The sequence below is a fragment of the Chenopodium album genome, chromosome 12 (assembly GCF_948465745.1).
Source record: "Chenopodium album chromosome 12, dcCheAlbu1.1, whole genome shotgun sequence".
In the NCBI taxonomy this organism is placed as follows: domain Eukaryota; kingdom Viridiplantae; phylum Streptophyta; class Magnoliopsida; order Caryophyllales; family Amaranthaceae; genus Chenopodium; species Chenopodium album.
Genome location: NC_137845.1, coordinates 30,543,202 through 30,615,290, shown reverse-complemented (window position 1 = coordinate 30,615,290; position 72,089 = coordinate 30,543,202). Strand labels below are relative to the sequence as shown.

At 35.9% G+C, this 72,089-nt stretch overlaps 2 protein-coding genes, 1 non-coding gene and 1 pseudogene across 3 annotated transcripts; 1 reads left to right on the top strand and 3 right to left on the bottom strand.

Moving 5' to 3' along the window:
• The first annotated feature begins 20,409 nt into the window (after positions 1–20,409).
• Positions 20,410–38,275, top strand: LOC145571105 (nodulin homeobox-like; annotated as a pseudogene).
• A 399-nt stretch (positions 38,276–38,674) lies between these two features.
• LOC145570479 (serine/threonine-protein phosphatase BSL1-like) lies at positions 38,675–56,037 on the bottom strand. Its single transcript, XM_081629579.1, has 21 exons — positions 55,618–56,037; positions 55,470–55,530; positions 55,297–55,375; positions 55,114–55,193; positions 54,920–55,014; positions 52,153–52,252; positions 49,478–49,547; positions 48,142–48,243; positions 47,109–47,190; positions 46,846–47,016; positions 45,108–45,294; positions 44,550–44,751; positions 44,306–44,473; positions 43,973–44,211; positions 42,862–42,946; positions 42,675–42,773; positions 42,007–42,206; positions 41,850–41,925; positions 39,563–39,698; positions 39,342–39,481; positions 38,675–39,220 (listed from the first exon to the last, which is right to left on the bottom strand). Exons 1-21 carry the CDS (start codon positions 55,820–55,822, stop codon positions 39,137–39,139), a joined length of 2,661 nt encoding a protein of 886 aa, XP_081485705.1. The 5' UTR covers positions 55,823–56,037; the 3' UTR covers positions 38,675–39,136.
• Positions 56,038–62,347: 6,310 nt separating this feature from the next.
• On the bottom strand, positions 62,348–68,233 carry LOC145572298 (uncharacterized). The gene is made up of 11 exons (XM_081631292.1): positions 67,987–68,233; positions 67,731–67,839; positions 65,512–65,600; positions 65,319–65,375; positions 65,093–65,201; positions 64,905–65,006; positions 64,227–64,291; positions 63,465–63,568; positions 63,188–63,252; positions 62,871–62,925; positions 62,348–62,683 (listed from the first exon to the last, which is right to left on the bottom strand). Exons 1-11 carry the CDS (start codon positions 68,142–68,144, stop codon positions 62,523–62,525), a joined length of 1,074 nt encoding a protein of 357 aa, XP_081487418.1. The 5' UTR covers positions 68,145–68,233; the 3' UTR covers positions 62,348–62,522.
• A 58-nt stretch (positions 68,234–68,291) lies between these two features.
• Positions 68,292–68,364, bottom strand: TRNAA-UGC (transfer RNA alanine (anticodon UGC)). Its single transcript has one exon. It is a non-coding gene; the product is annotated as a tRNA-Ala (tRNA).
• Between the last annotated feature and the right edge of the window lie 3,725 nt (positions 68,365–72,089).

Below are 72,089 nucleotides of genomic sequence, written 5' to 3'. Positions count from 1 at the left end.
TGGCTCAGCGCCCGTGGCTCCTGTATGGCTGCCACCTTCTCCTTGAGTATCTCTTTCCCCTCCATAGCTCAATATGCAACTACAAGCTTCTCCAAAAGGGCCAACAATCTACAAAACAACGAAGAAAAACTAAGAGAACATAAGAAAAGGGAGAAAAGGAGGGGAAACACGAGAAAGGACAAAACATCATAAAAACGAAGATAAAAAGCTTTGAAAAGGATCAAACAAGTGCAAATAAGGGAAAATCCTTAGAGAAAGAGGTCAAAAGAGTGGCATAAATGCCACTCATCACTATCCTAAACACGTCACACATAGTCATGTAACCATATAAGCATACAATAAGCCAAGGTTCACACAATGCATTTCTAAGGTCGTAAGATTGGGTGTCCAAAGGTACCATATCTTAAGGAATGATGCCCAAAACAATCACTCAACGTGTTGACTCATGACATAGCCCTCCCAACATTTTGTTGGCGATACGGGTGGGATGATTATTATTGATTTCGGGATAGAAGCCTAGTGTTGGCAACTCCTAGTCAATGAGCCAATCCCCAAGGGTTATAATGTGCTATGATTATGCACGATGCAATGTTGCTTGTTTGGTTTTTACTTTTGTGAAAAAGGAAGATATTATGCGTTCAAGTGTCAATCTCTAACTAGAGATTACCCAAGTTAATTCCCTTACAACCCATAGGCAGCCTAGTGTGGGAAACCTTGGACCATAACTAAAAATTAATCTTGTAACCTCTAAATCCCAAGCGGAGTCGCCATTGTAAGGAAGGTGTTCCCATCGTAGGGGATCTTTCTCCTTAAATGCCCATGGTCCTATAAAAGCCTAGGACTTTACACTTGTAAGGGTGTATTAGGATTTGAATTCCTGACTGTTTGGGGGACTTTGAATTAGAATTGATCCTATCATCACGCTTTTTTGTAAGAAACAAGTAGGAGTCGCCAATGAGTTTTAGGAAAACTCATAAACCTTGTTCATTCCTTTCTCCCAAGTAGAGCGCAAGTGATTAAGATACGCTGCCCATAGCAGCGCATATGATGATCTTACGCGCGGTATTATGGTAAGATTTGATTTTATATTTTTATGAAATTCTGAATCTTCCGCAAGCACATCTTTAGCAGTTGCGCTAGGTGTTACGCACAACTGATTAAGTTGCATGCGCTAGACCAGCCCGACTCATTGAGATACGCGCGGATTTCTCTGCGGCAGCATTGATTTTTAACCTAGGCGCCTCTAAATCCGTCATAATTAGGTTTTAACCTCGGACTTAAGCCTAATTATGATCGGGCTTAGTTAATTGGACCTTATTTTATTTGTTTTTGGGTTAGGCTAGTCGTTTTTGTGTTCTTGTGATTTAATCAGTTATCCATAAGTATTCCTCACGTTGATCCAACACGAAGATGGTTTTATTTATCGTCATAGCACTTCCTGTCGGGACAAGAGGCCAAAAGTAGATGTTTACACCTAGCATGTCGCTAAACAATAAAAATTAAAGCTTTAACCCTAATATGATACTAACATGATAGAAGAAAATAGGAAGCAACCTAAACATGATACCAGAAATATACATGATATTTGGATTATTCGTTAATACCCTAAACATGATACTAGGAATCATGAAGACATCGTAACATGTTGCTAGGAATTAAAGTATTCTAAGCATGCCTTCTAAAGGAATAAAGCAATAACTACTTAATTTGTTGCTTCGTATCTCTTTCTATCAAAACAATACACACATTAGTAACTTCAAGGAAAATATTAAACAGTAAAGAATTAAAATAAGAATTGGGACCAAACCCTCAGAAATTATCAACCTTTCACGTCTAGGGCGAAGGCAATTTCGAGCTTGGCTATGTGTGTCTAACTCTCGTGATGGACAAATGGTGTTTCTGAAAAGGGAAGGCTTAGAAAGAGGGGGAAAGAATAAGCTTCTAGCTTTGAGAGAGAGAACAGAAAGATGATGGTTGATGATTAAATACGGGGAAATACGACCCTATTTATTGAGAAAAACATCTAGAAACGATTAGAGAATATCGTATTTTAATCAAAGTAAAACCGCACACATTGCAGCGTGATAAGACCATCGCGACGCAATGGCTCCATCGCGGCGCAACAGGACCATCGTGACGCAATGGCTCCATCGCGGCGCGATGGCCCTGCTGGATAATTTTTTGCCGTACAGAATACATTATCGAATATAATTCGATAATTAAAGTCCGTACTTTATCTTTTAAAATCAAATTAAATCCTTTAAACACTTGTTTTATTCCAACTAAAAATTCTTTATCTTTTCCAAAAATGTAATTATTAATCCTAATCTCCTTAAAACTTAAAATAACCTTCTAGATAATTCTAGAAAATTAAAGTAATTCCTAATGACTTTAGGAATGATAATTAAATGGACCCTCCATTTGATCATTGGGTCACCCATAAAAACTCATTTAATATTCAATTTAATATTTGGGCCATAACTTCCTCATTATTCAATTTAATAACTGGTCTTATAATGTATCGTTGGAAAGCTCTTTTCAAGCCCCATCCAACTACACAATTATTGGACCCATATCATGGACAAAATAAATTGGATTGGACATTTTTCATAAATAAGGTACGAAAAGAAGATTTTTGAAAAAAGAAAGAAGTATTTTTATTAAAAATAGAGGAATCATGAAACTCCTTCACATTTCACCTCGTTCGATAATCAAATGACGTGAAAAGTACTCATCACTGGGCTTGGTTTTGGGGAGACACAATTTAGTGTCTACAAAAGCCCCCACTTTGACTGAGTTTGGAGAAACGTAAGTTTTGAAAACAAAAGTCAAAGTAGCGATAGGGACGGAGAATGATTCAAAACGTTCTGCGATCCTTAATCATTCATGTAACGCCGATACCTGTAAACTACCGTTAGTTAAACAGATAAGAGAGTTAGAAACGCGTATCTTGCACCGTCCAGCACTCGCCTCTAGGGTAACCGATTTATTGCTTTATTTTGTTGTGATGACCCTCCACAAGCTAGGGAACGCCATCGCTGAAGGTGACTGTTTGTAGCCATCCTCAATTTTGTTTATGACAATCCTCCACAAGCTAGGGAACATCATCGAAGATCGCTGCTTGTAGCTATATTCCGTTTATTATTAACAATCCTCCACAAGCTAGGGAAAATCGTCGAAGATCGCTGCTTGTAGCGCTCTCCAGTTTTGTGGCATTACCTCGCCACGGCAGTACCTCGCCGTTATAGAAGACTGCTGCTTGTAGCCATCTCCAAAATCTCGTCTATACCTTGACTTGATTTTTTGATTGACGACTTTTACACCTAAGTGAAAGTCGTCGAAATCCATTTCATGTAATGATCTTCAATTTGCTAATGCAACGCTTGAATGTTTGTTGTGTTGATGTTGTGCGAGTACCTCGGCACATTTGTAAATTTAGTAAGCTGGTACTTTAGCTCTTTCATTTGTTTGTGAACCAATACCTTAGTGCTTCTGATGAGCCAATACTTAGGTGCTTAAGTAAAGTGAAATGATCGTCATCAGGCCGATCACTTATTACGATTATAATCGAGCCGACTACCAATCATGTCAATTTTTCTTATAGGGGCTAACTGGCGTACCAAGGAACCCACAACGCTAATTAAAGTCCAGATAAGCCATTTATGGGGCCTAAGAGTTGTATCGCTGAAGGAAGGAGGGCCAACGCGCGCTGCCACGCGTCATCGCGGCGCAATAGCATTGTCGCGTCTCGACAGCTTTGTCGCAGAGCGATGGTTTCATCGCGGCGTAATGGAGTTGGGTTTTTCAGAATAAAACCCCTTTTCTTCCTCATTTCGGCTGCTGCTCATTTCATTCTGTTTTCACTCGGAATTTCATTTTGGTCGTTCTTGCTCGTTTCTAAACCAAATTCACTCAAATTTCTTGCACATTGAAAGTCTCGATCTCTAGTTTGCCGATCTATGTAAGTTTTTCTCAAACTCCTCCTAGTTTGGAAGAATTTCATGTGTTTTATTTGCGAATTTTCGAAAAATTCGAAAATGCCTTTGCTTGTTTTGCTTTGTTTATCAAATTTCTTGCCATGAAATTGCTTGTTTATGTTTGTACATCACCTTACGAGTGTTTTGAGAGCTGTTTGACTCAATTTGGTGAAGAAACGAATGTTTTTCCATTGTTGGGCACCTTAAGTTTGTGAGCAAAATGTAGCTTGTCCTTCATGTTTTTGCTTGCTTCTTGTGTTTAATTTGTCACAATATTTGCTATAATACTGTAAGAAATTGTTTGATCTCTCCGAAATGGTATCATTGCTTGAACGATATACATGCTCTGTTTTAGTACTATATACTCTTTTTTTGACAAACATAGTATCATGCGGCTAGGTGAACCTTAGATACTGTAGAACCTTTTAATTTACTTCCTTTATATTGGAATATAATTAGTATGGCTCGACGTCGTGGTTCCGTCTCACACTCTCGAGGGGCTTACTTGGAGGACGAGCCTATCGACTCAGGCGAGGGTACGTCCACCAATCTTGGGGAGTTCCCTGAGTGAGATAGGCGTACTTTGTACTTTGCGCCCACCTTTCACAAATCAGAGCGCGTTCGGTGTGGTATCATCGATGATCGCGTTTGTTGCCATGGCTCGGGCAATAGCGACATTGGGCATCTCTACGACACCTACATTCGCAATAACGTGGAGCTGCGTACGCTTTGGGAGTCATGCGGTTTGACTCCTCTACTTTGGACTACGTAGGCGCTTCACTCTGTGGACTCGAGTCGCTACTTAGGGCGGGCTTTGGTTGAGTTCTTTTGAGACACCACCAACACGTTCCACTTTCCTTGGGCGAGATGACTGTCACTCCCCTCGACTTCTCTGTTATCACCGGATTGGAGTTCCGGTCAAATGTTGTGCCCCTTGGTAGGGATATTACTCTTTCTTCTCCTGAGGTGGAAGAGATGTTAGGTCCCATCGTTGTCCGAGCATGTGATGAGTCTAGAGTGGGACAGTTGAGTGGTCGATCCATCCGCCAGTCTTCGCTGATGGCAGCTTTCCGAGATGATGCGACCACCCTGGAGCAGCAAGTGCGCATCTTTGTTCTGATTCTTCTGTCAGGGAGCTTCTCCCCTGACAAGGGTAGCTGAGCTTTCCGAGATTGGGCCAGCTTGGCCTATGCTGACTTCGTACTTGGATTGCGACTCGCCTGTCGCCATTGAAGCTATAGCGAGGTGATCGCGGGTTAATAGGTCGTTCGGATTACTAACCCTAACCAAATTAGAAATTTATAATACCTAAACTTACACTAAGCTAGTTAGTGGAAAGTAAAGGGTCGAACCACGAAAACTAAGTGTATTCAATTTATGCTAATTAGACAACTAGGAAAGTTTGTGAGAGAGAGAGTTTCAACTAAAACACTACTTAGAGAAAACAAAGAAAACTAGGTAAAGTGAAATCCAGTTACATCAATGCATTCGACAACATTACAATTAGATGAAAATGACCTCAATTTGGAACAATCAAGGCACTCAACTCACTCTCGCTCAATTAAGAATGCTAATTATCCTACTAAACTAATTCACTCTCTTGCAACTAGCCTAGCAAAGGTATGGAAGAATTTAGACTCTCAAACAACTCACTTTCACACAATTCATTGAAAGCACAATTAAGAACATGGAATCAATTAGCCGGAAAGATTCTAATCCATATAAGCATCATCCATACACAATAATTAAGAATCAATTTCATACAAATCACAATCAATCATTCAATTCATCAACATAATCTTCATCTAATCCCCCAGAATAAAATCTAGGCTAACATGATAAAGAAGAACATGAAAAACAAAGTAAAACTAGAATTAAAGCTAAAATTAAACTATTAAACTAATAAACAACTCTAATCAATAAACAATTAAACAAAAATAAGAAATAAAGGAAATTAATAAAGATGAGAGAAAGTTAGGAAGACTCATTGAATATATGAGAAGAAAATCCACAAATAGCTTCTTCAACCTCTCAAAACTTCATGAAAAATCCAAGCTTTCTCTCTTTAAAACTATTCTTAAACTAGAGAGAGAGACTCCTAATCTAACCCTAAGAGAGAGAAAATAATAGAGACTAAACTAATCTAATCTAGGGTGAATAATTGTTAAGAGAGAAATAACCCAAAAATGGGAATTTATATTACATGTTAATAAAAGAAAATAAAAAGAATATAAAAAATAAAGAAGTAAAATAAAGAAATAAATAAAGAGGAAAAAGAAAGAAAAACAAAATAAAAACCCCTAAAAGCCAAACAATCAGACCCTCCCCTTCGTATTTTTGATTGCTGCTACCCTCTCTGATCATCACAATCACCATCATCAGTGATCAATTTTGCATCATCACCATCAAATGGCTCAAAGCTCACCTCCAATCATCATTAAAATCGTGGTCCTTGGATAATCAACACGAAACCTCAGCTGAATTGGGGTATTTAATACCCCCAAGTGGACCAATAAGAGAACAAAACGTGTCTCTCAAAGAGGCGTCCAAATGGACCCTATAGATGGGTGACACGTGTCACTCAGATACGCCCCCCCAGAAATGGCGGCCTTCAAGGCCCAAATTCCAAGGGCGCCGCAAAACGACACTACCCTTATCCCTAGGTCATCAAACCCTAGGGTAGGGCACGTTATCCTAGGAGCCTATAAATAGGGAGATTCCCGCAAATATTAGGACAGTTTTTTTTTGGACACCTTGAACTTTACGTCTTAATCATTAAGGCATTTATTGCTCTATAAAACATGGAACTCCTAAGCTTGGACTCCAAGTAGATAACTTACTTTCCGCATATTTTACTCTGATTCCGTACTAACTTAATCTTCGGAGGCGGACCTCCGACCATTCGGAGTTCCGTTTGTTTTGCAGGTACAAGCGCTCTTGCTGAATCCAGTCTTGAGTTGTAACTCTCCCAAGGAACACAAAAAACCCCGAAACATTTGGCGCCGTCTGTGGGGAGAGTACCTCTAAGATGGCTTCTCAAGAAAAACCTGTGCCACCTCTAGAGACCAATCGGCCTCTAGAAGAAGTAGTGGTCTAGACGGACCATGACTCGGGTGACGATGAAGACATCGAAACTTATGTGGCCCCACACGGGTACTTCATCTCTAAGCGTCTCCGTCACAAAGATAGGCGAGAGCGCAATGCTAACTAGGCGGGTCCAAGTAGGCCTCTTGGACAGTCAAGTCAGCCCTCAAGGCAGTCGGCTGATCCTTCCCAAGCGGCAGGGTCAGCCCCAGTCACCCGAGATGAGCTCATGAAATTCATGAGCAGCTTCAAGGGTGAAATCAAGGATTTGATCACCAAGCGGTCGGCTGCTCCAAGAAAGGAACAGTCGGCCACAAAACCAGCTCAAGGTGGAAAACAGAAGTCGGTCCGGGACCGTCAGCAGACTCCTCACCTTGCTACAAAAGAGAAGGCTCGACCTCAGTTCGACCTTTCAAGACTTCATTTCCCAGAAATGGTGACAAGAAAATCCATCCGGCATGTACAACCGGATGGTAGCAAGAAATCATTTCCTGATGCTCGACAGTACATCGAGCAGAAAAGGACCCAGCAGCTGTCAGAGTCAGCATCTACGTCGATTTATCATAATAGCTTTCAAAATACCTCTGTGAGGAATTCTCAATCTGTACAAGGGACCCCATCAAGCGGCCCCCTCGTACGGTTAGGGCCCTATATAATCAATTCGGCACATTATATGACACAACCGTTATACAAGCCGCCGGCTTTGGCTTACATCCAGCCTGCCTTCTTTGGAGTACAGGCGGGATACAACTACTAGCCTATAAACTGGCAGCTCCAGCTACAAAACCTTAGGGAACAACCCTTTGCGTTCTCCAAGGAAATAGCCGAGGCCGAACAGCCAGCAAGGATTAAAAATGTGTTGGTTGGGACCTATGATGGTACCGTCAACCCAGAAGACCACCATCTGGCATACACCCACCTTATATATTTATAGGGGTTGGATGATGCCGCCTGGTGTCGCTGCTTTCCAGCCACCCTGAAGGGCATAGCCCAACAGTGGTTCGGCAATCTGCCGGCTGGTTGCATCAATAGCTTCAAGACGCATGCGTTCTTGTTTGCTTCTAACTTCTCTATGAACATCCCTATAAAGAAAACGAGCCTTGATTTAGGCCATGTGCAACAGGGAGATAGAGAAGGGCTGCGATCATACGTCAGGCGGTTCAATTTGGTAAGAATCCAGATCCAAGGACTGGCTGACAAAGTGGCTTATACAGACTTTTTCAAAGGTCTGAAGGACGGGTCGACTTTCAAGTTCGAACTCGTCCGCAAGAAAATCTTTACCCTCCAAGGAGGCCTAATGGAGGCGGAAGCTTACATACAGGCGACCGAGATTTGCTCCTCCAATAAGCAATCAGACTCAAAGAGGTCTGATCGGCAGAAGGAGAGTCGGCCTGCTCAGCCGTCTCTAAAACCAGAAGAGACCAAAAAGAAAAAAGCAGATCTGGGCGGTTGATAACTCCGATCAACCGGCCCAGAAGTAAAGGAGAGAGTGGAAGCCGTACGTTCCAAGGTACGAGTTCCACAAGGACAGCTACTCCATATTCATGGAGATAAAGGATTGGTTGACTCTTGAGAAGCCGACTCCTATGAAAGGTTCCGCTGAAAATCGAAACAAAAACAAACACTGCCATTACCATGAGGATGTCAGCCATGACACAAACAACTGCTTTAGCCTCAAGAGGACGCTTGATTGTATGGCCGACAAAGGAGCGCTGAAGTCCTATGTGAAATCCAAAATGACTTCAAAGGCGAATCCGGGGCAGTCTAGCAAAAAGACTCCCCAGCTTGCTATTAGCTCCGAAACCGATGAAGAACCGGTCTATACGATAGCAGGCTGATTCGCCAGAGGTGGCTTGACCATCCGGGTCACCAAGGACCATCTAAGGAAGATGGTCCATTCTGTTGAAGAGGGATAGGCAGCTAGCACATCCGCCTTCCAAAGGACACAGGTAAAGTCCGTCGGCCGCATGATGACCCTGTTGTCATAGAATGCAAAATGGCCAACCAGCTGGTTGGTCGCATCTTAATAGACACAGGAAGCTTCTCAGACATCATCAGCCGCAAATGCCTATCCAACCTCAAATACAGGCCGGATAGCATGATGGATGTCTCCCATCCCCTTGTTGGGTTTGGGGGAGGAGTTGTGCACCTAGTCGGACGAATTGATCTGCCCATCCGACTGGGACAGAAAGGTAGCGGTCGGCACATGACAATCTCATTCTTGGCCGACTCACTCGTAACGAGTGCAAGGCCATCATCATCCCTGCTCTCATGCTGGTCAAGTATGAGAAGGACAATGGAACTGTTGGCTCCTTGAACGGGGATGTTATCAAGTATGACCATCCGACTCCACCAGCCGCCAAGAAGAGAAAACAAGATCAGCTGGTGGCGGTCCAAAAAGAAAAGCAATAGCAATCACTTACCGGGGAGCGGTCAGACGACCTTTGTCCCTAGCCAGCTAGAGAGCACATTGATATTCCTCTGGACGACAGTCGGTTAGAGCAAACCGTTAAGGTGGGGACGGCTGCTTTTGCTAAGTTGGGTGCAAGCTTGCACCAACTATTGAAAGAATTCAAAGACATTTTTGCCTTTGAAGTGGAAGGGATGCCGGGCATCAGCCCGGATCTTGCGGTCCACAAACTCATCGTGGATCCCAAAAAGAAGCCCTTCCGGCAAAAGAAAAGAAACTACGACGAGGAGAGAAGTCAGGCGGCAGCCGCTGAAGTAAAAAAGCTGTTAGATGCTAAGTTCATTTAACCTTGTAAATTCCCTGATTGGGTGCAGATATTGTGCTTGTAAAGAAGCCGAATGGTACCGGGTGCATGTGCGTGGATTATACTGATTTAAACAGAGCATGTCCGAAGGATAGTTATCCACTTCTAAAGATCGACAGTCTAGTCGACTCTACAGCCGAACATGCCCTGATGAGTTTCATGGATGCCTATTCAGGCTTCCATCAGATTCCCCTGTGGAATAAAGATCAAGAAAAGACGGCATTCGTCACTGATCAGGGGTTATTATGTTATACTATGATGCGTTTAGCTTGAAGAATCTGCCCGCTACTTTCCAACGAATGATTAATATAGTCTTCACTAATCAGATTGGGAGGAATGTAGAGGCATATATTGATGACATGATAGTCAAATCCAAGCAGCAGGCAGATCACATTGCTGACCTCAGAGAAACATTCGCCACACTCAGGCGGCAGAAGGTCATGCTTAATCCAAAAAAGTGTGTCTTTGGTGTTGAGTCTGGGAAGTTTCTCGGATTCCTGATTGACCAAAGGGGGATAGAGGCCAACCCTGAAAAAATACAGGCGATAACCGACATGTAGTCGCCCCGCATTGTGAAGGAAGTTCAAAAGCTAATAGGTTGTCAGGGGCTTTGGGGAGAGTCCTCAGTCGGTCTGGCGACAAGTGCCACTACTAAAATTTGGGCGAATTGCGACCGTTTTTCTACGACCGTCATCAAAACTGTCGCAAAAATTGATATTTGCGACCGTTTTTGGGCTATAAAACGGTCGCAAAGGTACTTAAATATATTTAAAAAATAAAATTCATGTGAAAATTTATTCAAAATTAAATTAATTCTGTTACGACCTTTAGTAGCGGTCGCAAAATGCTTTAATTACGACCGTTTGAGAAACGGTCGCAACATTACGACCACCATAACGGTCACAGAAGTGCTTTTTCAAATTAAAAAAAAACGGGTATAAAACAAGATCACCCAAACCCTAATATTAGAAGCAGCCGTCCTCTTCTCCTAAGTCCTAACGCATCCTCTATCCTTTCTCTCTCCTCACACATCCTCTTCTCCTCTCTTTTTCTCACACCCTTCTTCTGTCTCTCTCTTCTCTTTCCTCTTTCCACCTCCCAGTGAACGGCCCTCTTCTCACTCATCCTCTTCTCCTCATCTTTTTCTCTTTCTCTCGCATCTCCTCTCTTCACCAACCCGAAATAGAGCAGCCACCGTTACAAGCAAAGCCCACCGTTAAAAACAACACACGAACTTTGGTGTTTATGGTCAAATTCGACCTCAAAAATTTCAGATCTGGAGTTTTCTTGGTCGAATTTGACCATATTCACCTAAAGAGGAAGATATATAATGAAAGGTATGTTTAATTTTCTGAAAATTTTGTTTATTTTCAAATTTTGTGGTTGACTTCGTTTTCCGTTCGAATTTCCATGTTTGTTTGATTTTGTTATCGATTTTTGTTTGCGTTTCTGTTCGAATTCCTTAGATTTTGGTTTTATTTCGAGTTTTTGTTAATTCTGTTCGAATTTGTTCTTTGTTTGTTCGAATTTCATAGATTTTTGGTTTGATTTTGAGCTTGAACTTCTCGAATTTAGGTTCGATTTATGAGGGTTTTATTTCGTTTTTGTTTGATTTTTTTGTCGATTTTTTTGTTCAAAATTGTGGGTTTAATTGTTGTGGTTTTATTTTTTTTGGGTATAATTATGGGTTGAATTTTTGGGCGATTTTTTTGGTTTAATTTTTAAGCATTTTATTTATGGGTTAAATTGTTTTGATAAATTTGTTCGAATTATGTCTTTTTTGGATTTTTGTTCGAAATTGTTTGATTGTTTGATAATGTTTTATTTCGTTTTTGTTTGCTTTTTTTTTGGTATTTTTTAACTGTTTTTCTGGGTTAAGGATGGGTGGGTGGTGCAGGGTATTGGTGGGCGACGGTGGGCGACGGTGATGGTGGGTAGAGGGCGGCAGAGGCAGCTAGTGGTTGTTTAGGGTGAGCAGTGGTGGTGGTTTGGGTGGGATCTGGTTTGGATGGATCTGGGCTAAGGGTGGGTGGGTGGGGTCTTTTTCTTTTTTTTTTGTTTTTTTTAATACTTTTAGCGACGGCTTATGACGGTCGCTAAATTCGATATTTGCGACCGTTTCATAAGGCGGTCGCAATTTTAAATACTTGCGACCGTTTTTATGGCGTTCGTTGAAAATAGTTAAAACGGTCGTTAAAAATTTGCAACCGTCAAACAAGTGTAATTTTTTATTTTTGCGACCATGATAATAACGACCGCCATGTTGCGACCGTTGACGGTCGCAATTATGTTTTGCGACCGTTTTCACTATTTTTTGCGACCGTTTGCGCCGGTCGCAATTTGGCCATTTTTTAGTAGTGTGCCTCTACTTCTTCCAAACGATCAGGAAGAAGACTAGATTTGAATGGGGGGATGATGCTGAGGCGGCCTTCCAAAAGCTGAAAGCACATCTGCACTCTTTGCCAAGGCTGGTTAGCCCTTTGCCCAAAGAGGCGCTTTACAGGTATTTGCCTGTTTCAGATCATGCTCTCAGTGCCGTTCTCTTAGCTAAAAGAGATGACATCCAGCTCCCAGTCTACTTCATTAGCCATGTTCTTAGGTTCGCGGAGCTTCGGTACCCCATGGTCGAAAAATTTGGCCTTGCCCTTTACATGGCTGTGAAGAAGTTAAAACCTTACTTCTTGGCACATCCGGTCATGGTCTACATTGACCAACCAATGAAGAGGCCAATGACGAATCTGGAATCGTCTATCCGAATGCTCAAATGGGTTATTGAGTTGTAGGGACTGGAAATCACTTTCGAACCAAGGAAGCCGATAAAGGAGCAAGCATTCGCCAACTTTATTGTCGAAATGACAAGGCCGGCTGAGCCGGATAATATTGATCAGGCTTGGAAAGTGTAAGTGGACGGGAGTTCCACGATGAACGGCTGTGGTGCAGGCGTAATTTGTCAGTCCCCTAAGGGGGACAAATATGAATATGCACTACGGTTTAAGTTCTAGGCCTTTAATAATGAGCCCGAGTATGAAGCCCTGCTAGCCGGCATCCGTATGTGCAAGGCGGCAGGGGCAACAAAGATTGACGTCTGCTCTGACTCCCAATTGGTCGTAAGCCAGTACCATGTTGACTGTGAGGCCACCCATCCGGCCATGATCAAGTATCTGCAGGCGGTCAAAGCTGAAGCTAGGACACTTGAAGACTTTCATCTAAGTCAAGTGCCCAGATCTAAAAACAATAAGGCAAATGCTCTATCAAAACTAGCGTCATCCGCCTCCTGTGATACGCCTCGGTCAGTCTTCTGGGAAGTTATAGAAAAAAGAAGTATATCTGATGAAGAACCCATTGGAGTACTTGACCGAAGCTCTACCTGGATGGATAGCATCCAGGCATATCTTACAGAGGGCACGCTCCCTGATTCACTCCAGGAGGCGGCCGTGCTTAAAAACGGGCTGCAAGCTTTGAGATAAGACAAGGAGAGCTTTTGAAAGCAGGTTTCTTGAAGTCTTTGTTGAAGTATGTGACCCCAGAAAAGGGGCAAGAAGTTCTCGAAGAATTGCATGTCGGATACTGCGCCTCTCATATAGGCGGTAGATCCTTAGCCGTCAGGGCCAGACGGCATTACTTCTGGCCAATCCTTGAGGCGGATGCTATGGAGATGGTGATAAGTGACTTTTATGTCACTTTTAGGGTGTTTATTGAGTCGTATTCCGGCTTATTTTCCAATGATTTCACCCTTTTTATCCTTTATTTCTTTTATTTTATTATTATCGTCTTTTATCTTTATTTTGTGTATTTTTGCCCTTTTTATTAGTTTTAATTTATTTTTGTAGTTTTAGTTAATAATTTCCCGCTTCTCTCGTTTTATTTATTTTCTTTTAGTTTCTAGTTTATTTTATTTTATTTCATTTCATTTAATTTTATTATTTCTTTAGTCTTAGCATTTTATTTTATTTTACTTTATTTATCTTATTTTATTTTACTTTATTTGTCTTATTTTATTTTATTTTATATTTTGTTCCAACCTCGTGTTGGTTTTTGGTTGTAGGTGTGTTCGGGGTGATGCTCGATTTTCATGTTCAAATCAAGTTCGAAATTCCGGGTTTGAGTCAAATGTGTAAAAGCAAGCTGCCTCAACCCCTGCTGCCCTTATCCATCACCACACCCTACCTTAACCTCCACCACACAGCTCCTCCCTTACGCCCATGCCTTGCACGCACCACACAACATCACTCCCTTGCTCCCCTCAACAACACCAATACCCACTGCGCACATTCCCCTGCTCTCCTGTTCCACCTATCTCATCACCTCACACCCACCAATTTCAGCCACCACCGCAATAACCACCTCTGCTCGCAGCCCGCATCACAGCCACCGTCACTCCCCATCTTCAACCTCCCATACCGAAAACTCACAGGAGCAAACCCATCTCAATTAGATCCCCCAATCACAACAGCAGCAACGCAACTAACACCACAAACTAACCTCACTTGCTCCAACCTCCAATCACCCACGCAACTCCAATTACAGCAGCGTGCCTCCCACAGCTCTACCACACAACCCCACAACCACCAACAACAGCAACAACAACAGAGTAGTAGCAACGCATCAGCGAGGAGCAACCCAGACCACCGCGGGCGCGGCTGCTGCTGCCGTGGGCGCGGCCCTCTTTTCTCCAGCCTTGTCCAACTTTCAGTAGATGCCCGGGAGATGCCCAGCCTCGGCCGCTCCGTTTTATCGGGTCTAATTGTACGGATTAATGAGCTTCAACGGTCATGATTGCTTCGATTAATCCAAAGGCCATGATTGAAGGTGATCGATTGTGATGATTTGAAGGTCCATGCGTGAATGGTGAAGATGAGAGTTCAGAGCAGCCAAGAAATTCGAAGTAGGAGGTTCGGGGTCTGTGTGTTTTGGGGATTTTGTTTTGTTTTTTTTATTATTTTCTTTTCTTTTTATTTTATTTTCCTTTTTCCTTTCTCTTTTCTTATTTCTTTTTATTTTCTTTGTTTTCTTTATTTATTTTTCTTATTTTCGTCACTTGTATAAATACCCCTTTGGGGTTATTTTAACTTTCAACTTTCAATCAACACTTAACATTTTATTCTACCATAGATTAGATTAGAGTAGTTTTAGTTCCTTTATTTTCTCTCTCTTAGGGTTAGATTAGGAGTTTCTCTCTCTAGTTTAGGAGTAGTTTAGAGGGAGAAAGCTTGGATTTTTCATGGAGTTTTTGGGATTTTGAAGAAGCATTTTGTGGATTTTTCTTCTCAATTATTCTTAGAATAATTAAGGAATAATATTATGGAAAAAAATAGAGATTCGAGAGCTTAATAAATTACTTATATTGCACACGCACGCATTGCATACATCTCTTAGCTTGTTACATAATTAGGAGGAGTTTTTTCAAAAAGAAAAAAAAGAAAGAAAATCAAGCATTTTTTGGGGAGTGAGAACATTTGAAGATATAAATTTATGTGAAAGAAAAGGAGAAGTTATTATAGCGTAGTTATGATTAGCCATTTAAAAAAATAAATTCTTATTATTTATAATTGCGAATAAGAGAGATAATTTTGCGACTTGAGAAGGGTAATTTGGGGATAGTGAAACCTATCACCCAAAAGGCTCTTTCACTTTTTATTATTATTATTATTATTATTATTATTATTATTATTATTATTATTATTATTATTATTATTATTATTATTTCTCAAAAACAGACGAAGTCATACAACCTACAAAAAATTAGTGGAAAGCCAAGATACAATCTGGGCCTCACTCCTCTAGGTATAGCAAATCCTACCCTAGTAAATATATGCACAACAGCACGCGCCCCAATGTCTTGCGTCGTCAAGAATTTCTGAACCCACTTAAGCAATACAACAGCCTCCTTCTCTAATTCCGCAAGTGAAGAAAATGAGAAGGGAATGAAACCATATCCAATCGCCTGACAACTAGATTCGTACTTGACCCGCTTCCGATGAGCCGTATCAGCCACAACCCGGCCAGGAACAAAGTCAAATAGCCCAGACTGTGTCAAAGGAGAATTCCCTGTCAAATCAACACAGACATCGCGACCACGATCCCAAGAATAAAGTAGCACATTTGCAGGTCTGAGGGCCCCGTCATTCCCTCCAGACAACCCAATGTCAACTTCCTTTCTCGTTGAAATCCTAGATCAATAGCAAACATCAACGAGGGTATCCCGAACAACATTATGCCGATGTTTAATACCCACCATACCAGCACACTACACCGCGTGATCACCGAAAATATCCCCAGAAAAAAACCCTTGAACAAGTTGAACACAATGTAGATACAGAGAACAATGGAACACCCAACCGGTAGCACAACACACATCGGTAAGTCTTTGGGTTCATCGTCTGACCCAACCCTAAAATAGGGACTGCCTGAAGCCAAGAAAAGGTGTGATCACTCTGCTGTGATCACTCTGAAGCCAAAATAGGGAAATCACAGCAGAGTGATCACACCTCTTCTTAGGCAGTCCCAATTTTGGGGTTGGGTCAGACGAGACTTACCGATGTGTGTTGTGCTACCGGTTGGGTGTTCCATTGTTCTCTGTATCTACATTGTGTTCAATATATATATAACTGCCAATTTCTTCATAAGTTTCGGGGCAGCGACCTCACTAGGATTACTCAAAATGTCAGACTCCACCGTTCGATTAAACAGAGTCGATGCATCCTCAAAATCTCGACCAAGACCAACAATACCAGCATGACAAAGAAGCTTAGTCTGCAACCCAGCAGACTGTAATCGAGATGCAAGAAAAGCATAATAACGAACATCTCCTACGGAATAAACACCAAGGCCTCCAAATGAAAATAATAAGGTGGCAAGACGCCACTTCCAATCGCCAAACCCAGGCCCCGAAGCCGTAACAATACGCTCCAAGGAAAAACGAAGAGCCCCGTTGAAAGTGCGCTGAGCCGCCTCAAAAGTATAGGAGGACAAGTAAGCAAGGCAAAGTAGAGTTTATTATTATTATTATTATTATTATTATTATTATTATTATTATTATTATAAAAATATCAAAAAAAAACCTACAAAGTCAATCAATTTACAAGAAATTGGTGGGGAGTCAAGATACAATCTGGGCTCCCACCCCTAGCTATAGCGAACCCGATCCTACTGAATATGTGAGCAGCTGCACGAGCACCAATATCCTGAGTCTTAGCGAATGTCTGAACCCGCTTCAGCAACGCAATAGCATTCTTCTCTAATTCTCCCAACGAATAAAAGGAGAAAGGAGGAAAATCATAGCCAATAGCCATGCAATGCGCCTCATACTTGTCCCATTTCCGCTTAGTCGCCGCCGACACAACATGACATTATTATTATTATTATTATTATTATTATTATTATTATTATTATTATTATTATTATTATTATCAAAAACCTATAAAGTCATCCGAATTACAAGAAATTAGTGGGAAACCGGATACAATCTGAGCCCCACCCCATTAGTTACAGCGAACCCGATCCTGTTGAAGATGTGAGCAGTTGCATGAGCACTAATATCCTAAGTCTTAGCGAACGTCTAAACCCGTTTCAACAATGCAACAACATCCTTCTCTAATTCCCCTAACGAAGAAAAGGAAAAAGGAACAAAACCATAGCCAATAGCCATACAACGCGCTCCATACTTGTCCCACTTTCGCTGAGCTGCAACCGACACAACACGAACAGGAAGGAAGTTATACAACCCGGATTGTGTTAAAAGAGAAAACCCCGTCAAGTCAACACACACATATCAAGACCTCTGTCCAGGATTAAAGTAACACATTTGCAGGTCGAAAAGTTTCATCGTTCCCTCCATTCAACCCAACATTAACCTCCTTTCTTTCAAATTTCTCAGATCGAAAACAAATATCAACAAGGATATTACAAACAATATTATGTCGATGTTTAATACCCACCATTCTAGCACAAGTAACTGCACGATCCCCATAATTATTAATATCTCCATCAAAAACTCTTAAACAAGCAGAACACAGTGTCAAAACGGAGAACAAAGGAACACCCAATCGGTAGCAAAGAACACAACAGTAAGTCTTACCATTCATAGGTCTTGTTCTTTTGAGCTTCTGGGAGAGTAGAGCAGGGATCAGCAGAGTAGAGTAGTCACAGAGATGTCAATGGGGCGAGGCGGGGCGGGGATGAGGTTGGCCTTCCCATCCTAATCCCCACCTAAAATTTTCATCTCCATCCCCGCGGCGGGTCCAAAATTCATCCATATCCCCGCCCCGGCGGATGCAATTCCAAAACCATCCCCACCCCATCCCCACTTAGATATCCATCCCTACTTAATCTCCACCTAAGAACCACCTAACCTCCACCTCCCAATATATAATGAATATAGATTACGGAAAAAAAAAATATTGTTAATATTACACATTTTTTTAGTTATAATATTAGTGTATTACAAATTATTATATCTACTATTTTATTTTACATAATAATATATAATTTTGTTTCTCAAAATATATAGATGTGGTTGTGAGATGGGAATGAGGCGGGTACGAAGTGGGACGGGGTAGGTAAAACGTAAAATCTACCCCCACCCCCATAACCCATAATGAGTATGATATTTATCCCCATCCCCGCCCCACCACCCGCCAAACCAAGACCCATCTCCGCCCCACTGACATCCCTAAGCTAAGAGTAGATTTCAGCAGAGAAGAACAGAGCAGAGCAGATTTCAATAAAGTAGAGCAGAACAAATTTCAACATTATTATTATTATTATTATGATTATTATTATTATTATTATTATTATTATTATTATTATTATTATTATTATTATTATTATTGCTATTAAATATTAAATGTTATTATTATTACTACTAGTTTTGCCCCGTGCAATGCACGGATTTGTAATAATAAGACTTTTATATAATAAAAGTCAATTAAAATGAAATTAGTTTAAATTAAATGACTTATATAAATTATTTTTTTCTAAAATTTGAATTTATTTAAGGTCTAACTTAAAAACTTTTTGTTAGATATCTTTATTCTTATTATGTTATTGTTTAATGTAAAAAAAAAGGTTTTTGGAGGGAAAATTTTTGTCATGTGTGCGACACGCGTACTTTAGGAATAATGCTGGTGATAATTTAATATATAGTATAGATTATTATTATTATTATTATTATTATTATTATTATTATTATTATTACTACTATTATTATTATTATTATTATTATTATTATTATTATTATCACCATCATTAAGCATATAATATTATTATTATTAAAATATTAATTATTATCATTAAATTTAAATATTTGTTAGTATTATTATTAATTATTATTTTTATCATTACTATTATTATTAAATATTTATTATTATTATTATTATTGAATATTATTTTTATTATTACTATTAAATATTAAATATTATTTATTATTATTATTATTATTATTATTAATTATTAATTACTATTATTATTATTATTAAATATTATTTATTAAATATTAAATATTATTATTATTATTAAACATTAATTATTATTATGATTATTATTATTATCTTTAAAGATTAGTTATTATTATTAAATATTAGTTATTATAATTAAATATTAATTATTATTAAATAATTATTATTATTATTATTATTATTATTCTTTATTATTTTTAAGCAGAGGAGATCAGAGCAAAGCAGAACAGCTCAAAAGAACAGGGTCATAGTCTTACCCTAACCTGATATTAAGACCGCCCGCAACCAGGCAGAAGTGCGATCCCCCTGCTGGGTCTTTCATAGGGCAACTTGACGTGAGGATAAGGAGAAAGTGGATTTTGCATATGCGTGCAGTTACCTTCGTGAAATATATATCTGTCAATTTCTTCATAAGTTTGGGGGCAGTGTTCTCGCTAGGGTTACTCATAAGATCAGTCTCCACAATCCAATTACAAAGACTAAGAGCATCATCGAAGGCTAGTCTCAGACCAAAAATACCGGAATTGCGAAGAAGTATAGCCTGAAAACCAGTAGACTGTATATGCGACTCAAGGAACACATAATGCCGAACATCACCCACTAAATAAACACCCAGATCTCCATAAGCAAAAGGTAAGGTGGCAAGTCGCCATTGCGAATCACCAAAACCATGCCCCAAAGCAGTTACAATGCGCTCCAAAGAAGCCCGAAGGGCAACATCAAAAGAAAGTTGGACAGCTTCAAAAAGATGAGGGAGTCAATTACGCATAGCAAAGTAGAGTTTTAAAGCCCCAGTACACGAACGAAGTAATAACAACTCACATTGGAGATCATCAAGCTTAGCAACAACATCCATAAGAACAATGGTCTTTGACAAAAAGAGGTATCCGCACTGACAGGACCACCAAGCAACTTAACACCATGCATAGGACGAGCAATATCAGGAAGAAAGGCACGGTTGTTGTTGTTGTTAATTTTCATTTTCTTTCTGATGCTTTTTGTTAGCTACCCTCAAATTATTTTGGGACTAAGACTCTATTGTTGTTATTAATTAGGGTTTATAGGTTTTTTTGAGTTGTTTATTGGGTGTTGTTTTGGGTGGTTAAAGGTGGTTTAAGAATGAGTGTGGTGATAGTGTCTAGGAGGGGGTTTTCAAGTGAGTGGTCGGGGGAGGGGGGGTTATGAGTAAAAACCAATGGTGGGACTGGGCCGGTGCAGGGTGGGCGACAGCTCAGGGCCCCCAAAAAACAAGGGCCCCAAAAATTAGTATATATACAATTTGTTTCACTAATAATCACTAAAAACATTAGTTTGATCGGTGGTTATGTTGATAATCTTAAGACCGGGGTTCAAAACTCACTGAAGTCTATTTTTTGCTTTTTGAGTTTTATCGTGGGTTGGGGGTGGATTGGGCGGTTTCGAGGGTGAGTATGTGAGCGTGATTTTTTGCTTTTTGAGTTTTATCGTGGGTTGGGGGTGGATTGGGCGCTTTCGAGGGAGAGTATGTGAGCGTGATTTTCCTAGGTTGTTTCAAAACTCGCAATTACGTCTGAAGAACCCCAAACTACCCCCACACATTGGAAGTTACATCCCGTATTTTAGTCAAATATTACTTGCTATTGAGAAATAATTTATTCCCCATATCTCCCTAACAATGGTTTCAAATGTTAAGCCTCCAATAATAGCTCACAACTTTAAAATCAAATTTGCATAGTAATGATCATGGCATAATCTGCAATCAACCCATCGTACCATGTGTTAGGAAATAGATGAGAATAAAAGATATAGGCTATGTTTTTCATATAGAGAATAAAAGTTAAGTCAAATTAGTCATTAGCTTGTGGGTTCATGTAGATATTCCCATTCCATTTGCATTTATAGGCAGCATATTGACTTAAAAGCTTCTAGTTAATGCAGTTTTTTTTTTTTTCAATAGTTCCTTGTTTTCTTTGTTCCTTCAAAATGTATGACACTTTAACGTTTTGCAGGATATTGACATGATCACAGAAGTAAAGGAGTTACAGAGATTTAACTCTCAGGACCTCAGTAAGCTGTTAAAGGACTCTGAAAACTTCTTGATTATCCATATTACAGCAAATGGTTTATCTCTGCGGGTGAGTTGACCATCTTAATTTTCACATTTTTGTAAAAGGTGAATATAAATTAGATGCTGGGGTTTGGTAAGATGGGGTTTGATTGTTTAAAAGTGACAAAAAAAAATAGATTATAAGGTGTTGTTTGGTTGCACATAAAAAATGGTTTGAAAGATCTGAAAATTTTTATGAATTTGAAAATAAAGGACTTTGTTTGGTAGACCATAAAAAGTGCATGAAATCTGGAAAGTATACAGTTATGAGAATTTTCAATTCCTACAAAACATGGAAATTTGATTACCAAGGTCTATGTGGTAACTCAAAATTCTCATGATATGTAAATACCTATATATAAACTACACAAGTTTAGTTAATTCCTAGAATATTCAATGTGGGATTTTAAATTCCCATGAGATATAAATGCCCATAAGAAATCAATTCTTTTGTAAACCAAACAATACCTAAGTGAAGAAAATGAGGGTTTGATTGATCACACACTCACACAAATCAATGGTGACCCTCAATTTTTGAGACACGGAGATGGTAATCACCCTGAAAATGAATTATAAAAGATGACCTTATTTAATAAATTTACCCTACTTATAACTTTATTTTCATCTTCATCCCTACCGAAACCCTAACCCCAGCCACCCCATCTCAGTCGAAACCCTAATGGAGGTGGTTTGGGTCATGGGTTGTGGTTTAAGTCTTGGCAAAGGAGAGAAAGGGAGGGTCATGGGTTTGGGTTTCGATCTGGGCGGAGGAGAAAGAGAGGGGGGTCGTGGGTTTGGGGATAGGATATCAGGTAGGGTCATTGATGGGGGGAAGCCTGGGTGTTGGGAGTGAAGGGGAGGGGGAGAGAGTGGTTGGGGCGGCAGGTGAGGGTGGAGGTGATGGTGGGGGTGGCTGGGTTGGTGGTTGGGTTAATTTTTTTTTGTTTATTTTTTTAAAATAAATCTAACCATAATTAATTAATTTTAATTCACTATTTATAAAAATAAGGTTATTAGTGGGATAAATTTCTTAAATAGGGTCAATTTGTACAGTTAATTTTCAAGAAGGTCACCATTTCCGTGTCTCACAAGCTAAGGCTCACCATCAAGAATTTCAATAAAAAAAATATAGAGGTAAAATAAAAATTTTATGTAGGGACAAAATTATTACTACCTCTGTTTCTTTTTTGTTGCAACAAATGAATTTTTTTTTTATTTCACAAATAATACCATTTTATTACAACTAAAAGGAAAGAAGGTAGTAAATGGAGTAAGACTTATTTGGGGACGGATGGAGTAATATTCATAACCTCCCTTAGTTTCAAATTGTTCTAGGAAATTCAAAAGTGGCCTCAATTTAAGGAGTGATTCAATTTTCTTCTTAAGTTCTACCACAGTACTAGTATAGTATATTTATAGCTTTAATAAAGGATTAAAAGTAGGACTGCATCGAAATGTACCATGATATTTATTGGTTTTGTCAAGTGACATACATCACAAAATAGAAAGGTTACATGGCCTATTTTACGCTATTGCTCCGTTTGATTGGGTGTAAAATGTTTTACATCATTTTCTCTTTCTTTCCTTAGCAATTTTTTACCTTTCCTCCTATCCGTCCTGTCCCTTTCCTGTCCACCCTTTTTTTTCCCAATGTATTTTTACATTTTATTATAAAATGTTAGTACATAAAAATTCATTTTACACTAAAAATGTTTTACACCCTACCAAAGGTAGCCTATAACCCTTTAGTATTGATTTTTTTTTTTTTTTTTTTTTTTGCTGGAAATTTTCCAAGTTGTGATCCCTCCTTTTAAAAGTTACACGTTGTAACCTTCAAGTACAATAATGTATCAGTAGTAATCTTGATGTTATCCTACTGTTAACGGTCACCGTCAATGGATCCACTTTGTAGTTTTTTTTTTCTCGATTTGCATGCTAAAAAATTCCGTTAAAGGTATTAGGGGCCACTTTGACCCTTATGAATTCAAATTGAATTCAGATTTGGCAAAAAATAAAAAATAAAAAACAACTGTAAAAGCCTCGATTTTGAATTCAAATTTCTACAGTTAAAATTAAAATTCACAAATCAAGTCTTTTACGTTTTTTTTTTCTTTTTTTTTCCAAATCTGCGCTCAATTTGATTTCTTATGGTTTAAAATGACCCATAAAATCTTTAATGAAATATTTTTTAGCACTTAAATCGAGAAAAAAAAATTAAAAGTGCAAAGGAGGCCCCACTAATGGTGACAGTTAATGGTAGGAAAATGACAAGGTCATCATTGATACTAAACCTGGCAAATGGGTCATTTGGGTCGGGTACGGGTCGGGTCATTTCGGGTCAAAAAGTTATCGGGTCAAGTTCCGGTCGGGTCATTTCGGGTTTCGGGTTGATTTCGGGTCAACTGATAATCGGGTCGGGTCGGGTTTCGGGTCAACATTTCGGGTCGGGTCAGTTTTCGGGTCGGGTCAATCTTTGGGTCCAATTTTCGGGTCAACTTCGGGTCGGGTCATATTCGGGTCGATGCATTGGGTTAAATTCAACTCTATATATATATATATATATATATATATATATATATATATATATATATATATATATATATATATATATATTTATATATATATATATATATATATATATATATATATATATATATATATATATATTTATATATATATATTGACGAGAAACTCGCTATATTTATTAAGGCCACTTTTTCATGGAATACAGTAATTGTTTGACTTTCTATTATTTTGTAAGTTCCTTTGGTATTGAACATTATTTTATGTGCGCATTATTATTGTACTATTTTTTTTCTAGACTTGTGAGAATTGTGACTTTTATTTCGAGCTTTACTTAATTTTTTTAATCTTATGGACAAACTCCGTAGAATAGTCGTTAAATTTCAATCTTTTTACAATTTTTTAATAACTTATAGAGATAAAAGGCCAAAGAAATCGAGAAAAGTAATGCTCAAAATATGTAAATTACTTACACTGTTACACATTACAAATTAATAAAAAAAATTAAGTCAATTTGATTGCGGTTTTTTTCTATTTGGGTTTGCTCAGGTCAAGTCTTTAGCTTAAATAGATTCTGATCATTTAAGGTATAAGATAATTTTGGTTCGGGTCACTTTGGGTTTCGAGTCTATTTGGGTCAATTAATTCAAGTTAAAAGTCGGGCCACTTTGGGTATCGGGTCAACTTCGGGTTTCTGATCATTTCGGGTCTCGGGTCAAGTTCGGGTCGGGTCATCTCGGGTCGGATCATTTTGGGTCGGGTCATTTCGGGTTAAGGTCGGGTCAATTCCACATCGGGTCGGGTATGGGTCGGGTCGGGTTGATTCGGGTTTTGGGTCGATTTTGGGTCACTATTTTTGGGTCGATTTCGGGTCATGGTCGCGTCATTCGGGTCGGGTCATCGAGTCTGGGTCAGAATTGTCAGGTCTAATTGATACTCCCTCCTTTTTTTTTTTTTTTTTTGGCATCACTTTCCATTTATGGATGTTTTTTTTTAAAATGCATCACTTCTATATTTGATGACTTTATACAATATTTTATCATTTATCTCTCTTACTTTAAACTCTAATCAAATTATTTTATCATTTTTCTCTCTTCAATGCTCCCCACTTAAATAATAAAAATATATATTATCTCTCACATACTCCCTCCGTTTTTTTTATTTGTATCACTTGTGTTTGCACAAAGTTTTAAGAGGGTAATATAATATTGTGAGTAGGTGAATAAATTATTATAATAAAAGTAAGATTGGGACCATGAAAGAGAAAGTATGTAAGAGATGGTATATATTTTTATTATTTAAGTGGGGACCGTAGAAGAGAGAGAAATGATAAAATAATTTGATTGAAGTTTAAAGTTAGAGAGATAAATGATAAAATTAAAATTACCAAATATAGAAGTGATGCATTTAAATAAATAGAAAGTGATACAAATAAAAAAAAAGCGGATGGAGTACTTTTTCTTTCATGGTCCTAAAAAAACGGGGAAGTATATAATTGTAGTTGAAGGTTACAGTGTGTAACTTTCAATTTTAAAGGGGCACATGTGGGAAAAGTCAATACTGTAATTTTCTTTCAGATTGAAAATTTCCCTCTTTGACAAATTTCCTAAGGTTGAAAATGGGCCAAATTATGTGCTACATTTTTGAAATGAAGGGGATTTTTCTTTCAGATTGATATGCACAAACTCGCTCGACTCCTTCCTTCGCACCTTACTGCTGTGCTATTGTCCTCCCAAGGAGACGAAGCCTCATTGAAATACTTATTATCTGGACTTCGGCTTTTATATTCTTTATGTGAAATAACCACTCGACACTCTAAGCTTAAACAGGTCAGTAACATTTTGGTTAATATGTAACCTTTCATTTGTATACATACTCCTTTTGCATTGTCCCCTATAAATGTTCTTACTTACTATTTCCCCTTAAAGAGGTGCCTAATAATCCTTTTGTTAAACACTTAAAATGTTTCCTTCATTTAAATGAGTTTTTGGAGGGAAACTAAACCGACTTTTTCAATAGGTTATATCATACTAAAACATTGAGTTAACATGCATGGTAATGATTTCGTGTGTGTTAACAGTTGTTTCATTCAACAGATCTTGCTCGACGATATGAAAGTGTCAGAACAGCTGCTTGATTTGGTGTTCTATTTACTCATTTTCTGCTGTAAACAGGTTATCTACGTTCATGAACTCGATTAATTATGTTCATGAAAATTCTACATCATATCCAAAATGCTGCAAGGAGTCTCTTTATTGTTCCATTTAATCTTTTACAAATTCTCAGTTAGGATTATGTTCCTTAATAAGACTTGTGATCTATGTTCTGGTTATGTTATGATCATTTGGTGGCCCGATTTCAACATCAATATAATATGCGATGTATAGAATGAAAAAGAGCTAAAGTAAACTAGAAAGAAAATCTAAGTCAGTGCATCTCAACCTTCTGCCTTCTTGTTGCTCCTAGTACTAGTTAATGTATATACTGAAATTTCAAATAATGAATAGTTGTTTTCTAGGAAGCAACTTTGAATTCTTGTATATATTTATTTATTAGACTATTCAATTCGATGATGCAACTGATATGTGAAATTGAATTTACTCTTTACATGACCTAGAGATATAGTTCTGCTGGTGCTATACCACTTCTGTACTCGGCACTTGTACCTTGCAGTATGTATCTACTCACTGCTTGCATTTCGTCACAATGGAGTGATCTCACTTATGTTCTCCAGGCACATCCTAAGGTATAATGTTGTACTCCGTCAATTTGATGTTAAACAATAATTCAAAGCTCATAACATTTTGACATTAAGAATGGCTAAACAAGTCTTTCTTTACAGGTTGACATATTTATAGATGCAGCCTTTGGAGCTATCCGCGTGAATATCAACTTCCTTCAGACAAAGTTGTCAGCAGAGGAGAATGAGTTTCACTCAAATTCTAGTCTAGGCATTGAAAAGGCAGTCAACTTCTGTTGCCAGCAATGTGAGGCTTCTTTGCAGTTTCTCCAGTCGTTATTCCAAAATAAGTCTTTTCAAGAATGCCTTCTCAAGAATAAGGTTTTCACCTATTTCTATATTTTTTTAAAAAAAAAAAAAACATTTATTAATCTATTATATTATTCTGTTCTCTTTCAATCATGCTTGGTGGCTGGCTTTTTTCAAGTAGAACCACATCTAACAAGTACCTTCTCACATATATATGTGGTAAGGATGACTACACAAGAAACAAGGAGCTTTCCATTTGCATAGCATTGTGTTTTCATTTTAAAGTAGCTATGGTGTTCTGTTCGAAGCACATATGAGCTTCGTTTGATTTGATAGTTCCCAAGGCATGTTTAAACATTTAAATGTAAAGGACTAATTGCTATAGTGTTGTGTGTCTAGCTTCTCTTTGATGTCACATTGGGTGTTTTCTTGGGTTGTTAAATATTGCAAAGGAAGCATGATTAATAGGCTCATTTTTTCCAGTGTTCTTCTCTAGTGTACTTTTTTTGTCAAGGTATGTATCCAGGGAGCTTTGACCGTGATGAAATTTTATGTTATGACATTTAGATATGAACGGGGGTAAGAGGAAGCTATTATGGTGAAGTTGCTGGTTGTCGTAATATCTAGAAGGATCAGACATCAGTTTATTAAAAAAAAAAAATGAATGAAAAAAGAAAGAAATTTTGTACTTGGCATTTGTAATCCTTGTGATATTTGTTTGAAGTGATTTTCTTGCAGATATGTATTATTTTTATTATTGGAATTGGACCGCCATGATTTAATCTTTCTTACAAAGTTTTGTATTCTGTATCAATGTAGGAGTTATGTGGGAAGGGAGGAGTCCTTCGGCTTGTTCAAGCTACCTTGAAATTGAATATCTCACCAATTCTCAAGGAGCCTCTTGCAGTGGTAGCTGCTGTTTCTAGGCTAAAAGCTCGAGTTCTATCAATTGTAAGTCCAAAATGTGTAGATTTCTCCAAGTGATCCTCTAGAATTGGACTTATAATTCCACTTCAGTTAGTTCAGTATCTGTAGTTTGGCTGAAAATGGTAACCAGTCAACTTCAGATTTGCAATTGCTAAGAGGGCTACTGATTTGACTTGAGAAGCGTCGGCTTTTTGTAGCTGCTGCATTTTTGTGAATCAGAAAGCGTATCTTATCTGGATAAGGTTGCCAGCATTCCCGAAAGCCTGGAGCTTGCAAAGTGTGTTGTTGTAGAGGTAATTTTTAAAGCAAATTACATTAGTCACATATGCCTTTCAAAACCAAGGGTCTACTATATTTTGCTAATGATCCATGTATTGACTAGGTTATTACATTACTGAAGACCATGCTTAGCAGGGATCTTAAACTGCAGGTGAATCACTCGGGTAAAACATACCCAAGGGGGCTTTTGCAGCTCAATGTATTGCGCCTGACAGATATCTTCTCTGATGATTCAAATTTTCGTTCCTACATTACAACATATTTCGTGAGCTCTCTTGCAATGCCTTATTGTTTTATTAATTATTCAATAGTACACTTATCATATGGCTTCCCCTCTACCCATAGTCGTTTTCAATTTATACTTGGCGATTTGGCATGTTTAATTTGTACATGGTTATTTGCAGAAATAGGGGCAATATTTGTCGTATAACATGTTTCAAACTTATTATACTTTTATATTAATGGTCTTACAAAACACTTTGCATTTATATATTCAATTTGATGCCTAATTTTCTCTATTCGCGTCATGCACATCATTTTTTCTCCAGGCTGAATTGCTGGCAGCAATCTTGTCAATTCCATACCAACAGTTTTTGGCTAGTTGGTGTTCATCTGACTTGCCTATAAAGGAAGAAGATGCTTCACTGGAATACGAGCCTTTTACTATGGTTGGGTGGATTTTGGACTCGTCTTCAATACTAGATATGATACATGTAAAAACATATGAATCTAATTATATTCCAACCAACAATGCCCAAGCATCGTATGCCCTTCAACGAACTCCTCTATTGGTTAAAGTGATTTCCAATCTTCATTGTTTTGTGCCTAAGATTTGCAAAGGTCAATTTTTCTTAATCTAATTTTTTTTTTTTTCATGTGCATCGAAACATTCGTCTGAAAATTCATCAACTTACTATTATTTGTACTTAACAAATATTAACATCTAGCTTGTGCTTTCAATCTAAATTACAGAGCAGGAGAAGAATTTATTTCTTCACAAGTTTCTTGAACGTCTGAAGATGGATTGGCGCGATCCAAAGGCTGGATTTACATTCATCTCTGCACCTCAAAAAGCTGCTACTATATGCAAGAATCTCCGTAACTATAACTCCCTGACCACCTCTTTCAGTTTTTGATATAAAAACTTCTGCATAATTTATGAGTACCTGGTATAATTTGTGTAGGTTCATTATTGAGTCATGCAGAATCCTTAATCCCGACTTTTCTTAATGAGGAGGATGTACAACTATTAAGGTAATTTGGCGTCTTACATGCAGTGTGCTGAATGATCTAGTACCCTAGAATTTGCTCCTTGTGCTTGTATTTTCTTAATCAATTCTCTAAATCTACATCAAAGCAGATTTTTAACCTGAATTATCTATGTTAATTCTTCCTTGTGCGCTGTTTTGGCATCTTTAGTTAAGTATGCCAATCTGGAGATGAATTCTAGCTCAAAGCAAAGTCTCATAAACCATGAAGACATTATGTTAAATAAATCACTAATTCCGTTTTCTATTTTCTGTTGCAGGCTTTTTTTCTTTCGATTGCAGTCACTTATTGGCCTGGTTGATTATGAAGTCAATAGAGGACTGGTAAATGTGTATCTTTGACATGAAATGGACGGAACTGTTTGCAAACCTGACCTACCTATCTTTGACTGCACAATTCTTGACTGCTGTTATAATTGTTGTTAGGAACTTCAATATTCGAGAGGTTGTACAGCTTCTCTTCGAGGAAATGTTGGTTTTGATCATAAGACGCGACACTCTAAACTGAGAGAAGGTAATTCAGTTTTTCCAGGAGTGGACGATTCTTGCATTATCGATGTTGAGGCTATTGCTGAAGCTGATGATGGTGCAAAGCATGATCAGAAGACATGTAAAGGTAAAGCTATCAAGGCTTTAGCTGAGTGTATAGTCGAGACTGAAAAGGAGATTCATAATGTAGAGACAAGTAGTGGATCAGATTCAAGCACTACAAGAGGACAGAACCCCAATGAGAAAGTTGGTGATGATGAATATACATCTCCAAATGAGCATTTACATAGAAATGTAGGTGGAGGTGTTCAACAAGATGAAAGGGTTGAAAGTGTACATGGCGAAGAGAGTCAAGTAAGGAAACGTAAGAGAAATTTAATGAACAATATACAACTATCGTTAATTGAAAGGGTGTTGCAGGATGAACCTGATATCCATAAGAACATAGCTTCTTTACAATTATGGGCTAACAGATTAAGTTCACATGTAAGAGAATTTAAGCTATGTTGTTTTAAATAATTATTTGATGTTATTATGCTTTTGATAGATGGTTTATACATGTGATTCTTATCTTTGGTCCTTGCAGGGTTCAGAAATCACATCTTTACAGCTAAAAAATTGGTGAGCCATTTTTCCCTTACAAGGTTTATATACATTATCGACTACATTATTTGTTTCTGATTAAAACTTAGAGATGCCTGTTTTCTCTTCAGTTGTTTATCCTGCGTTGTTCATCTAGTTTATTAAGATGCTGCCCCTCTTTACCTAGCCTGTTTCCACTCTTAATAATATGTGCTTGCTTAATTGCTGCTTAGGCTTTGCTTAGTTCACCTTATTTTTGCTGATCTGATCTGAACTTATTTTTTCTAATTAATTCTGATCTGAACTTGAAAAAAAAGTAATATATAACGTGTACTATGTATCCGTATCTAATAAATCCTTGGTAGACTATATTTTAAGATAGCAATGCTTTTCATTAATGCTAAGCTTTGCATTTCTTAGTTAACAAAGGTGTAATTTTCGGAAGCCTGGGTTTGTGTAGATATGCCATATGCAGGATCTTGTTTTAGACTTTGATGTTGTGTTTGGATAAAATGATGGGAAAGAAAAAAGGGGAGGGAAGAGAAAGGGAGAGGAGGGAAAAAAAAAATGAGTTTTCCATTCAAATCTCTTCGTTGTTAGAGAGATCAAATTCTTACAATTTGATCCCTTCATTTCTCTCCCTTCCAATTTCCGCCTTTCCCTATTTGTTATCCAAGTGAAAGATAATTCATCCCTCCATTTCCCTTCCCTTCCTTTTCCTCTATTTCCTTTAATCCAAACAAAGTATGAAAGTGCTTCTAAGCCCATCGATACCTTTATATGGACTTCTTCAGTCAGGACCTAACTACACAATAAGAATGTAAACCTTGTTTTTTTCTGTAATTTGCATCCCCCACCCAACAAAAAAATGAGGATCAATCAAGAAATTATGATTGATGATTTTATGATTTTTCTAATAGAACAAATCAAGATATTCAATCACATACTACGTAAGATTAACCACACAAATATTCAGCTTAAAAGTCAAAAAAATAGCTTGAAGAAAATACGGGTACAAAGTTTTATAATAGAATATTAAGCAATAAATTACTCCCTCTATTCTCGAAAATTCGACTCATTTTTCATTTGCCAATATTTCATGTGCGACTTAGACCATAAATATATTTAGTTATGTATAAGTTAAAATTTATTTAGATGGTGTTTTTGTAAACAGGTTGAACAACAGGAGAGCAAAGCTTGCACGAGCAGCCAAGCGTGATGGGTCTAGCCCAAGTGGCAGTAAAATGTGTTTTTACAATTTTTTTGAGAAAACGTAAATGTGTTTTTATTTTGGTCCATTTACTTGGTCCATTAAATAACATTTTACTTTTCTGGGGTAAGTCCAATTCTGGAACTTAACTTGTGGATTCTTGAGTAAGCCTTGTGCTGGTAACCCTTGGACCTTGGTGAAAGTAAGGGTGAGTCAATGTAGTAGCTGACATGCACAAAATCAGAAAACGCAAGAGCAAAACTATTTGTTGCCAAACATTCCACCTTTGGATCGTGCTCAAATTTGGAAAGCTTGTTTTTGACATCAAATGCTTCATTTTGGAAGGCCGTACGTTGTTTTGATCTTTGGTTTCAGAATTGCTGCTGGACGGACCTGGCATTTTAGCTGAATTTTAAACATTTTGTTCTCGATTTTTGATCTCTTATTGTTTGGTGATTGTTGGTGGGTTGTGAACCTTTGTAGACTGATTTGGGGTTCTTTTTTCCTCATTTATCAATAAGAGAATTATAGGGTGGACTCCTTAAATGGTCCCATGGTTTTTATCCTTCACATTGAAGGGGTTTTTCAAGTACAATTTGTGTGTGTTGTTTGTTATCATTTCTTGGTTTTGCTACTGCATTATCACTGTTTTTATGTGTTAATTTAATCATGTGAAAATTTGGGTTGATTGGATTAAATTGTTAGGTAATTGTCTTGTGTGTGACATTGTGGATGTCGTAGTGACCCCTTTCCGATCCTTACACCAAGGATGGTCACCTATTATCTGAGGAAAATGTTATAGCTGATACACAAGTTTGGCCCCTTGTGCGACAGCTTCGGATTCTCCTGAGAGTCCTATGGAGGACCAGACTGCTTCTGCTGCTACTAGTGACCACAGTCAAGTATCGGTTGTACAGAGAGAGTTTAGGGATAAATATGAACCCAAGTCTTGAGACTTCCCACCCTAAAAGTTCAAGCAGATTAAGCATCCAAAACGAAGGTCTGGCTACAGATACGAATTGTGTAAACTTTCAGGAAGGTCAAGCTATTTTACTTACCGATTCCCTAGGGAAAGACATTGCAAAAGGAACTGTATATCAGAGTTCTTGTATAGCATCTTTTATTGAAAATGTGTGCTCTTAACAATGGCATTCGTAAATGACTAATGTTCGATTATATCCTAGAATAATAATCATGTATGCTTCAGAGTTCTGACCCTGGTGTACAGCTCTTCCATCTTATACCTGTGATCATTACCATTTTTGCTACTACCTCCAGATCGTACTATATGCAACTTTGAAGTATTATTTGTGAGATATAAAAAATTTTAAAGTTGTATATTATACGATCCAGAGGTAGTATTTATTTGGCGTTTAAGAGTATGTGGATTAAATTGCATACAATGTTTTAGGTAAGATTATCAGTGTCAAACTGTCAAATGGCTGAAGAAAGCCACTACACTCCTCGTTCTCCTAAAATCTTCATAAAAGGCTGATGAAAAAAAAAAAAAATCAACTCCTAAAATTAGACAGTTGGTTAAATTAGGTTGGGTTTGGGTCACTAGTCATTTTGGAATGGATAATTTTGGGTCCTGAGTCGTAAATTGCTCAACCCTACTAGTGTTTTCGGGTTTGGGTCAACCTAACGGGTGTAAGAATATTATTTTTTATATATAATTTATTTATGTGTTTACGGAATATATCCAATTTTTCAAGCTTGTTTTGCTATTTATTTTTCAATTTTTAATTGAACATTCTTGCCAATATTAATTTAGTCATTTCATTTACTACATAATTTAAACATCGTGTTTTGTGTACAGTGTGACCGCATTCATAAAACACTAATCAAGTAACTCCTGTAACAATGAGAGTAATTTATATTCCCAGCCACATATAAAAGTGGGTTATTTTATATCTTGATATAATTCCTTTACATCACTAACTTCAAATTATATACTCCGTGTATTTGATGATGTTACAGAGTAATATTTTATGTGTATATAATATCTTTTGATTAAGTAATAATATCCTTATAGATCGAGTTGTCTATTATCTCCCTAACCTAATTTAAATCATTATGTTTATCTTCAATAGTTATCTTTTGTAATATAGACTCGTATTTAAAGTTTATCAGTGTAATACAATAAACGATGTTGGTTATACAAAATCTAAATTAAACATCATCTGATAGCGAATAGTGGCGGTTTATGTGGGTTATGCGGTCAATGGCAGCGTTGGGTATGCGGATCTAGTTGGTGCGGGTTGATAGGTTGTGTAGGTGGCGATTGGTGTTCAATTGTTCATATAAGAGAGAGAAATGAATATCAAGTGGTAGACGAATGATCAAACCCAATTAAAAAAAACTGATTTTTATTTTTCAATAAATAAATTTTTGTAACAAGTAGTGGCGGATTTAGTTAAAAAAAAAAAATTTATACATAAAAAAAAGGTTAAATAGAATATTTGTGCAATGTGAAACAAGATATTAGTGTGCAATAGTGATGTTAGTGGGGGCAGGGATGAGTCCCGATTTGACGAGTGGTGGGGATAAAAACCATACCCGTCATGGATGATGGGAGAGGGGTGGATTCGGGTCGCACCCACCCAGCCTCTCCATCGCCGCCCCGTCCCCACTTCCTACCCACCCTCCTCCCTATCCCTTTTATACTATTTTATTTTAAAAAAAATATTATGTGAAATAATGTTGTAAATATAAATATACAATACATTGTAAATTATATTATGTAGTATTGTTGTATTTGGAAGGCGGGGATTAAACGGGTCTTAGGTGGGAATTAGGCGGGGGTGAATATCCATGTGGAGATTTGGGTGAGGATGGTTTCATACTTTTATCAGGGAAGAAATGGGGATGAACTTAGGACCTGCTAAGGGGATGAGGATAGAGATGAAAATGTTAGGCGGGGATAGGAATGAGAAAGCTAACATCCGTCTTGCCTTGCCCCGTTTACATCCTCCGTAGTTATTTTTTCCTTGCATCCTAAGTATACCTGGCAAATGGGTCATTCGGGTCAGGTATGGGTCGGGTCAAGTTCGGGTCAATAAGTTATCAGGTCAAGTTTGGGTCGGGTCGAGTCGGGTCATTTTGGGTTTCGGGTTGATTTCGGGTCAACTGATAATCGGGTCGGGTCGGGTTTCGGGTCAACATTTCGGGTCGAATTCGGATCGGGTCAAGTTTGGGTCGGGTCAAATTTCAGATCGAGTCAGTTCGGGTCGGGTCAACCTTTGGGTCTAATTTTTGGGTCAACTTCGGGTCAGGTCATATTCGGGTCGATGCATTGGGTTAAATTCAACTCTATATACATAGTATATATTCATATATTTTTTGACGAGAAACTCACTATATTTATTAAGGCTACTTTTTTCATGGAATACAGTAATTGTTTGACTTTAGATTATTTTGTAATTTCATTTGCTATTGAACATTATGTTATATACGTATTATTACTGTACTTTTTTTTCTAGACTTGTGAGAATTGTGACTTTTATTTCGAGCTTCGGTTAATTTTTTTAATCTTATGGACAAACTCCGTAGAATAGTCATTAAATTTCAATCTTTTTACAATTTTTTAATAACTTATAGAGATAAAAGGCCAAAGAAATCGAGAAAAGTAATGCTCAAAATATGTAAATTGCTTACGCTGTTACACATTATAAATTAATAAAAAAAAAAAAAAATTAAGTCAGTTTGATAGCGGTTTTTTTTGTATTTCGGTTTGCTCAGGTCAAGTCTTTAGCTTAAATAGATTATGGTCATTTAAGGTATAAGATAATTTTGGTTCGGGTCACTTTAGGTTTCGAGTCTATTTGGGTCAATTAATTCAAGTTAAAAGTCGGGTCACTTTGGGTATCGGGTCTCGGGTCACTTCGGGTCAGGTCATTTCGGGTATCGGGTCAACTTCGGATCGGGTCATCTCGAATCGGGTCGTTTTGGGTCGAGTCATTTCGGGTTAAAGTCGGGTCAATTTCACATCGGGTCTGGTATGGGTCGGGTCGGATTGATTCGGGTTTTGGGTCAGTTTCGGATCACTATTTTCGGGTCATGGGTCGGGTCATCGGGTGTGAGTCAAAATTGTCAGGTCTAATCCTAAGTAACTAATGGGCTAGCGGAGATCAAGGTTCGATCTCTCAAAGCCTCTTTTTTTTTTCAGACTTTCACAGTTTCAGTCATTTCAGTTCCCATTTTCTAATTTTTTTCTCCGAAATTCCCAAACTCAACTCCTGATACGCCACAGCAGCGTCCCACCGCCCACGACACCGGACCGGAGGACTGCAGTCCGAGCTTCCGTCTGCTCGAGTACTCGATACATTGTAAGATTGTAAGTTCAATTTATTTTTTAATTGATATATGATAATTGCTATTTTGCTAATTTGAAATACAATTGAATAATTGATTTTGAATTTGTGGAGTTAGATTTTTGGTTGTTGGGGTTTTATATCTGATGGTTCATATAAAATTGATTTGATATCTTGATTGATTATTTGATTATTGTCGGTGTAATTGATTTATTGTATAAAAGCTACAAGTTACAAATTTACAATGGAGTCAGACGAGAATGAGCTACCATCAAGTTCTGAGCAGCGCTACTATACCTTAACCTAATCAATTCATCCACTCCTCTCAAATTTGCAAAAATATTTACAAATTTCAGTTAATCTTCAAAACTATTTGTTGTATGTGTCGTTCCAATTCCTCTGCTATACCCTCGTTTCTTATCAAATCTCTTTAATTTTTATTCAAACTGGGATTTCGTTGCCTGTGCTCAATTTTCTCTACATATTATTTGCATTTGATAAGATTATTTTTTTGACATTCATTTTTCGAATTCATGATTTCTCTTTTTTTCTTTTTTTTTTTTTGGTTAATTTTCTGGGTTCTTTAGTTCTGAATTATTATGATATTTTCTAGTGTTTTGTTAGTTTGAATTTTTTACTACTCTCTCCGTCCCCGAATGATAGTCACTTTTGCCATTTTTAGTGACCCAAAATGTTAGTCACATTTGCTTTTTTCAAGTACCATTAATATTATTTTTTTATCAAAATTCTCTAACTTTTGCAAAAATATTTGTGCAAATTTAACTTTCCTATGTAAATTTTCCTTTCCCATGTACTTTAATTACTTTCTCTCTCTACTTTTTTGCATACCCAATGTAAATTTACTTTTTCGATGTACTTTCTTTAATTCTCCTTAATTCCCGTGATTTTTCTTCAAAAGTGACTATCATTTGGGGGCGGAGGGAGTTGTTTTTTAATTTAATTTTCAGGATTCATTCGCATCTGGGTTTTTATTTTGAATTTTCTGGGTTTGAGTTGCCTCTCTATGTTGTTCTTGAGTAATAAAGAGGGTACTTGGCAGGAAAAGTTATGTAGAATAAATAAAAGTCTTTACTATTATTCAATTTGAGTTTCAAATCTTTCAATTTTTGCTTATATTTGTATGATAAATGTGGTATATATTGTGGAATTAACTATGCACATTCAATTTATTGAAATTGCCCACAAGTTTGATAAATTGTCATTGAGAATTTTTGGATTGTAATTTTTTACTTTGCTTAGCTTCAATTCAATATCTTCAATTAAATTCTTGTTCCGTGTATAGTGTCACCTTATTTTCACAGTTTGTGACTTGTTGGTTTAATATCTACAGTTTTTTCCGTCCGGCTTTTACTTGCTAATAGGGTTGTAATTTTAGTTAGCAATCAAAGGGTTTTTAATCCAGTGAATATCTTGGTCTTCTTTTTTATTAAGCATTGTGGAGGCTTTGTGTTGGGGAGAAGGTGGGTGGAAGTGGATGAAAGGGCAGAATAGGTGCTGCTGATGATTGTGCTTGTGGTCATTGAGGTCCATGAGGATAATAGAGAATTATATGCAGCCTTAACATGGCATAATGTTTTTGTGGATAGGTACTGTACTCACTGTTACGATGATGCTCTTGAAGGACATTAAACCAGCTGCATCAAACAATATAGACACTAGATTCATACTGTTGGATAAAGGCAGGATATCTGCAGAAGGCCAAAACAAGACTTGTTTGGCACTTGCGGCAGATGAGACTGCTGCGGTTCATTTTCAGCTTTGGGGACAGGAATGTAATTTTTTCCAGACAGGCGATATCATCCACCTCTCCAATGGCATATTTTCTTACCAGCGTAAAAATCTATTGCTGAGAGCAGGCAAGAGAGGAAAGATTCAGAAGGCAGGGGAATTTACATTGTCCTATGTTGAAACACCCAATATGAGTGAAATTAATTGGAGTCCTGATCCCAACAATCGAAAGAAGTATATTCAGGGATCTGTCATTTCTAATTACTCCCGCATCTTTCCTCCGGTTCGTTAGCTTTTGGATCCTTTAAATGTGCTACATAGTTGCCCATATCAAGCTTGCCTTCTGTGAGACTGACTTTGTTATGCCTTCCTGCTGCATGAGTGACACATGATGACAAATGTTTGAGAATTCTTTCGTATCACTCTATCTAACGAGCTGCAGGTTTGTGGTTATCTGCAGACTCTTTCAAGGATAAGGATGAAAATGTGTCAATTATGTCTGGTAAACTGAGCTGCTTTAGGAGCGTTAATCATGCTGCATATCTGCTATGGACTCTTTCAGTGACTTGATTAGACTCTATAATAACAGATCTTGTTTTCAGTAGGAGTAATTTTTTATTTCTGGCAGTCCCTTCACTCCTTCCGCAATGAAAATACTGGTAACATCACCTCTGGCGGACACTACTGTTCTTGTATATACAGAGAAGAGAAAGGGGAACCTTTTAGCATGCACTATAAGGAAACGATTATAGGACCAATTATCACTATTTTAAACACTGGTACGGGTATTAGATGTATAAATTAGATTGATAAAGTGGTCCGTAAACCTTCTCTAATAGCTAATTCAAAGTGTGTCATGGAGGTTATGTTGCTTTGAAAAAGGCACATTAAACTCGGTAATTTTAATTAATTATTATTCAAAGTAATAAGTTTTGTCAAATGATATCCATAATGAAATGACGACGTATATAACACAACATACCCAGTGCTCATATACTGGTATTTTTATATGATACCAAAAGCAGATTCAATATTATAACACCAATTGCCAATAATACACTTGTTAAAAATAAATTAATTACAGATAAATATGATTTCATTTTACAATTAATGAACACTCAAATGTAAAGCTTCTCTCAACTGCTTCTGTATCTCTCCTTATGGCCTGCCTTTACACTACAATTCTACAAAAACAAAGTATCTATGGCTTAAGGCATATGCTAACAAAAATGGAACTAACTCTTCAACAATACCGAAGCTACATGTACAGAGGATGAGATTTATACTACTCGTATCTAAAAATCTTTAATTTAAATGAGGCTTACAGCACAGCACTGTAAGGTGTATAATGAAGGTGAAGCATCTGCTTTGGCAATTAGGGACTCTGGGTGCAAAGAGGCACATAATGCTGATGAAATCATACATTCAACGTTAAATATAAGCAAGTGAATTGCGGTCATGATCAGGCTGAGGCCGACCTCTAGTAGGAGTTGGTGGTCTTTGAATGTTGAGTTCCTAACCATTCAAGAAGAAATATCAGCACAAAGAAAAGAGGATAGAAGAAAGAGAGAACTCAGCATACAGATGGTGTCAGGAATAAAAAACAAAAAACTCCCAAGGTTTTTGTGAACTATACCTGCATCCACGTATCATCCATGGAACGTTCTGGAGAAGTCTCAGGTGATTGCATAGGCGGTGGCAAGGGATGAATCAGCTTTGGAACCACTACCAAACCACGGCCAATAACCAATATTGCTCCAGCATTGTTTGCAGTCCCTGAAGCAACTTGCAATTAGGATACAAGCTAAAATAGAACAGGGATAATTATTTCAAAACACAATTAACAATTGTAGTTACCACAATAGTTCGTAGCAGAAAAGAGTGTGATCAGCTGCCCTTGAGCAAATCGTTCAAAACCATCCATCACGCACTCATGGGCCCTAATAATGAGCTGCAGTTTGTTCTTTTTGCAAAACTCTGTGACTCGGTCAGGCTGTATATGAACCAGTTCGAATTCATTTTAGTAACAAATAGGAACAAAACCTTTTCATTGGGAAAAAAAAAATTTAAAAAAAAAAAAAAAAATAGAGAACAGAAGCACACAAACTTCAGATAGGCTTGGAAGTCAGATATTACACTTCATAACGAAGCAAATTAAGATGGCTGTAAAATAAATCCCCACAAATTTTGATAGCCAAAACTTATGTGGTCATGCAATCAAGTCTTATATGATTTTTCAGTGATATTTTGTTTAACCAGACATACATTTAAATGATACTTCCAAACTGCACATCTAGAACACTAATACCTTTCCATCCCCCTATAAAATAATCTGGGAAAGCCCCATTCAACTTAGCTTATAAGACAAGCAAACTAGGTTGACTTCATCCCATAACTGAACAGAGCAGCAATGCCACCAAAAATTCGTCAGTTCTACTCTAGCTAGGTTCTCCACAAAATAGACATCATTGCATTTCTGCAGAGCAACTTTTTCTCCTTCCCCCCACCAAAACCCACAATACAATCTAGAACCACTCATGTATATTTGAAGGACTTAGAAAAAACTCATCATACACCACATAACAGACAACATTTGAATATTTATCAAATATTTTCCCAATGACATATTTCAACATAGCAGCAGTACATAACTAAGTCCGACAATAACTCTTCTTATACATCTTCCTGAAATCAACAGTCACATGTACGGATGTACCCCCCAGCACAAATTGTCACCAATCCACATACAGTAAGGTTTATCATTTAATTTCACAATATGCCATTTTCATAAAAAGTTCCTTGTTAACTGGGCTTGTTTGGCATTGTTTTTGATTTTCAGTTTTCTGTTTTTTTTTTGGAAACAAAAAACCAAAAACAGGAAACAAGAAAAAGGTGTTTTCACTTTTCTGTTGTTAGTTTTCAAAATTATCATGTTTTTAATAAGTTTAAATAATTTTTGATTCATTTTATGACATGTATCATATGATTTTGAAAAACAAAAAACAGAAAACCACAACAATGCCAAACGAGAAGGTTTATGATTTTATTTCACAAAATGCCATTTTCATAAAAAGTTCCTTTTTAGTTCTTAGTATTGAAGGATAGGGACAATGTGAAAACATATCTTGGATGGAAGTACATATATACAACAACAACGCCTTAGTTCCAAAATGATATGGGGTCGGCTAACATGAATCAAAAGTACGTATTTACACATCACCATAAAAATACATCAACCCATCTTTCACATACGATGTGACAAAACTAGAAAATGTCTAACATCTTTCACGTACAATCCATCCAGATCAATTATACAATCTACCCCATCTCACCCACTATAGCCAAAGCCAGCATCACACCTTTTTCTCAACTGGAAATCTGAAATGTAATTTGAGAGAACATTTACATAAATCTATATACAAATCTTATGCATAAGAATTTAATTTCCAAACACACCTCACAATTCCAGTCTCATTTTCTACTAAAAAATTAATTCCAATGACACTTTGTTCAGAGAATAGGTGTTGGGTATTGGTTAATAGCACATCGGAGAATAGAAAATAAACCAATTTGCTCCAATTACAAGTCAATAGGGATAAAACTATTGCTGTAAGTTGTCAAGGCAATTTGCCACTTTCCTAAAGTCCAAGTTATCACCTACATTAGCCATATATGTATTGTGCTCTAAATCAGAACTTGTACTACTACTGATGAAAGAAAGTGTTTGGGACCGCAAAAAGAAAAAAGAGGAGACCAATAAGCCAAACATGATTCCACAAAAAGAAGTAAGTTAAATATCCAACTGATTGTGCTTTCTCCATTAAAGCAACACCCACAGAAAATAAAAGAGAATTTGTTGCAGTGTACCAACACAAAGTAAAAACCTCCTAAACTTGTGCACTACAGATTTATCATTGAAGTAAATGGGAATAATTCCACTGAAGATTTCAGTATTTTAATAAATTATTAAAATAAATAATTAAAACCAAATAAACAAATGGCTAGTTGCATGCAAATTACACCTTGTTCTTCAAGGAATGTGGATACACCACACAAAAGAAAGGGAGTGCTCAAAATGTAATTGAGTAATTAATGTCAAAACTAGAACAGTCAAACATATGAAATGTAGCTGCATAATACATACCCCAAATGTAACTAATCCAGGACCTCTAGCATTTGGTCTCAGACCTTCTATACTATCATTTTCCGTGGGATCAGACCTGCATAAAGGAATGCTGTGAGGCATCGACAGAGGCAGCAGAAAGAAAAAAAAGGAGATACAGCATCAAATTCAGGTATACCACAGCAAATCCATTAGAACTATAGACCCAGCATCCATTGTTATGGGTCTCTCAAGTTTTTCTATTTGTTCCACTGCTTGAATAGACCTTCCAATGCCACCATGCATACAGATAATTTTCTTCTCAATAAGGGCAGCGAGTGGAAGATAGTTGAATAGCTGATTAAACCGTGTCCATGCCCATATGCCATCGTTTTCCCCCTATAATTTGTTAAAATGTTAGAACAGCTAAAAATGGTAGTGCTTTCTCACTCTGAAATGAAGTTAATGTTGCACAATTTCTAGACTTGTTAAAACCTGCCCATATTAGAAAGTGTGTAGTATGCCAAACGATCAATGGTGAAAGGTGCATATCTTAAAATACTAAAAACTACCTAAGCCCTATTTACTAGCTCCGTTTTCAATTTTGGGCAATCCCAATTTACTTGCCCCATTTCCTTTATAGGAGACTATTTCTTACACCTTGGGTTGGGTCCCAGACTCAATCGTATTAATTGTTGCGCATGTAGCTATGGGGCAAGTAAACAAGGATGAAGGAAATAACAATGATTATTTTGGAAAAAAAAAAAAAAAAATTGTGGATCCATTTTTAAAAACCAAATAATATACGCAAAAACTTAATCTTGGGCCTCAGGAGTTTAAAATAAAAAAAAAACAAGTCAGCATTACCATTCTCTCAATGCATTCAAGACGAAACCCAAAGAGTGCGTTAATATCAGCAGCTTCATGATTCCCACGTATCAAGTGAACATTTTCAGGATATTCAATCTTCAAAATAAATTAATTTATTAGTTTGTAGTGCACCACAAGTTTATTAAAATAAACCAAGCTATCAAGAGAAATAGAGCAACTATACCTTCAGAGCAAGAAGTAATGTAATAGTCTCTAAGCTATGTTGCCCACGATCAACGTAGTCACCTAAAAATAGATAGTCAATATACCTGGAACAAAAACATTGACAAATTAATAGCCAACTCATTAACGCAAAACAGCTGCAAAAGCTAACTGACATTTAAGTCAGATTCACAGGACCAGTCCAAGCAGTTGAGATCATTGACAAGCATTCTTTGAAAGTGTGGAAAAAGAAAAAATAGAATATGAACCTATAAGGATATCGCATATCTTAGCATTGACTTCAAAGAAGTTGACTAAAGAGCTAATTCTCCCCCAACCTCGTTAGTCGTAATTGTCCATTTATCATCCCCCCGCCAAAAAATAAATAAATAAATAAAATAAAATAAAATAAAAAACATATTTTTCTCTCATTCTAATATAAAGCTAAAAAAAACAACAATATTAATTAACTATTCCCAATTTGGAACAATTAACTCAAAATGGATTCAGCAATGCATCATATAGTGAAAAAAGTAATGCCAAATAAAAGCATACATTGACAGAAGCATAAAAGGCACCTTCCAACCTAAGAATCGCCCCCCCCCCCCCCCCCCCTCCTTTTTTTTTTCTCAACTTGACGGTTGGCTGGATGCCAGTCTAAAGCAGAACTTTGTGGGTAATCCCCCCCACAACACACACCCCAAAAAAAAAAAAAACAACAACAACAACACTGGGATAGGTCCTCTGGGCCAGCAAATAACCAGATAAAAAAAGAAGGTAGAAAATAATTCCACATGAAACAAATACAACAAGCCCCTTGATCATAGTATACTATTTGATCTTAGTATAAGGATAAACATTTCAAAACTCAATGATTTCCGTTTCAATAACCTCTACAATTTTTCGTGTTAGATACATTGCAAGAAACAAGACAGGAAGAGCTGTTGGTCATGCAAAATTCAGAAACCATTACGTAAAAGCTGTAGAGCTGTAAACATGATTGAATTTTCACCGAAAAAGGAAGAAGTGTTTGCTTATATACATATCCCTTACCTCGGTTTTAGTAGGTTAAAACCATAATTAATGTACTATAATCTATAACTTCCAACTAAAAGAAAAGAGCAATAGCTTACGTAATGTCACCAGCGGTTGAAGGAAATCCATATTCATCAAACAATCGCATCAAATCTCCAAACTGTCCATGAAGATCACCAAACACTTTGATCGGAGCTCTCAACTGAAGAACACTTGGCTCATGCATAAATATTTGTTCTGCGGCATGGCAAATCTCACCCACTTCATAAGAATCCAAGAAAAATTTCCTATTTACTGGAGGTTTCCAGTTTCGTGGTCTGAGCAAAGTAGAGATAACCTGACAAAAGTTAAAGAGCAATGAATACGAATGACATATTTCAGTTTCCCATGTCCGCGATTGGAAAAAATTAAAAAATATTTTGATGTCCTACTTTTTTATGCAAACCCTGAGGAGACTTGGGTTTCACGAACTTTTTGCCAAGAGTTGACTGGTCACTGGTGACAGGTATCATCCTCCTGCTCTCATTTTCAAACTGGTCAAGTGATAACTGCCGCACCATTCCACCTAAGTTCCCTACAATTTCTTTAGCGACTACAACCTGTGCCAACCAAAAGTCAATACTGGAAACCTTAAGCACAATTAAAACATAATAATACTGAAGTAAAAGTACATACTGCTCTAGGATGGAGGCGAACATCACCATCAGCATCACTACCATCTGAAGGAGTATCTGTGGTAGGTGTGCTGCCTTGCGACAGAGGAGATTCATCTGGTGGAGATGAGGATGCAGCTTGAGCAGCCTGCCAGACCGTTCTAACTGCTTCAACCTCAGCAGCAGATGCCTCCACAAGTTTATCCACAGATTTTTTTCCGGGGCTGGAAACAGAAGTTTCAAAGTTCAAATATATTCCACCAAGTCACTCAACCATCATAAATATTGCTTCCTTCGTTTTTTTAAGATGCATCACTTTCAATTTAGGAAAGTTTCAATTTAGATGAATCAATTTTTTCTTTCTCTTTTAGGTAAGGTTTTGCTTATCAAATTACCCATTTGCCCTTACTAACTTCCAAATTCTTATATTGTTCTCCCATTGGTCCCCACTACCCTAAATAAACTACCCCTACACCCATTTAAAATCTCTCACCAAAAATTGCCTAGGAGCCCATGAAATCCAAAGTGATCCATCTAAAAGAATCGGAGGAAGCATTAAAGAAAAGCCAGAAACTTCTACCTAACACCACAAGGTAGATTTTTTTCATGACTTCCATCAGATACATTTATAGAGGGCGGCGTAGAAATACTAATATTAACTCTGGGATCAGTTAGGCTCGGAGCTCTCTCCGATGTCAGTGGTGGGGAATTATCATCAGACTGCGACACCATATTCTCTGCGACCAGGAAGTCATCCAGCAATACATCTGCATGAAAATCCATACTATTCAACATCACATATTTGAGTCAAGATTTAAATTCACTGTGCAACCATGTCACCTGTACACGAGTATAGAACATGGGTACAAAATCCAGTGTCCGATTGTAAAAATAAACAAAATATAATGGGGATTATAAAGAGTGCAACCAGATAATATGACCCAAAGCCTTAAATGACATTTATTACCCTCTACCGCAATACATGCCTACTCCCTAAACTTATTTAAGTCCCCATTATTCCAACGCTCTACTCTCCACACCAAAGACTCCATCTCAATAAATGTGACACCATTCTATTTTGTTTAAAAAGACACTTAATAGCAATCCTACAAAAACATAAAAAATAAAAAAAATTGCCTTCAATCTCAAAGGCACATTATGGCCATGTAATTTTGCCGCAATTCGACTCAATATCACTCAGCAAATATTATTTTCTTGATCAAAACTATATTCGTTATTGTGTACAACAAGCTGTGCAGCATACCTGAACACTCCATCACAGTAAACTCCTCATCCAATGTCAGCACACCTTGGTCCTCATCTCAGTTGGTTCTAGACCCATACTCCATACACTAGGTTTACTTATGCTACACCTAAAACTTTTCATGATTTTAGCTTGTCTTTGTAGCTCTCAAAACTAGCATTGGTCCTTAACATCCATCAACCAGAATCTGATAGCCATAAGCTCATTCATGATATTTACAAGGCGCTGATTACAAATCCTTAAAGTAGCCCTGTACTTTTTATTCATTAATAGGTAATAAAATTTATAAAAAAAATTAGACAGACACCATGGGGGCGCCCATTACCCATATAGAAATAAGACTAAGGAAAAAATAACCTCATGCCCTGGAGCCATCACAACCCAACTAATCAGCAACATTTTTGGGACATCAAGCATCTCTCAGGACCCCATAATTTCTACGGGCTTTATAATTTCCATGTGCACCTCCAAAAGATACTGTGATAGTGAAATAGATTTGCCAGCACATGACAAAAAGGCAAGATATGACAACAGGGAAGTATATCTGCTTGTAAATCAAACGCAGTAACTAAAATTTGTTTTCTACACAATCTATTAGAAGTATCTGAGCAGTGGAATCTAGAAATATTTTTTCATAAATTATTTATCATGGATGCTCTACCCTTGTATTATTTCATTTTGCTTTTTATAAGCTACCAGTTCCTTCCTCTTCATCCATTCATTACCTAGGAAATAATATTCAACTTCAGGTGCCAGTCTACTGCTTGATTCATATACAAGCATGAAATTTTCTATAGCAAGCAAATAATCTAATAAACCAACAGACATAATATCTCACATCTAATTCAGAAGGACAACATAGTTCTGCACAACTGCTCGAAAATTTCAAACGAAATGACATTCTCAGATTCTCTCAAGCAATTCATTCTTAACAAAGAACTTTTAGCACATCAAGAGCCACTTAGAGATAAAGCATCAGCATTTGAGATTAAACACACACACACACTCTAGCATGCGTATGTACATCAACCTTTTTTGACAAATTCATCCTTACCTCCCCTAAGACCACCATAAATATATATACGAACACCAACAGAAGCAGAAGCATGCCGACAGCGACGCATCAACTCCAAGGAAGGATCGTATTCTGTTTGTCCTTTGTTGCCCTTTGAAGAAGTCACCAGTCCATTCCTATCCAACCACACTCCAGCAGCAGTGTCCAAAACTGGTATACATTAAACAAACAGACAGCGCCCATTTATTATCACAGTCCATTTCACATGCTCAAAGAATTATCAACACCAGTCCTGGGGTTACCTGCAACAGCTGCTTCACCTTCAATGGCACGTCCTCCCCTAAGAGCACCCCCAGTAACATGCAATCTAGCACCTACAAAGACCTAATAAGCAACAAATTTAGATACAAACTTGTCTAAGTAAAATCTGGAAAACTCAAAAGATAAATAAATATACAGATAAAAAAGAAAACAAAAAATTCTGCTATGTCACTATTCATATGATCATATGTTGACTTTGTCTATAGTTTTTTACTAACATAATAGCGGAAATAGTCGACGTGTGTCGGTTATTAAAAAAGGGAGGAGATTTCCTCTTTCAACCTTTCAAACCGTAGTCAAATGTCAAAAATATGAGAGCAGCAGCAGCAACAGAGTACAAGTTAAGCTAGAAAGAAGGAGAGCAGCATCTGAACCTAATAAAAGACAGCAACAGAAAAGAAGAGACACGAAGGTGGAAGTAAAAGATGAGCCCATTTTAATTGACTTTTCGAGTTCTAATTCCCAGTAAGAAGTTAAGTTTCCCTTTAAATTCCCCTTATTTTTATATGCTGTATATGCTGAGGCTTTCATTGCTACTCATTTCCAGACAGTTAACTTTCACTTAGTTTCTTCCCTTCAAAAACAATCGCTCAGGAGGCAGCAAAGCACCTCATGCTACACTTTAGGCAGCCTGATGCATTTAGAGATCATTCACTCACTAGTCACTACAACACCATAGGAGCCTTTATAAAAACATGTTGGAAATTATCCTAACATCTCTCATTTAACATTGTTTGGGTTATTGTGGTAAAAGTTGTATAGTTCACTAATTACAATAACCCTAATTAAATATCTCCCCTGCTTTTCATTCAAGGAAAAATAGGCAGCTTTGAATTGTTATAACTCGTTAACTCCCATCCTTACACTCAATTCCCAAATCCATTATTTCCAAACCCACAAAACAATGAAACTATATCCCATTCCTACCCTCTAAATCCCATAAACAAAAGCTTTGTAAATTAATGAACCAAAAGCTTCCATAAACAGTTATACGGCTAATACCACAAAACTTACCGCAGCATGTTGGTACCTTGGAGAGGGAGAAACACCGGGTGCTAGAGTCCACTCCCACTGACCATTTCTATGCATAAGTAGTCCATATGCATCTGCAAGGGGCTGTATATGCACGATATCAATCAATAACATATAAACTCTTTCTATGTAAACCTCTTAGAATCCATTCATAAGAGTCATAGCAAATTGGAAGAACAATCATGTAGCTTTACAAACCAATATGCAAAAAAGATAAGTTGAAAATGAATGTATACGTTCCACAAGCCATGGAATAAATGCTACATGTGACAAAATATGTTTAAGATCAACCAGTGATTATTAAATTTGGGGGTGAACTGACAGAAATTTAACCATTTTGCCTGAAATGCAGAAGTTATGCACAATTTTATACGTATTCATGAAGAAGAAAAAAAGCAATAAAATAATTCAATGAAATCTACAACTATTTGCACAAGAAGCTCTTTCACAAATCAATATGGATCATATAAAGGCTGTTCTTTGCCCCATTATTGTCATCCTTGAATCTAATCAGTATACCTTACAATAAGGCAATGGGTTCATTTAAGGATGTATGACAGGTTCTCAAAAGCCAGAACTGCTCCAGGCAGTAAAGGGTCACCACATCTGCTGCACCAGGTACAGTCGTACAGGCATATGCAAATCATTCGTGTATGGCTTAATTTTCTGCAAAAATGCTAGTAATTGTTTCAGACTTCAGTTTTTATTTACTAATTTATTTTGGTGAAATGCTGTTATGATTTATGAAAGTGGCCAGGGAAATGAGGAGTACCCTATTAAGAAAGAATGAATGAAGCTAGGAACAATGGGTACACCTTATAGTTCATATAGTTCACACTGTTGGGTTAAAGCCTCAACAAGCTTTTTTTATCCAAGTATGTACTAAAATATGTATAGAAGATGCACAACTTACATACACTTTTACTTCTACCACTAAGAAGAATACATACGCATCATTAAGGAAAAATTCCATATTGAACCCATTTGTCTCAGCTTCCACATCTTCCACAAGAAACAAAACAAATATGGTATGCATAAGGAGAGAAACTAGACCTACAAGAGCTTTCTGAGGCATTGTAAGAACTACAAAGACATATTATAATAATATTGGACACTCAAAAACTTCTACAGATCAAGGCATGGAGAGAGAGCATAAATCAATCAATCAAAGCTTTAATCCCATAAGAGAGAGCATAAAGACAGGGAAATAGAGAAATACACTGTGCACAAAGAGTTCAGAAATATCAGAACAGACAATCCTATGCAAAAACAAGGAAGCAGTCAGCAGTAAAACTTCCCACAAACAGAAGCAACATACCGCGCCAGTTGAGTCTCTTCCGCCACATAGCAAAAACATGCCGTCTGATCGAGCACTTGCAGTGGCATACCTACACATTGTGCAACCATATTGTTGAATATAATTAGTAAGGTTTAAGCTGTATTGTGATGTATATGAAGTATCAAATAAGTCAATTTCAAAACATCTGGACAACCAACTATTAATGGATCCCTGGCAAATTGACAAGTCATTGATGACAGAACATAACAAGCAAACTTTCATGTGATACATTAAAAATCATCTTCTCTATCAGTTTATCACCCTCCCTCCAAATTTTTCATTGCTATTATATCTACAAAATTGATATGAATGGGGTTATCTATCCTATAAGTGTTAGAGAGAGAATGTTTGTTATTACATCTAAAGAATTGTTATGACGTAAACCCTAGCTCCTTATCTAGGCTTTCCATTTTCCCTCTTATTAGACAAACTCAACTAGTTTGTATTTAGGCATCTCTTAGCTGATTTCTTAATTATACTTTATACAGTCTTGTGCACCGATTTCCCAGATCATCTTAGCTCCATAAATTATTAGTACTGACTCCTGCTGTTTTTTTTTTTTTTTTTTTTTTTGGGTTTTAGCCTTCTTTTATAATTTTTTTTTTTTTATATATATGATTCTCGTCTTTGGCCTTCTTTTCTGTTCACAAGGGAGGAATTTTGGAGATTATCAATTTATAGCTCAGTGTATATATTTTTAATGCAGGCTCTTCCATAGGACTATAGATCATATCTAAGTTTGACACTGGTTGAGTATTTATGCTTCCATGAAACCTCTTCTGCAATTCAGATGAGTTTTTGACATGACTTCTATTGTGGTGGTTTTAATTAGCCTGATTTGTTGGGTGGTGGCAGCCATGGATGCATCTTTGCAGGAGGAAGATCATATTTTGTGGAAGGTTAATTTTGTTTTTTACTTTTCTCCATTTTACTCCTTTTGTCCTAACGGCTTACTACTTTACAAAATACAAACTTTACTTTCAAGGATTTCCCAGATTAGTATACACACTTTCCCTTAGAGGGATTCAACCCAAACATTTTGTTAAGTATATCTTTAGAAAAATTTGGCCTGCTTTCATTATCGTATATTAAATTTTGGTATTCTTTCTCCCTTTTTCCATAAGAAATATGCCTCATTTTGAGGCTCATCCATGCTAGTCATCTTAAAGCTAGAAGTCAGAGCAATGTTCACCCAACTCTTCAATACTAAATTTCAATTGCCCCTTTGAATATTTATAAAAAACCAATCATCACATTCACCACACAAAATTAACATATTACTATATGAGTTCTTCAAATTTAAAAGAAAATAGTAGCCAAAAATTAAGCAGCGAGAGAAAGCAAAAGACAACCCTACCTCTTCAAAATAAAATTAATGCCGTACTTACAAAAGTAGAATGGTGAGATCTTTTGTTTCCAGATAAATCATAGTTCAAGATAAATCATAGTTTCAAGTAAGGCACATGTGCTAGGCTTAACACTTAGCTATCTAGTACTCAATACCAAGATGCTTGGCCCAAATGGCTGCTAAGGATGGAAAAACAGCTTCTCTAACCAAAATACTTTTACTTAAAATTTTTTTTAAAAAAAAAAAAAAAAAAAAAAAAAAAAAAAAAAAAACCCCAACACTTTCACAATGATTTCCAGGGTGAAAGGCCTACTATTTCACGCAATGCTTTCCAGCATAATATCATATCTAGTTACCTACTAATGGACCCAACCTGAGCTAAAACTAGCTTATGTTAAATTGAATTAAGGGTTCACAAGTCGATTTTATGGGAAAATCTAATGATCCTCGCTAGTAATTGCTTCATTCAAAAAGCACTATATATGTGATTTAAGTATAGATCATTAGTTCGTGAGAAAATGCTTTTAGAGGTTTTCAGATTTCTGATGGAAACGAGAGACCATGGTGATCATAATTGATAATTCACCAACTTTGCTGATGTCGTTGACTTTTATCATCTATTGAGTATCAGTCAATAAAAGCCATAGTAGTGATCTAAGTGGCTTTATTGGTTAGCAAATGTATTCTTCACTTTTGCACTCAATTAGAGCAATATTATCAAATAGAATATTTGAGGGTAGTCTCCACTTATATACTAGGTTCTGACTTCTGAGAAACATTTGGTATTAAATTTGTAGAAGACTTGCTTCAATAGAGTCAAAATATTCTGGGCATGAGTAGTTTGTATTTTACCCTACTTCAGTAATTGGTACAAGGGTAATTGACTGGCATACCTATATCTCATAGTGTTGTATAGATACTATGCACTTTACTATATTTAAATCCACCAGTCACAATGATAGCTGGAGGGAAGGGGAAGGAAAAATATAAAACAAAAAAGTCACCTAAAAAGAATAAATTTATTCAAGGCAGTAATAAAAGCAAGTTTCCACAAGCTAAAAGCATAGCCCTTTTACCTTTCAAACACCACCCAAGACAATGGGGGTATATATATCAAAAGTCCACAAAATAAAGACAGAATGTCGATTAAATAAATTTTTTTAACCATCACAGCTGTAAAAATAAATTTAAACCAACTACTTGATTACATGCCCACATTAACAATTAACAAGCCTTTAAAGTTTAAAGTTAACGACTAGAAGCAGATATAAATTTACACTAAAACTAGCAAACAGAATAAACTCACATTCTAGCAGATGGTCTATCACCTTCAGGGTTAAGCCTCTGCCAAACATATGGCTTTTGAGCAGTATCCAAAACCCAAGCATCTGACAGAACCCTTTTCCCTGAAAGAGAAAAGTATATTTTACTATCTATATATTATTGGCATAAGAGCACCAATAAACAGCGTTCTAATAACTACAAATAGCAAGATAAGCAGTGTAGCCCACAAGGAATTAGCATAGTCAGCAAATTGGCAACCAGGTAGTTATATAAATGCAGTAACAGAAGTGGTTTCTCAGTTCAGACAAGACCTTATCTGACATTATAACTATCGAGTGGCAAACTATCCATTAATACCAGCATTGACACAAAGCAAGAACTAGCACAAAAAAAAAAAAAAAAAAAAAAAAAAAAAAAAAAAAAAACAGAAATGCAAGTACATGATTAGCTGGCTGTAAACAAAAATGTACACACACAGAAACTTTGAAACACAAGGGTCAAAAGTAAACATGACCAAACTATGACAACAAAGTTAACTAGTGAAAATGATATGGAACTGAAACTTGTCCGTTCCATTACATGGCAACCATTTAGTAACGGATTTTGAACATGCCCTTCCACGAAAAAAAGAAAAAAAAAATACATCCTAGCCGAACCATCAACTATGACTCACCATGTAGTTTTTCATGGAAAATGGTAAAATGAGAGAACACTTACAGACTGTTTAGAAGAGGAGAAAATGGAAGTGAAGATAAAGAAGGATTAAGGAGAAAGCCCAAAGAGGTTAGTTATTCCCATGAAGATAGAATTCCCACGCCAATTCATCTCTCCCAATTCCCATTACAATTCATCTCTTCCAATTCAACCTTTTTTCTTTAATTCTCCAATTCCTCATCTTCTTCCTTAAATTTGACATTAATTTTCTTTCTTTATTAAATTTAATAAATCAATTCCATTATTTCTCCTATTTCCATGGAACTTTGTTAATTACATTTGGAAATTCAAAAGGTTTTCCCCATATTTAAACTGGGCAATGGGTATGAACAATAAATTTTCAAATTTTCTTTCTAAATTTCTCCCACATCATCCAATTCTAATTTTATTTATCAAAAAATTAAAAGAAAAATTAAAACATTACATCAATTTAGATAAACTACAAAATTACCTAAATCTTTTATTATTCATGATTTATTGTCATCATTGATTAGTCTTGCAGTTGCCGAGCACTCTCGATTTCAATTCACCTCTAAAACTCACCAACTTCCAATTTGCGGAGCAAAGTAAAAGTAAGTCTTTCCTTTTTTAAAAAAAAAAATTGGGCAAAGTTTGATTACCTTGATTGTCTCATGATTCTAATTGATTTATTATAAGGTTAAACTAAATTAAGTGAGAAACGAAGAAAGATCGCACTTGAGAGTGGATAAGGTTTTTATTTATTTCAAAGTTACTACCATTATACTTGTTGAATTTTGTAATTATGCCCTCTAAGATCAGAAGGTTGATAAATAGTTCAAGTTGTATCAAGTTAAAATATCCGAATATATTTTTGTGCCTAATTTGATATATGTAATCATTATATCATAGCATATTGTAGTATATATGCTGTTTAATTTTAGCCTAAAATTTTTTAGTTTGTATAAGTTAGAAAATATGATAGGCCCATATTGTAATTTAAAACAGGGCCTTAAAAATCTTCAAAATGGCCTTGCATGAAACCATATTCGATTTTTGACACTTTAAATGTTTATCTTGATAGGATTGTAAGATTCAACAATTTTAACATTCTACCTAGGTCACGTATTTTAAGGATCATAAAATCGTAAGATTCTAATATGAATAGCAATCATCACAGCAGTGATAGCTGGTTGTAAAGGAACTTAAATGGCTGTGGGAGGTTAACCACAATTGAGCCCATTGTCGCATGTGCTTGCATGTTGAAGCCATATTTAACTTATATTATCGTGATTAACTAAGTCAGGCTATGCCATGTCATACTTCTCCAAAGAAATGTGGCTTAGATTGTGTCTTACCAAGCCATGTTTTTTTCATGATGTGTCTTGTCATGCCATGGGCAGCCCAGCACACTTGTATAATATAAATTTAACATATCCAGGAACACACTCTCTCCGAAATCTAGAAGAATCTGAAATATTTGTGCCAAAAATAAATCTAATTTGGACCATGAAGAATACGAAGGATTGTGAAAATAGGAGAGAAAAAGTCCAAGAAAATTAATTATGGCACATGAATTTTTTTTAGCATCCAGCAGATCCACCTTTTCAACCAAGGTTGATGATGAAATATGAGGGTTTTTTTTTTTTTTTTGCATAATCAGCTATAGCTCATGTGGAACTTCAAAAGTAACTATCAAAAAATCCTTGCAACAAATAACTCCAATGGCATAGTCAACTCCATTTAGAATGCATTGCCAATCCAGGTAATTCAACCATTAAATAACACCAATTCTAATGTGTCGAGCCCTCCAAAGCCAATAAGCGAATACTCTATCCATTTTTCTTTGTTCTTCCTACTATCCTATTACATCGGTTAATTTGTTATCCTTCTTTACTTATAATTAAAGTCTTTAAATTTCTATCTCCACATCATCCGTTTGAGAAAACAGATTCAGAGGTTTCTTGAACATCCCCCCTCAAACCCTCGTACAAAGTAACTTCACAAGGAGGGGATAGATAGTAATAGTCTTGCCCAATAGGAGTTTTTAAAACGACTCTACTTAGTGTCAAAAAAATTTAAAATGCATCAAAGAGAACACAAGATGAAGAACTAACCATCATTGCCACTGACTGTAACAAGGTACCTTTGAGCAACCAGGTCCATTACATGGCCATATCTAGGTCCAGGTCCTTGACCTTGGACAACTACTCTGCAAACACACAATTAAGGAAAGAAGATGAATGAATATCCACAAAACGAAAGCTCGTGTCATCAAAGGAATTATTTTTCTGCCAAAAATGTCACTCACCTATGCCATTTATACTTGTCATTGGTCAAATCAAGCACATATAGATCATCTGTCGAATGCCCGGCAGGTCCTATACCACCCTACTCTCCACTCCAAAGCACAACACCACATCAATAAATAACACTACCAACATTCATCCCAAGCAAAAAACAACAAAAATTGAAATGCCATACAAACACTCACCTGAAATACAACCATAGTTCCAACTGCAGCAGCTGCGTGAGCCGCCCTCGGAGAAGGCGGGTCACCAGCCGGTCTAATCCTATTGTTCAAAACACCCAAACACAATCAAAATTCAGAAACACCAAACCAAAAACAGAAACAAAATCAACAAATAAGGTGATAAAACATCAAACCTTGCCCATTTCTTAGTAAGAACATCATAGGAATGAACAGAATTCGTAACCCCAGCCAACCCTAAATCACAAAACCAAATCAAATCAATCAAACCCAACAATTCAATCAACCAAAATCAAATCAAACAAAATCGAAAAACCCATTAACTGATTCCAGGAGCGGAAGAAGAAGCGCCGCCTTCAATGGCGGTTGCACCACCAAAAAGAATAAGACGAGGACCCTGAGATTTGGTAGCTGCGACGGCGGTAAGGGTATGACCACAACGAGGACCAGGCGCATCTTCGTCGGAATCCCAAAACGATTCCAAAGGGTTGTACGTAGGAGCAGGTTGCAGCCATGGCTTGGACGCCATTGATGAAGAAGAAGAAGAAGGAAGAAGGAAGAAGAAGAAGAGAAGAAATGAAAAACCCTAGGAGAGAGAAAATGGAGAGAATTTGAAAGAGTTGATCATGGCGCTGGTTTGGTGGTGCTAGAGGTGGTTGGTACCTTGGATACTGTGCATTGAAATTCCAATTCACAATCTTAATTTTTTTGATTAAATTAAATTGTAAGGATGAAATCAGAAATTCCGGGGGTTTTATTTTTGTTTTTTGTTTTTGCTGTGATAATTATTTATATTATTTTCTGGGTTTTGATGTGAATATTATGAAATGAGGTGTAATTGGGTGCCAAAAAAAGTCAACCGGTAATGGTATTGGTTTTGCTTACTGTCAACTGTCCCACACTAGAAGAGGGCCAGCCTGGATGATGATCTAGTATTTATCATAGGAATTGTCTTTTTTGGGGAATAAATGGAAGCTTGGATTCTAGATATCAATATAGTTGGATAGTTCTATCACTTTATATTTATATCAACTTGGGTGTTTTATATTCACTACTCTATTGTATTTGGTTTATGGGAGTATAAGTGAGCTTGTTGCTCATTTGGAGATTCACCCGATGTAATGCTCGTTTTAAAATATTATTATTTTTATCAAAAAAAAAAATAAAGTTATTTTTAAAGTATCTGGTTCGTTATTTACATTTGGTTGTAAAATCTATTTGAATAAGAAAATTTGGATTGGTTATTTTGTATAGAATCTTGTGGCTACACGTGTTGCATATATTATGGGGATAACGAATTATAGTTAAATGTATTTTTTTGAGATTCACCTTTTATTTTTCATCATTAAGGATTTGTCAGTTACATAATTAAAAAATCAGTCCACTTAGTCACAAAACTACTCCCTGGATGTGTTTTAAGTACAACTTTCACCACAAGGAAGTGTTTACAAGCTTCTAATAAATTTCTTAATATATAATCAATCAAAGAGTAATTGGCTCTACAAAATAGCTACTTTGCTTTCACGAGATATATATAATTTGTTTCACAAACAAAATTTTCAATATTCTCCAACTCAGAATATTTCAATCTTGCCTAATTGGAAAAAAAAAATTATAAAAACTCTCCTTAAACCTCGAAAAGTTGAAAATTACTTAAAAAATAAGTGTAATTGTGTAAATGAGTAATATGAATTTTTAAACACAATAGTCTTTTGTTCATTTAAAAAAAAAAAAAAAAAAAAACGTGTATATTGTAATACATATTAAATTACAGTAGAAAAAACAAAATGCAAACAAATGAATAACACAATAAACCAATATAATCTTTTATCATCAAATTAGGAAGACACCTTTTTAATTTCATATATGCATATTTTAAAAGTGATAGAAAATTTTATATAAGTTAAGTTGAGATCGAACAAGTGTAATTGTGTAAATGACATTGACCGTAATTTTTTTTAACTAATCCACATTATCAATGATGCAAGTTGTAAAAAAGTTAAACATAAATCAATTAAATTAAAAATAAAACAATTACTTCACCAAAATTCTTTTAATATACCTACTTACAGTCCCTTAATGATGAAAAATAAAATGGTGCATTGTAATAAAGCTTTTAAAAGTTTTTTTTTCGCAAAATGGGGCATTTAAAAGGTTTTTTTTTTTTAACAAATTTTCATAATAAAAATGACAATGTTTATACGCAATAAAATGATTTTTGATCAATTAGTTATATTTTGTTATATAATTTTCCCGCTCTAATTTGAATTTGTTTTGGAATATTATGGTGTCAAATAATTACACTCCTCTTTCATTCTAATCTTTTTTATAGAGAATCTACTTCACAAGTCCAAAGAGGTTTCATCTCAAAACTATATGTCAATAAAAAAATAGTCCATAGGTTTCATCCAAAAACTCTATGACAATAGGAAAACAGCTCATTAGCCTTATAAAATGTTTTTATTGGGTTAGTGTGAACCAAATTCCATAAGCCCTTTTTTTTTTTTTTTTTTTTTTTTTGAAACAATAAGCCCAATTTATTATGTCTCAAGATTTCTCAAAATTTCTAGAAATTTCTACAATATTGAGAAATTGATGGAGAATGGTGGAAGAATCTAGAACTAGTGAATGCTCATGAAGGTTCTAGATTTATGTGGACAATTTAAAGAGTTTGTGTGTAGAAAATTCCACTCACTTCCTCCACCTCTATACATCACCTATAAATATAAGGTGTTGGACATCATTTAGGAGCAATGTATCCACCTACATCATCCTCCAAATATTCCGATATCATACACTCTATGATATCCCTCCATACATATCATGATCGGAGTTTTTACATACACACAATCTCCCTAACCCACTATCCTTATTTTGTACTACTATTTTGAGAGTTCTCTTGTAATACTCACCCTTTTAAGGGTTCTTGTACTCTCCTATTTTTCATATAGTGGATTTATTTTCGGCGCTTGTCGTTCGTGGGTTTTTTTTATAATTTTTCCCACGTTAAATATTGTGTGTCCAATTCTCTACTACTTATCTTGCCATTATCTATCTCATAATTATTTATCAATCTCTACATCTTTAATTTGCTTCCGCTGTGCACTCACCAACCCTAACGGTTTTACTCAGGGCGCCCTAGACAACCCAGCAGCACAGGGCCTCGGATTTCTCAGGGCCTCGCGAAGCTTGATCTTCCCCTTGTCAATCTTAATCTCTAGCTAAGTCTTTTTCAGTGTTTCTTTGCTTTTTGGAAGGATACTTGTTGTAATCACAGGTTATTGATCTCAAATTTTGTGCTTTAAAGGAGGTCATTAACACTAGTTTATAGCCCAACCTCTAATTTTGTTAACGGATAGGAGCTGTTATTTGTAAATGCTTAATTAATTAATCGCCATGTGTCATCCACCTTTTGATATATATGGCGCCACATGAGCTATGACATGTCCAAGACCTATTCATCTATACTAAATACCAAAAATCAATGTCATTAATGATTGAGTTATAATTTGAACCATTAAACTTTAAGAACGACATTTACCATCATACTATCAATGCCTCTTAATTCTTATTGTGTTTAGTAGAATGATTTAAATTGCGCGTTGTAGCTTTCTAATTTGACAATAATGCTCCTACACGCTGTGTTATTGTTTTTTTTATTATATATTATTCAAGTAAAAAGCAAACATAAATTCTTCTTAACCTTCATCCACTACTGAAATTTTATAATCGTTGATGTGCACCAACAAAAAATTTGTAACCGTTGATGGGCAAGGGCATCAAATATGCCCATCATGTATTTCTTAGTTTCATCCCTCTAACGTCTAATTAAAGTGACAAATTAAACATTCAACATTAAGTATTATAAAATAATAATTATAATTCTAAAAAAAAAAAAACAAGTAATGACCCGGGACATCATCCTGGCAAAAAACTTGTCGTCTTTTATAAGTTAAAAAAAAAGTTGGTTGAGTTGTTAGTTTTTACAGTTATCAAAGGCGAACATTTGTGAGTTCGAATCTCATTTGTGTCATTAGTAACAGTTAGTACATTGTATGTTATTGACTAATCTTGTTTGTTATTTTATATTTTCTCTATTTTTTTATACTTGCAATACTTGTTTAACGTGGAAATGTCACAAATTTTACAAGTTACAACACACTATAATTAGAAAGTTTTTTCTTGTTAAACGTTGTACACCTATTCTCCTTATTTTATTCTCATGCCCCACTAATTTATTCTCCTAACCATCTTTCACACTATTTTTAAGTGCATTACTCCGTGAATCATATGAGTCCACTTTTCTTAAATACTATGAAAAAGTGTGTTACAAATATAAAGAAACGAGAAAGTATTTTTTTTTTTAATTTTAGAAATATGTTGTATTGTTGTTACATACTTTGTATGTTATAAAATTTAAGTGGATTATTATTACATTTTTACCTAATATCGACATATAACTAAAGAAATGCAAGGTATTTCAGATTAAAATATTGGATATTTTTTTCCATACAATAGCACAGGCCCCACAAAAAGTTTAAGACGGTTTTAGTTTTACTCTCTCTTCTTTTCTCAATGTGGGACATTTACATGTGCTGTTTGGAAATCTATATCAACACTCCTCACATGTAAGGCCCCTCTAATTCCGTCACATGTGAATATGTGATATTTCATGAGGCTAGAGCACTTTTTTTTTAGCATTTGTGATCATCATGCTCCACCTTGAGGGGATGTTAAAAATCTCAAGATAGAGTTTAGGAATATATATTCTATCATATCTTAATATTCTAATGTTTCTTTTATTTTAGGAATAGCTTGACTTTTCGGTCCGGTTTAATTTCCATATTTTCCATAACTTTATTTTTAAAAAACTTTTTTTTGAAGAATTTTTAAATAACTTTATTGTGATATGTGAGTGTTTCAAAGTCTAATTATAGATATATGCGCACTCATTACATACATATCTATAGTAATACATAAAGAGAAAGGGCGTGATAAGTTTGTCTTTCCCCAAAATGCCCTTCTCAATTTCCAAATTTACTAATGCACATTAAATATATATATATATATATATATCTATTTAAAAATAAATAAATACAGTTACTTTTTCTTAAAAAAAAAAAAAAAAAAAAAAAAAAAAAAAAAAACAGTTACCTACTCTATTGGATGTGCATGTATAAAAAATACAATTACCCCTTCACTCCTTCAGCCCTTCTCCTCTATTGTGCAAGTATTAAAAAAAATCAGTTACCCCTTCTTTTCTATTTCATTCTCATAATCTCATTCAGTTTTTTCACAGCTTACAAAATTAAATTTATACTCTAAAAAAAAAATCAAAATAATAAATAATACTCTGTAATTGGAAAATGTTTCTCTATTTGTTTCAATTTTGGTAAGGTAACTGACAATGTTGTTACGACCATTAAAGTTGATTTTGGCAAGACAAATTCATGTGTTAGTATGGCAGCATGATTATGTTGAGATTATAGAGAATGATAAAGGGAATCAAATAGCGCCGTCTTTTGTAGCTTTACTGATACTAAGCATTTGGATTCGTATTGTTACTAAAAAAGTAAGTAAAAGGTCGCCATGAGTCCTACTAACATTGTTTTTGGTATGATTTCTATTCTTCTCTTTGTAATTAACTAATTAATGGTTTTTTTACAACCACGCATTTAATTACTCTGTATCATGGTAGGGATATTGTTGCATTGGTTATTATGTGTTGATTATATGATTAATTATGATTTTTAGAAGTTAATCAAGTGTATGAGAATGTTTGATATTGTAAATTGTTGCTGATTATACTTACAAATCATAGGTTATTAGTAACAGTAATTTCTCTTAACAATAAATCTATCTATGTTAATTTTTAAAGGAGCACTTTTTTTTGGTTGAAAATTACCCTGTTATTAAAATTATTTTTTTTTAAAAAAAAATAATAATAAAAAACCATTCCCTTACTATCTATAAACCGCTTTATATAGCACCATATACATCAAGTTCATGTTTCAAATATATATATATATATATATATATATATATATATACACACACATCAACTTCAAGTCATTCATATCTAATGTTTTTTTTTTCAACTTGGCATGATGATATTCATGTTTTAATAATTATAAACTTTTTGTAAAAAAAATAAAATAGTGTAGATGGTTTTAAAGAAATTATGGAAAGCCATGTTACTTTTTTTTTTCTCTAAGGTTTATCCTACTATTTCTCCCCTATAAAGTTGGCCTCTACTAATAAAAAAAAATTTATTTAGGAGAAAAGACCTCAAAATTGATATTTTTATATAATAGAACATTTATCTTCTATATTATACGAAGTATAATTTTTATAATTTATACAATGAAATACATAATTATATTTCTACAAGAGAAATAAAATCATATCTTAGAAAGGAAGAAATCTATCTTTTAGCCACGAATAGTTCTTAGAATTAGAAACAAAACATATTTCAAAAAAATCTATGTCAAAAATTTGGTTTTTATAATAAAATATTTTTTAAAAATTTATCAAAAGTCACTCCTACTTATTCCCCCTTTACAATATCTTCTTAAATTGATAAAAAAAAAAAAAAAAAAAATCTAGGTGGTTACATTTTTTTTATTTTAGGAAAAATCTAGATAGTTAAAAAATATATATACGTGATTACATTTTTTTTACCTAGGGGAAATCTAGATGGTTACCTTCTTTCTTTTTTTTTTTTTTTTTTTTTTTTTTTTGGAGTAGATCTAGATGGTTACTTTAACATAAAATTTGTCTTAACTTATATACATTTAAAAAAATGGTAAACCCCTTTAAACAGAAAAAATCTTTATATGTATGTTATCAATTGTAAAGAGTAGTCTATACAATTTTGATTTTTTATTTTATCAATAATTTAGTTGTTTCTTTATAGAATTACTTAAAAAAACACAGTTCTCGAAAAATGAAGCATTTAAAAATAGGCAGGAGTAGGAGGCAAAAGGTGTCGTGCACGCATTTGCGTGCGCTTCTAAGCTTGTATGAGTAATACGACTAGTTAAAATTCAAAATATTTTGCCAAACTGAACCAAAAGGGCTAGCTTCATGGTTTATCATATTACATAGGATTCAAAAGTCCAAAGATGCACATACTTACAAGTCTTATAAGTTACAAGCAAAGCCATAAATTGAAAGGCTAGAAATAAATTAATTTAAATACAAAAGAAAATTATCTCACATTACCAATCCTAGGGACATGGATTTGGAAATCTTGAATGAACCTTGTTTATCTCAGCAACTACTTCAGCTGATAACTCAATGTGACATGCATTAACAATCTCCTGAAGCTGCAATATCTTGGTTGCTCCAAAAACAGCACTTGCTACAAGGGGGTGCTTCAAAACAAAAGCTGCCAAACAGGAGTCAATAATCAAAGAGATTAGTACTTCGTAATTGCCAAAAGTAGATAAATATTAGAACTAAGAATTAAGGTGATGGACTGACTGAAGTCAGTGCATGCAATACAAATGCAGACAATCATATTTTACTAGCACCAGAAAGGAAAGGGGAAGGTGAAAATGGGAGATATGGCATACCAATTGCCAAAGAAACCGGATGAAGGCCGTACTTTTCTGCTATTTGAAGGTACTCCTGCAGTAAAAGTGAAAGCTTTAACAACTCTAGTTGTCGGCACAAAAAATGCCAAGGCTCAATAGCATATCCAAAAAAATATTAAACATTTGACTGCTTTGTTCTCAGCGGGGAGGTAGCTACAAGTTCCAAGAACCACATCATAATTCATGATCAAACTAGTTGTAGTTGCATGTTGAGTTTAGAAATTTGTGAGCAACATAGAGCAAGAACAGGTTATCAACAGGAGTGATAAGTCCTGAAGCTGGAAAAAAATATGTACCCTAGTGGCTAATTTTGTAGCAGCATTGGAAAGGCTATATCTGGATTCCCCTTCTGAATATCTTCCTGCTTGCCAAAAGTGTAAAAATCAATATACAGATTACAGCGTATAAATCAAGTTGTGTGATGTCATATTTTAAAATTAGAAGAGAGTGAGGGATAGCTCAAGTGGTTAGAGCTCCCTCCCGATTCCAGGAGATCCTGGGTTCGATTCTCACCCCCGCCCTTGTGGCTCTCTAAACACCAAAAAAAATATTTTAAAATTAGAATATAAAAACCTCTGAAAAGATTCAATCGAGCATCTGCAGGACCACTATCATCTCCAAAGTATTTACCAGACAGTATGCCCATAGCCAAAGGACTGTAAGCTAACAAGAAGATGCTGCAAAGGGTTGAACAGGAGTATCACAGTGAATTTCAAGTAAAGCATTTACGGTGTATTTGGATAGAAGGAAATGGAGGGAAAGGAAGGGAAGAGAAATGGAGAGATGGGGTATCTTTCATTTGGATAACAAATGAGGAAGGAAGGGAATTAGAGGGGAGAGAAATGAAGGGATTAAATTGTAGGAAATTGATCCTTCCAACAGTGGAGAGGTTTGGAAGGAAACTCACCATTCTTCCCTCCCCTCCTCTTCTCCTCCCTTCCCTTCTTTTCCTTACCCTTTCTTTATCCAAACACACTGTTAAACAGAAAGAACGAAAGGCCACATAGAAGTAGCAACTTAATTATATAACTGACAAATACAGTTTAGTAACAAAAGTTGGGAGAAATTTTGCAGCAAGACAACATGAAGCAAAGCTTACAAAAGATATTCTAAAAGCAAAAAAGGGGTTTGATGAATAAAGCTCGCTTAAATTTTATGACATTACAGAAAATAGGCAAACAACTTAATGCTAATAGTAACGACTAGCATTTTAGTACATTATTTCTTACCACAAAATAAATCTATCAAAATTTTATCAGAATATTATTCATCTCGGCATCAACCAACAAGAATTCGTCTACTTCACATGCATAGAATTGATTCAAGATAGCATACCTCTCATGATGACAGCACTCAGCCAATGCAGAATCAAAAGTGCGGCAGAGCAAGCTGTATGAGTTCTGGTAGACCAAGATTCACTGTTAGGACACATCTTCCACAGTTTTAGAGCAGCAAGATAGATTCAAAACATCAACTTTCTTTAGTTTCCTACTTTTTTAGTTTTGTGTATTACAGAGTTTATACTTTATAGAAGTAGGAGGAAGGGGAGGGAGGACCACTTGGATATCTTAATCCAAAAAAAGAGCAGATAGATTCTGCAGGACATAGGCCTTGTTTGGCAAATGGCCGTTAGCGGTTGGCTATTGGCTGGTTCACTTGGCTTGTTTGACCAACTGGAATATTTGGCTATTTATAATGACTTTTGAAATTGCTTGTTTAAGTTGACTGTTTACAAAAGTGTTTGGTAAATTAATTGTTGGTTATTGGCTGTTTATTAGATAATTTGTGGGCTAACAAGCCAAAAGTCAACAAAAAAAGCTACTCAAAGCAGCTTTTTCATTTTGGCTTAAAAGCCAGCTTTTTCACTGATTAAAAAGCCAATTACCAAACAGCTTTTTCATTTTTTGGCTGTTTGACCACATAAAAAAGCCAAAAGCAAACCAAAAAGCCATTTACCAAACATAGCCATAGTCAAACAAGGATCAAGCCTTCTTTGAGGTAGTAGAATGGAACCTGCAAGGAGACAATTTTTGGACAGCCATCAATTCTATCCGCGACTTGAACGAACTTCATCACACCATATGGTGTTTCATTACTAAGTCCAATATATCTGACCTACAACAACAAAATACCACTAACATGTAAGAAGAGCATGCAATGCTGTTAGAAGCTTGACAAATAGCTTAATCTACAATCTCTACCTTGCCAGCATCAACAGCTCCGGTAAGTGCATGAAGCTGCTCCTCAATAGGGGTTGAAAAGTATTGTCTGCTTGAATCATACTCTGTTTCTCCAAACATGGGGACATACCTATAAAAGGACAAGACAAATGTAACTATAACATGCAGCCATAATTTGTTTATTACACCTAGAAAGAGATTATGCCACCAGTTACAACTGAGAGGACAAAGAAGACAACATACAAACCGATCAGGCCAGTGAATTTGATACAGATCAATATAATCAGTTTGTAGGCGCAATAGGCTGTGCAATGTTAATAAGAACATTTGTTAGAGCAGATTAGATAAAACAAAAGAAGAAATGAAACATAAGCAGTCACAAACGACCACTGTGGTAGGAAAAAACAAGAAAGGGAAAATATGAGAGCATGGAAACAAACCTGTTATCTATGGCTTCTGTGATGTTCTTTGCATCTAAACACTCTGGCCCACCTCGAATCCATGTCATCTGCCCAGACGGCCCAGCAACCTGCAGATTAAACAGAGAAGGAAAAAAAAACCAAATCCGTTCAAAAATATGCGACAAAGCTACAAACAGGGTGAAAAGACAATTCTATCACGTTAATAAAATCTCTCTAGGCAGAAGGCGGATTTCAGAATCAATAAATTTGTAAACAATTAAAGTTGTTGGAAGGTGTGTGATGATGGCCTTCTAATGAAGGTTTATACAAGTTAAGAAATGCGAAGGAAAACTTTGAATAACAGTATCTATCAGAAGGCTTAGTCTTTAATGATAAGAGTTTTGCTTTGAAAAAAATGATCACCCTTATAAAGACCACTAATAAAGCTTGGTTGTTATAAAGGATTTAGATAGAGACAAACCACAAACCTTCTAATGTCAATAAAGGTCCTAAGTCAAATTCATGCGATTCCTTGATTTAAAGAAAAAACGTCCGGCAATTAAATTCTAGAAATATATTTACTGCTAACGGGCATTATTAAGAAAATTAGCGCTATGAGCAAAGCTTGTCTTTGGTATGGCAGTGTTGACATTTTTGGAGCAGGTTATCTTAATTAGGAGACCCTCTGCTACCCCAAAAAAGTTAAAGGGCTAAGTTTCAGGCATGAATGGAGGAATGAAGCTGCAGTATGAAAGATTTGGAAGTAGCCAGGAAACAGGATTCACTTCAGGTTAGATGTGTCCTTTGTGTGTGCAGCAAAGGACCAAGTTGGGTGGGGTATGAGCCTCCAGCAGAAAATGCCAGCTGGGCAAGAAAATGTGTATGCAGGATCAAGAATGTGTTCAAAGATGTGATTCATATGAATAATTGGCCTGATAACTGGAAATATTCAATGAAAAAAAATGCTTATCAGAATTTCTTGGTTCTCACACGACTTGGACCTGGACTTAACTTGTGTGGAAAAGGTTTTCTGTACCAAGTGTAGAATTATTGCTTGGTTTTCATGTACAGGAAGGCTCCAAACAAAAGGGAAACTCTGTAAGTTTGGAATTTGAGCAGACGATTGATGTTTGATCTGTAATGACTGTTCTGGGACACAAGCATCTACTCTGTGATTATATTTTCAGTACCAGGTGCATAACTAGCGTGTTATCATGACTGCACCTTAGAATAACTAAAGATCCATCGCTCACCTTCTTATCTGTCTAAGAAGATCATATAATTGGTTTACATTTAAGGAGAAACTAGCTGCTGCTGCACCAGTTGCTATAGCTTATACTATACAGCAAGTCAGAAATAAGTACTAACGAATTCAAAAGATTTTGAACATTAGCACAGCAAAATGTATAAAAGCAAAATCGTACAAAAAAAATTTTAGAGAGTAAAGTCAGTAATGTAGATAGAGCTTGGCTGGACTGCAAGTAGATGTAGTACCAGTTGTTTTTGGCCCATGAGCTGGAAAAACCAGAGAATCCTTCCTAGAAAGTGCATCCCTCACTCCTCCACTACACGATTGATAGGTTGTAATTGAATTTTATGAGAAAATTACGGGGTAAAATATTTACTTACCAAAAGAACAAAAATCTACATTTTAGCATCTCTCTAAGCTTAACTAATGGATCAAATCTTCAAGACAGCACGTCATAAAATATATTTGTCACAATATATGAGGCAGAAAAAGTGATATTGGTAGCTTCAAAAATCAAAATAACTGGAGGAAGCAACATTTATGGTTGAAACAGTAGCTCTTAGCTAGTGTTTACAAAATCAAAAATTAGCTTAGTGAAGGGGATAATGTGTGAATCATATAACCTAATAAGTAAATTTCACAGCTCCCTTGAGAAACTGCAAACATCATCTTTCATACAGTGATTGATGCAGCAGAGAAAATAAAAATTCTTTTGATTTCAACCATTGCAGCAAGAAACCAAAAAGGCGATAGACTTTCAGCTAATGTTCTTTGCTATCAACCAAAGGATACTTTGCATTGACCTTATCTTTGAGCTAACCTAGCCTTACTTTCCTAATCATGCTACTCCCTTTGTCCCAAAACAAGGCCGCGTTTTTATCCTAGCGTGTCCCGAAATTAATTCGTAACTCAATTTGTGCAATCGAGCACAAAATCAGTCAATTAAGCAAAGACAATCACAATTATGCACAGACAATTCACAGAAATGCCAGAAGCTTAATATATTAACCTTAGTAGCCAAAACAATACGGTCCCTCGGAATGTTTCGGTCTTTAATCCATTGTCCCATATACTCTTCACTCCTTCCCTGGGTCTCACCACGCTGCGGAACCGGATACCTAATCAACAGACATTCACACACACCAAATTGAAACACAAACAAAATCACACAGAAAATCTCAAAAACATATACATAAATAACTATAACAATTAGCAATTGAACTATAATTTTCATAAAAATGATAAAAAATTCAGAAGATAATTACATTTCAGCAGAATCGAAGAAATTGATGCCGGAATCAAAGGCAGTGTCAAGAAGACGAAATGATTGTTGAAGCGAGTTTTGTTCGCTGAAAGTCATGGTTCCGAAGCATAGCTTAGAGACGGTGAGATTTGGAGCGAGATTGAAGAGAGGAACTGCCATTGTTGGTGGAAAATTGGAAACCCTAATTTGAAGCAGGCAGCTATGGCGGGAAGTTTAATTGGGAATTTGCATTATCCGTTTTGGTGGTTAGGGAGAAACTGGAAAAAGTGAAAGTAGGTTTACAAATTAAAAAAAAAAAAAGAAAAATGGAGATGCAGGGTATCGAACCCTGTACCTCCCGCATGCAAAGCGGGCGCTCTACCATTTGAGCTACATCCCCATTTGTGGAGTTTAATATGTATATTTTGTAGCAATCTATTTTCTCTAAAAAATGTTACATTTTTTTTTTGAAAATTCTCATTGATAGCCATGTAAAATTACAAATTCTCAATGAAAACAAAATTGGTGGAGGTCACTGGCGCGAGGTGGAGGTGGGGAGTAGGGTGGCTGGTTTTTTTTATTAGGTTAATTTATTGTTTAATTAAGCTAATTGGTTGCTAATTGTAAAATTATTGTTATATTTGGAAAACTTGTAAAAATTAATGCTATTTGAGATAATTTGCCAAATATTTTGTTACCATTGAGAATGTGCAAAATTACATAGCTACCATTGAGAATATACTTTTTTTTATGAAACCCAAAAAAAAAAGTTACATTTGATATACCAACTAGTGTGCGGCCCGGACGTTGCACCGGGTTACCACTTTGATTAAATTGTTTTTTTTATGAAATATATTATCATCTTTCTTGATAAAAGGAAATATATTATCATCGATTATATATGTTATGCATAAATGTTAAAAATAATGTTACTAATTGATAAAGAATATAGAAAGATAATTTTTAACACTCTATTGTTTGTGAAATGTTGATTTTACTCCTCTTATTTTTTTTTTCAAACTGTTTATCTCATATTTCCTTTTTAATTGATGCATGCCATTTATAGTTATATTTATATGCATAGATAACATCAATTGTTATTGACTAAGATGGTAAGGAAGTAGATCTTGTTTTCAAGCTTTTTAATAATAGTTGGAATGATTTGTTAATTGGTAATGACGTGTCATTAAATGATGATGTGACACAAAGGCGTTCCTGAGCAAGCCTACATGCCATGTGGCGCCTTACTCAAATAATCAAGTCTTCATTTCATGTGCTTAAAAATATGTATTGTACAAGATTTGAACCCACAACCTTAAGGTTAAAAATTATGGTGTTAACCACTGAGCTATTACCATATTACATGTTATTTTGCCAAAATTAAATATAAATAAAGATTTCAATATGGAATTAATGCAGTAACTCGGGGCGTCACTCGAGCCTAACAACTAGTTTTTTCCTTAATAACCGCGTAAAATTATCAAACGCAACTTACAGAGGGAGTAAATAAATTAGGAACAAAAGTTATTCAAGTAACTTTAATCTACAAAAAAAATGAAAAAAAATTTACTCCCTCTATCCCATAATATAGTTCTTGTTTGTGTTTTTTCACGGTATCTAAGGAATAGGAGGAGAAACTGGATAAACTACATTAATAAAAGTGAAAAGTACTGTAATACCCTAGAAATTCCCTTTATTTAAAATACTCTTTTTACTCTAATTAAAACTATTTTAAGGAAATATCCAAAATATTATAACCACCGTGATAACGGCTTTAGGCTATTTTTCAAAGTCACACAGCAGAAGTCTAAAATAAAAACCAACTTTTAGAATAAAACTTGAGTTCACAACCTCAAAACAAAATAAAAATAATTAAATCACAAGTTGGAACCATTCCAAACATGGCCCTTTTAAAATCCAACTTAAAATAAACACATTAAGGTTAGTCCATAAAAAATAATTCAAAACATAAAACTAGGAAAACATAACAAGTAACTCTCGACACTCATTCCCATCATGCTCTTCATGCTTCAAGTACTTGTCACTTGCCCTTTATTTTAACCCTCTACTCACCATATAAATGGGTCATAGTAGGGCCAATCAAAGGAAAGCCAAACACAAAAGCATGAATCAGCAAAAGCTGAGTACATATGCACCACACTAACATGAATATCCTATCAATAAGAATAGTAATAAAACATGATTGTCATACAGTCACAGACAACTTACCTTTGGATTAATAGCAATATTAGTTATTAATTAATAGTTTTGGATTACGCATCGAACATGTTTCCTTCCTTAAAAATACAACCCATTAAAATGGAACTTCCATCCAGGCAGCTATCCCAATTGGCACCTACTATGTCATACCTTGGTGACGGAATTCCAGCACATAAATAATAACAAAAGAAAGTGCAGCTAGTTGTACCCCTGTAGAAGTTATGCTCAAATATAAAGTTACATAACTCCCCCCATATGTTCATACTCAAGGTATATACGTTCCAAGAATTTTGATGCGTATCCTCTTACACTTTACGTGATTTATCAATTTAACATGTGAAGACTCCAACCAATCAATCAACAATAAACATAATAGTAATCAACACATTCTTGCAATTAATTCTTAAATTAATTAGTAAGCACATACTATTTATTTTAATTAAGGTTCCTGTAGGGAATATTTCAAGCATCCCACACTTCAGCCCATTGTGATCATACACTAAAGTATGGTGACGTCCAAAAGGAAGGAAGCAAGAGCAAAAGAGTCGCTAACAAGTTTTAGGAACTTATAAACCGTTCACAGAATGAAGGTTACACCCCATGAGATTGCTAACTCCATAGTGGTTCTGAACCATGACTGGATATTCGGGGATGAAGGTACAAATCCAACCTAAAAGAGATTGAATCTGCCCTTAAAATAGGCATCTACTTTATTCTTCTTGTATTCATGTGCGCTTTCTAACTAACATACAACCAATATATTAATCCAAAACCTGTTTAATCTATGTTGGTTGATTATTAATGCACAAACAAATCTATTATTGGCGATCACTTGAATTAAAATCATATTAGCCTAAATAAAATTATTAATTATCTTATTAAGCATGATTTCAAGTACAAATTCCCTTTAATCCTGCAAGAGAGGGCGTGATCAAATAATAACAATAATATCAAGCAACAATAATTATTGATACAACAAATCATCATCATAATAATAATCTCATCAAAGCATAGTAATAGCAAGATCCTAGACATGATACTAACAAGATTAATAACAAATCCTAACATGTCGCTAAGCATTAAAGATCAAAGCTTTAGCCCTAACATGATACTAACATGATAGAAGAAGATAAGAAGCAACTTAAGCATGATACTAGAAAACAATAAAAGCATCCTAACATGATACTAGAAATTAAAATAATATAAGAACAATAAAACAACTTACTTTGTTGCCTCGTATCTCTTTCTATCAAAACAATACACACGTTAGTAACTTCAATGAAAATATTAAATCAAACAATTAATTTAAATAATTGAAATAGGGATTTGGGACCAAACCCTCAGAAATTAGCAACCTTCCACGTCTAAGGCGAAGACAACTTCGAGCTTGGCTAGGTGCGTCTAATACTCGTGAATGCGGTATTGTATTTTTGAAAAGGGAAGGCTTAGAAAAAGAGAGAAAGAACAAGCTTCTAGTTTTGAGAGAGAGAATAGAATTAGATGATTGTTGACGATTGAAAACAGGGGAAAACAACCCTATTTATAGAGAAAACATCCGGAACGTTTAGAAAAGAGTCGGAATTTGACTCGAAGTAAAACTGCCCCTATCGAGCCGCGATAGACTCCTCGCAGCGCAATGGTGCGGCTACGATAAAACAGTTGTACAGAGTCCTTCCCCTAATATAATCAGGCGATTAGACTCCATATTTATCATTAATTTAAGATCAGTTTATCATTAAAATATTCGTTTTATCCCCAAATTAAATTCTTTATTTTTTCTAAATAATATAAAAGTATAATTATTAATCCTAATTCCATTAGAACTTAAAAAAATAACCTTCTAGATTAATCTAGAAAATTAAATTAAATCTTAATAACTTTAGGAATAACAATTAATGGGCCCTC

Excerpts from the sequence above, each read along its gene's own strand:
- LOC145570479 (XM_081629579.1), bottom strand. The coding sequence starts at position 55,822 with ATGGCGTCCAAGCCATGGCTGCAACCTGCTCCTACGTACAACCCTTTG. Across the intron at positions 55,531-55,617 it reads TTCTTCCGCTCCTGGAATCA|GGTTGGCTGGGGTTACGAAT; the intron begins GTTAATGGGTTT and ends TTTGTGATTTAG. Across the intron at positions 48,244-49,477 it reads GAAGAGACTCAACTGGCGCG|CCCCTTGCAGATGCATATGG; the intron begins GTATGTTGCTTC and ends GTGCATATACAG.
- LOC145572298 (XM_081631292.1), bottom strand. The coding sequence starts at position 68,144 with ATGGCAGTTCCTCTCTTCAATCTCGCTCCAAATCTCACCGTCTCTAAG. Across the intron at positions 65,007-65,092 it reads GAGCTGTTGATGCTGGCAAG|GTCAGATATATTGGACTTAG; the intron begins GTAGAGATTGTA and ends TTGTTGTTGTAG. Across the intron at positions 63,569-64,226 it reads GAGTGCTGTCATCATGAGAG|CATCTTCTTGTTAGCTTACA; the intron begins GTATGCTATCTT and ends AACCCTTTGCAG.